Below are 64950 nucleotides of genomic sequence, written 5' to 3' on the forward strand. Positions count from 1 at the left end.
TACCCGGGAGAACAGGGGAAGGAGAGGAGCAAACATTTGTAGCACATCACCAGTGGGCCAGGCATGTTCCCAATCCTGGGTAAAAAAAAAAAAAAAAGACACTGCCCCAACCCTTAATGGTTTTTAACCTAAATGTCCCCATGGACTTAAACAATCGTCCTCCACCCTGCTCCAAGAGCAGCCCTGGGCTCTCTCTATGCCTTTGGCCCTTGAGAACACACTTGGTCTTAACCACTGGTCCTTCCCAAAGATGGTGACCAGGACTTGAGTTAAGGATAAACCTGACCTAGGATGTCTTCCTAGTGGGGAGGTGTGCAAGTCCCCTTCCTTGGTACCTTCCCAGCACTGGCTGAACACTTGGGAAAATGCCACTGAACCAAGCTGATATCCGTCTGTGGCTCTACATCAACAGTACAAGGGAGGCCGGGGTTTTTTACTTTGTGTGTCACTTGCCTAAACTGTAGGAGCTGGTGACCTCATCAAGCATGAATCTAGGTGTTGCTTCAAGAGTATTTGGTGAATGTGGTTAACACCTACAGTCAGCTGACTTTAAAGGAGATTATTCTCAGTAATGTGGGTGAGCCTCATCTGATCAGTTCAAAGCCCTGAAAAGTTCAAACCTAAGTGTTCCCAAAGAAGAAATTCTGCCTTAAAATTGTAGTTGCTGCGCCTGCCAAGGCTTCTGGCACGACAATCTGCCTTCTGGATTTGAGACTTGTCAGCTCCTACCATCATCTGAGCCAATTCATGGAAATCAATCTTTTCATACAAATGCATATCCTATTGAACCTACCTTGCTATGGAATCCTGACTGTTTCCCATCATGGACCCGCTCTGATTCTTTGGGGCCCAGATGATTCCTGGGGAGAGAGAAGAGCTTTGTCAAAAGCCCTATGGAGAGGGCTCTCTGATTAGAGCCAAAACCAGGGTAAAAGTAGCAGGTGGGGTGAAAGTAGCATGGGTGGAGGAGCCCCAGGACTTTCTTGCTCTATGAATTTGGAAACGTTACCTAACCTCCCTGATCCAGTTTCCTTGCCTACAAAATGAGGCTGATCCTAGCTCCCTGGCAGGACTATGGAAGGATTAAGGAAAATAACAATCATGCAAACGTGTACAAACTTCCCAATAAGTTTTATTTAATATATGGCTTTAGAGGAAAGGAACAAGGGCTTTCCTCCATAAGAGGAAGAACTGGGGGGACGCCTGGAAGAGGGGTTGACCAGCTTCCTTCCTGTGTTGGCAGCTGTGGAAGCTGAGGTTTGAAACCTCTGCTTCTTCCCATCATGTTCCAAATCATCTGCAGCTCTGAAATTCTGTAATTCTAGGGTTGCATCCTAAAACCCAGAGAAGGGCACGGTGAATAATTAAAGTCTTGAAAAATAGGACCTGAGAGGAGAGGGTTAAAGGTGCTGCAATAGTTTAGCCTGGAGAAGAGGTAGATTACAAAGCTAAGAGGGTTGTTTGGATGAGGGCCTGGCCAGCTTCCCTGACGTCTCTAGAGGGGAAAAAGGAACAGCCTAACAGGCAGCTAGAGGAAGTTAGGATAGCAGGGTATTATTGCCTTGCCAGAGATAGCATCGCTATCTGGAGGACTTGTGGCTGCAGGAGGTGATCTGGGATGGGAAACAGGTTGGATGACCTCTGAGATTTCTCCCTGCTGTTTCAATTCTGGAAACTAATTTTTGCGGACTTGTGCAACAGAAGAGCAAATGGAAGAAAAACTGGAGCATACTAAACAGGTGTAGGGAGGCAGTGGTCCTGGCCCAGGGCAAATGTTCCACCAGTGCTGCCCCTGGGAAAAGTCCAGTGACCACCAGGGAGTCCCAGAGGTCACAGGGGCACCAGAGAGAAGCCTGTGCCACAGGCTTCTTGGCCCCCAGGAGATGCTTTCTTCATCATTTCTTCCACATGGGCTCTGCCCAGATGCGGGTAGTGCTCCTCTCCCAGAGGGCCTCAGGGAAAATAAATTGTGCTTCTCATCCTGATACCACCACTTGGCCACTCCTATCCTGGTCTCTAAGCTTCCCCCCCCACCCATCCTCATCACCATTGTTACCGGTAACATAACAATAACAAAACCAGTTACTATTCTAGGTTAAGGGCCTACTCTCTGACAGACGCTTCGCATAGATTACCCCTAAGTCCAGCTCTCAGGGGATAAAGTACATGATACAGGTAAAGAAATAGAGGCCCAGAGAGGTGAAGCAGCTTTCCCAAGATCACACTGCAGAGATGGGACTCAGCCCTTGCCATTCATCCATGCAATCTGAACTTCCCTGTTAACCATGAGATAACATTATCCCCATGTTAGTGATGAGGAAATCAAGACTGAGAAGTTGAGTGCCTTGCCCTCCGTCACTCGGTGTTAACCAACAAGGCTGCCCATCCTAGCTGTAAGCTGTAACATTTGCTCTATAAGTAAGGAAGGTTGGGGTCATTGCCTTTCTGTAGTTTTGATGTTATTATTGTTCTTGTTGTTTTGGAGCTGGCACTGGGAACTGAACCCAGGACCTTTGCACTGAGCTACATCCCCAGCCATATTTTTTATTAGTGTCTTGATAAGTCACCAAGCTGTTCCAGGCGGGGGCTCAAACTCTTGATCCACCAGCCTCAGTCCTCTCAGTACTGGGATTATAGGCACTCAGCCTCTGCAGCTTCCTCATGTGCATGGATGGAAAGAGAAATCTCTGTGAGATCCCCCCCCCAAACCCATGGCTAGCGGGAAACAGTTCACTTACATGTTCATCAGAGGGGCTGGACAGTAAATAACATTATTATCTATATTCATGAAGCATTTACCAAGTACTAAGCACCGTGTTGAACCCTTGACACAGTTACCTAACTCAATCGTCCTGTCGTATGTGGTGGGTACTTCTTCATTCTCCCCATTTTAAATGAGGTAGCTGAGACACAATAAGTTTAAGTAATTTGCCCAAGGTCACCGGGTTAATAACTAGCAAAACTGGGTTTTGAACTGTGTATAATCTGGCTCCAGAACTTTCGCTGTAATCCCTTAAAGTATGCTGGTAATATTTTCCTCCTGGCTGAGCATGCTAACTGAATTTCTTGTTTAACACCCTCCTTTGTGATGTCTGTCACAGTTCTTCCACGCTCCTACATTCTGCCAGCCTCTCTCCCTAAGAAGGTCCCCAGCAGCTCAGCTCACCATTGCCCTTGCACCCATGTGGGCCTCCCAAGCTCAGGAGTTGGGAGAGGCCCCTTTCCCAGCAGGGGCTGGGTGGTCCAAATCAGCTGGTTTGTCACTGGCAAGGCATGGCTCCCTGCATGTGGCCTTACCTGGAGGCACAGCTGAGCTCAGGGCCAGAACCAGAGCTGGAGCCACAAGCAAAGTACAACTCAGAGCCAGAGCTCCCTGAAAGACCAAGAGTACAAAAGGAGGCAGCCTGAGCTACAGAGCAGTGGGCGTGAGTCACATGGAGGTGATGAGGCCACGTCTGCCTGAGTCACTGCCCAGCCTGGGGCCTCTGGTGAGGATTAGACAAGTGAGAGAGGCACTCTGGCACCAGCTCAGTACCCTCCTCCCTCAGCTGAGCCACTGCTCCTTCAGGGGAGGCCAGTGGTCCCCCTTGGAATTCCCCTGATCTAGCAGGGGAGGGCCTCCAGGGAGGCTGGGTGGGGAACTGCTGTCGGGGAGCTGTAGGCTCCCTGGGCCTCGTCTCTTGGTGGACCCTCCCCTCACACCCGAAGTCTAACTGACTAAATCCTCTGCAGTTTCCAGAAGGCCCTGCCCAGGAGTGCTTACCCTAGGGCCAGCTCCCACGCAGTCTCTGGGCCTCTCCACCCTCTTTGTGTATCAGCTTAGTTGGCATTTCCTCCAGAATATCTGCTTGACCACCTCACTCCAATTCAGGTTAGGCGACCTGTCCATGTCCCCCATCCCCTGTAGCTTCCCCAGGTACCCCTAGAGCTGCCCTGGTCCCATTGTAACCATCTGTTTCCCCTACTTTCCCCTCAGGCCATCAGTCCCGGTAGTTGCCACAGCATCTAACACAGTGCCCAGCAGTCAGTGCTCAGTAAGTGTCTACTGAGTTCGTGGACACTTACCAGAGGACACAAGTGAGCACAGACTGTAGGGATGTCATGGTTACTCCCTCAAAGCCCAGGATTTCTGGAGCAGGGCCCAGCACTGAGCAAGTTCCTGGCAAGAAAACTTAGGGTACAAGGGCTGGGATACTGATGGTGCAGTGGGGAACATGCCCAGGTCTGTTGGGACTGAGGCAGAAGCCTGGGTGGGGCAGGGTGGCTCCTGCAGGGAGGACAGCCAAGGTGCAGAGCTAGGAATCTGAATCAAATTTTCTCCTGAATTCAGAGTTTTCAGGGAGGCCAGGTAGAGGTGACGAGTAGGGTCACACAGCCTGTCTGTCCTGTTACAAGTGTGCTGACTCTCAGACAATAGATAATGCAGCAGCAGCAGCATTGCCTGCCTCCTCCTATGGGAGACCTGCAAGTGGCTGGCGGGGCGGGGTGAGGCACAGAAGACACAGAGAAAGGGCGAGAAGCGGAGCCTCGGAGGGTCCCAAGACCCTCGGTCATCACCTCCCCGCAAGCTGGGGACTAATGTCACAGAGCCTTGTGGCAAACCTGGAGCCTTTGCGGGCAAGGGGCAATGGAGGAAAGGAGGGAGCAAGGCAGGTGGGAAGGAGGAGTGAGAAGAGAACAGCAGGAAGGATGCCCAGGAATGCAGCAGAGAGAGCAGGAAGCCAGGAGAGGGGGCACGGATCACACAGAGAGAGCTGATGTCGCAATGTGATTCACAGCTCAAAACCCTTTCCCCACGTGACCTTGTATGAAAGCACAGCAGCCCCGTGAGGTATAATTATCCTTTTCTTCCCCTTTATTTTATTTCACTTTTTATTACGGAAAACTCCAGAAATACGCAAAGTAAACATAATAGCATAATTTAAATCCCTGTGTGCCCATTACCCGCTTCAACAGTCATCACATTGTGCCATTCCCATTACATTATATTTTCACCCACTCAATTTTTATTATTTTTGACATTGCTATTTTTTAGGAAAATTTACATACATTAAAATGTACAAATATTAGCTGTACAATGTTGATAAATATTTATACCCAAGTACCCCACATCCCTATCGCAACGTGGTACATTATCATCTCACTGGAAAACACTCTTAGTTCCTTCCCACTCAATCCCACCACACACCTCCACCCCCAACTAATTTCCATCTGCAGACTAGCTTGCTGAATGTAGAACTTCACATAAGTGGGATCACACACTCTGTACTCCTCAGGCTCTTGTCTCCCAGCATTCTGTTTTTGAGATTCACCTTTCTCAATGCATGTGTCAGTAGTTAGTTTCTTCTTAATGCACTCTATGGCTCCATCAAAATTTGTCTAGCCATTCTACTGGTGCCTATTTGAGTGATTTGCAGTGTGTGACTATTGTGAATAAAGCTTTTAAGCGCATTTGTTTTTGTGGGCATGTTGTCATTTTTCTTGGTATATGCCTATGAGTGGAAATGCCATATCAAATGGTAGGTATATGGTTAAGTTTGTAAGCAGCAAACATTTTTCTAAAGTGCTTGCACTGTTTGAATGTTCCCAGCACTGATGCTCATGCATTCCAGTTGCTCTACAGTTTCACTAGCATTTGGTTGTTATTAGGACTTTTAAATTTATCCATTCTCATAGGTGTGTAATAGTACCCCACTGTAATGACTAATGATGTCAAGCTATGTTTCATGTGTATATTAACATTCATGGATTTTCTTTTATAAGCTATCATTTAAATCTTTTGTCCTCTTTCACAGGGTTTCTTCTCATATCATTCATTCATTCATTACTCATTCATTCATTTTGGTGTTGGGATTAAACCCAGGGCCTTACACATGCCATGCTCTACCACTGGGCTAATCTCCAAGTCTCTATTATTAACTCATAGAATTTTTTAATATACTTAGTGGTAACAAGTCCCTTATCAGGTACAGGTTTTCTGAACTTTTTCTTCAAATCTGTGGTGTGTTTATTAAATTTCTTAATGGTATCATTTTATCAGATTTATCAAAGCATACTTTATTAAACTATAACTTATACAAAATAAAATTATGAGACATAATACACATAAACAATTTTAAGTATCAATGAGTTTTTTCAGTATTTTTTTCTGTGATGATAGTCTCTTACTTTTTTATTAGCACATGTTTATAATACATAATGATTACCTTTATCATAGGGAGTTTGTACATGTACATCACACATCTTAATTCTTTTTCTGTACCATTTCCCTCCTACCCTTCCCTGACCCCTTCAACTCTTGTTCTCCTTTCCATCTGCAAAAGTTCTATTTCCATTTTTGTCTTCAGTTCTCTTTTCCCTTTCTCCTGTCCCACTCCCTCTATCTCTTGTTCCCCTTCCCATTGGAAAAAGGTCTCCCTACTTTCTATTATCTATCTTTTATTTTGCTTTTTATTTATAGTTTGGGTTTCTCATATAAAAGAAGCCATGCGATGTTTAAACTTGTGTGTCTGATTTATTTCACTTAACATTATGGTCTCAAAGTGCATCTATTTTCCTGCAAATGACTCAAGTTTACCCTTCTTTATGGCACAATAGCAGTTCATTGTGTTTAAATATCAAATTTTCATTATCCATTCGTCTCATGGGCATATAGTCTGCTTCCAAGAGTCAGTTATTATAAATTGTGCTGCTGTAAACATGGGTATGCATGTATCACTGAAATCTGATGTCTTTAACTCATTTAGGGAGATACTTAGAAGGAGAATAGCTAAGTCAAATGGGAATTTCCACTTTTAGGGTTTTTCTTTTTGAGGAATTTCCATACTGATATATATAGTGATTTTACTAATTTATATTTTCATAAACAATGTAGAAGGGTTTCTCTTGCCCTGCAGTCTTACCAGCATTTGTTATCATTTGTTTTCTTGATGACAGCCATTCTTTCTGGAATATGATGGAATTTCAGTGTTGTTTTAATTTGCATTCCTTTAATGGCCAGAGATGTTGAACATTTTTTCATATATATTTATTGGTCATCTGTACTTCTGAGAAGTGCCTAATCATTTCATTTGCATATATTTTACTGGGTCTTTTATTTTGGAAGGTCTAGTTCTTTTGAGTTCTTTATATATTCTAGACATTAATCCTCTGTCTGAGGAATAGCTGGCAAATTTTTTCCCATCCTAGGTTGTCTCTTCACTCTTGGCTGTGCAGAAGCTTTTTAATTTGATGTTTCCTTTGCTGTGCAGAAGGTTTTTAATTTGATATGATCCTATATGTTGATTTTTAGTATTAGTTCTTAAGCCATTGGAGTTCTGTTCAGAATGTCTTTTCCTATACCTATGTCTTCAAGAGTTTTACCTATTTTATCTTTCAGCAGATTAAATGTTTCTGTTGTAACATTTACATCTTTGATCCGTTGTGATTTTAGTTTAGTACATGTTGAGAGGTATGACTCTAGATTCAATCTTCTGCATGTGGATGGCCAGTTTTTCCTGCATTACTTACTAAAGAGGCTATCTTTCCTCCAGTGTATGGTTTTGGTCCCTTTTCAAAAATAAAGTAGCTGATTGTACCTGGGGTTGTTTCTGCTTCCTCTGTTCTGTTACACTGACTCACATGTCTGTTTTTGTGCAAATACCATATGATTTTGTAGCTTTGTAATATAACATCAAATTCAGAATTGTGATATGTCTGACTTTGCTCTTGTTATCCAGGATTGCTTTTTCTATTCTGGGTCTCTTCCAGTTCCATATACATTTTAGGACTGTTATCTCTATTTCTATGAGGAATGCTGTCGGTGTTTTTATTGGGATTGGGTTAAGCCTATATATCAGTTTAATAAATATGGCCATTCTGACAATAGCAGTTCTGCTTAGGGATACAGCAGAACAGGGAATACCTTTTCATTTTCTGATATCCTCTTAGATCTCCTTTTTCAGAGTACTGTAGTTTTTGTTGTAGAGATCTTTCACTTCCTTGGCTAGCTTAGTTCCTAAATATTTAATTTTTCTTGTTGCTATTGTGAATGATATTGTTTTCCTAATTTCTTTTTCAGTGTGCAGGAACATTATTATTTTTGTGTGTTTATTTTGTATCCTATTACATTACTGAGCTTGGTTATTAATTCTAAGAGTCTTTTGGTGGAATTTGTTGACTCTTCCATATAGAAGATCATGTCGTTTGCAAATAATGATGATTATATTTCTTTTCCTATATATCCCTTTTATTTCTTTCTCTTGCCTGGTTGCTCTGGCTAATGTTTCAAGGACTATGTTGAACAGGACTGGTGATAGTGAACATCCTTATCCTGTTCCTGATTTTAGAGGAAAAGCTTTCAGTTTTTCCCCATTTAATGTGATGCTGGCAGAAGGTTTGTCATATCCTGCTTTTATCATATTGAGATATGGTCCTTCTGTATCTATTTTCTTCTGAGTTTTTATCATGAATGGATGTTGGATTTTGTTAAAACTTTTTCTGATCTTTTGAGGTGAGCACGTGGTTTTTGTTCTTGCCTGTATTTATATAATGGATTACATTTATTGATTTGTATGCATGAACCATTCTTGCATCCTTGGGATGAACTTATGTGGTCTTGATGTATAATTTTTTAATGATTCATTACGTTCTGTTTGCCAGTATTTTATTGAGAATTTTTGCATCTGTGTTCATTAAAGAGATTGGCTTGCAATTCTCTTTTTTTGGTTGGATCCTTGTCTAGTTTTGGAATCAGGGCTAGCTTCCAGAAATGACTTTGAGAGTACTCTTTCCCATTTGATTGTATTAAAGAGTTAATCTGGAGTTTTTAACAGATGCATTCAGTCATGAAAGCACCATGAGAAGCATAGTATAGAATGTTTCCAACACTCCAAAAAGTTTCCCTGTGCTGTCTTGTAAGAAATCCTCTACTCATAGCCTCTGGAAATTGTGAACATGCTTTCTGATGCTATGGTTTTACCTTTTCTGGAAACTAATGGTACATAGCCCTTTCTGTCTGGTTTTCCACTTAGTATAATGTTTTTGGGTTTCATTCATGTTGTCACATATATATATAGTTGCTTTTTAATGTTGAATAGGATTCCATTGTAAGGAATTTATTTAGCTCCTCATCTATTGATGAAAATTTGGTCTTTGTTTCACTATGGTCTTGGTCTCCAGTTTGTTATAGGTAGAGTTGCTGTAAATAATTACATAAATGTCTTTGTGTGTTTATTTCATTCCTCCTGGATAAATACCTAAAAGTTTAGGTTTGTTAGGTCATAAGAAGATGTTTAACTTTACAAGTAACTGCCGAACTATTTTCCAAAGTGGCTATACCATTTTGCATTCCCGCCAACAAACTGTAAGACTTTCTGTTGTGCCTCATTCTCCCAACGCATGGTATAATCAGTCTTTTTGAATTATAGCTATTCCAGTGACTGTGTAGTGGTATCTCAGTGTGAATGCAGTTTGTGTTTATCTAGTGATTAATGATGTTGAGCTTCTTTCATGTGGTTATTTGTCATTTGTTTACCTTTATTGGTGAAATGTCTCTCAGTATCTTTTGCCTGCTTCTTAATCAGGTTGTCTTCTTACTGAGTGAGAAGAGTTTTTTCAAAATGTTCTGGATCCAAGTTATTTGGTAGATATGTGTTTTGCAAATATCTTCACACCATTATGGCTTGACTTTGCATTTTCTTAGCCATGTCTTTTGTAAAAAGTGGGTTTTTTATTTTAATGACAGCCAATAAAGTGACTTGTTCTTGGAGAAGTTTGCTTTCTATGTCCTATTTAAGAAATTCTGACTATCCTCAGGTATCAAAAAATTCAGAACCAGGTGCAGTTGCACATGCCTGTAATTCCTTTGGAAAACTGAGGCAAGAGGTTTACAAGTTTGAGTCCAGCCTGGCCATCTTAACGAACTAGCAAAACTGTGCCTCAAAATTTTAAAAAATTTTTAAAATGGGGGCTGGGGATTTAGCTCAGCGGCAAAAGCACCTGCCTGGCAAGTGCAGGGTCGTGAGTTCGGTTCCCGGTACCAGAGGAAAACAAAATTTTTAAAATGTAGGGATGTATTTCAGCATGGATGCCTTTGGTTCAATCCTTAGTATCAAATTTTTAAAAATTAAGTCTTTGCCCTACCATTTCAAGTTAGTTCTTACTTATGGTGTAATGTATAGACATTTTTCTCGTATATAGACAGTCCCTTGTTCTAGCAGCAGTTGTTGAAGACACTTTGTTTTTTTTTTTTTTTGTTTTTTTTTTTTTTTTTTTTTTTGGTTTTTCTCCGGTACCGGGAACCGAACTCACGACCTTGCGCTTGCCAGGCAGGCGCTTTTGCCGCTGAGCTAAATCCCCAGCCCCTGTTGAAGACACTTTGAATTATCCACTTTGAATTACCTTGCCATCTTTGTGAAACATTGAATACATACATATATATTTTTTCAGACTCTCTATTCTGCTCCAGTGATCTAAATATCTATTCTATAACATAATATACTGCCTCAATTGCTGTCACTTTATTGTAAGTCTTGAAATAGGGTAGTAAGCCTTCCAAGTTTGTTCTTTTTTTAAAATTTCTTTTAGTTCTTATAGTCTGTGACATTTCTATATAACTTTAGAATCAACTTGTCAAATTCATAAAAAGCAAACTTCTTGTGATGTTGAATTAGGGTACATTAAATCTAAAAATCAATTTGGAGAGAAGTGATAGTTTAACAATATCAATTCTTTTTGTCCATGAACATGGTATATCTCTCAATTTATTTAAATCTTTTTTCATTTCTCCCAGCAGTGTTTTATACTTTTCAGGATGCGATATAAATTTTTCAAATGTCCTCTTAAGTATTTCAGGGTTCATGTTATCATAAATGTTATTTTCAATTTAAATTTCCAGTTGTTAATTTCTAATATATGGAAATACAATTAACTTTTGCATATTGAACTTGGATCTTGGAACATTGCTAAACTCACTTATTATTCCTTAGGTGGCTTGTGTATTCCTTAAGATTTTCTACATACAAAATTATGTTGCCTATAAATAAGACAATTTTTAATCTTCCCATCAGTACAACATGTCTTTCTTTTTCTTGAATCTTTGCACATGCTAGGATGTCCAGTACACTATTGACTAGAAATAGTTATAACAGATTTCCTTATGTTGTTCTTGATCTGAGAGGAAAAATATTCAACCATTCACCACTAAGCATAATGTTAGCTATAGGCTTCTTTTCTTTTTTTTCTTCTTTCTTTTTTATGCCCTTTTGCAAGTTAAGTATGTTTCTTTATATTTCTAATTGCTAAGACATTATCATGACTGTGTTTATCATGAATTTTGTCAAAAAATTTTCTGCATCTATTGACATGTTTTTTGTTTGTTTTTTTTTTTTTTTTTTTGAGACAGGGTCTCATCACGTAGCCCAGGTTGTCCTCAAATTTCTGGTGATCCTTTTGTCTCTGCCTTCCAAGTGTCTCTATTGCAGGCATGTGCCATCATGCCTAGCTGCGTTTAATTTTGGGGGTCTGTTTATATAGTTGATTAGTTTTCTGTTGTTTCATAGCAAATTTTAAACAACACAAACTCATTGTCTTACAGTTCTAAACATCATAAATAAGTTCAAATCAAATGAGCCTTACAAGGCGAAAACCATAGTGTTGACATGGCTGTACTTCTTCTGAAGGTTCTAGGAGAGAATCCATTTCCTTGTCTTTTCTATCTGCTAGAGGCTGCCTACATTTCTTAGTGCATGAATCCTCTCCACCTTCAAAGCCAACAAATGCATCAGTCCAATCTCTATCTGTCATCACACATCTTATCTGACTTTCACTATCCTGGATCTTTCTTTCATTTATAAGAACCTTGTGATTATATTGTGCTCACATAGATAATCCAAAATAACTGAACATCTCTGTACCCTTAACCTCCTGGGCATGGGGGTGCATGCCTGTAATCCCAGAATTCCAGGAGGCTGAGGCAGAAGGGTCACTGGTTCTGACCTAGCCTAGGCAACTAAGCAACTTAACAAGACCACACCTCAAAATAAAATAAAGTAAAATAAAATAAAATAAAAACAGAAGAAGGGCCAAGAATGTAGTTCAGTGCCAAGACACTGGGTTCAATTCTCAGTACCACCAAAAACAAAAACAAAACAAATCAACAACCTTAATGTAATCATATCTGCAAAATCTTCTTCACTATGTAAAGTAACATATTCCAGATTTGGAGGGTTAAGGGATAGATTTTCTTCTTATCACGTATGGCAAAGTATAAGTCAGTTTTTCTTTAAATTATTGTGAAAAACAAACCCATAACCTAAAATTTACTGTGTCTGCCACTGATTTTTCAGTAATGCTAAGTGAAACTATACCTATTGAACAATTTTCTTATTTTATTCCTTCCCCACCTCCTGGAAACCATCATTCAACTTTCTGTTTCCAGGACCCTGACTGCTGTAGATGTGCCATACAGGTAGGATCACGTAGTATTTGTCCTTTTGCTACTGCTTATTTCACTCAGCACAGTATTTTCAAGATTAATCCAAATTATGTATAGATTGACTTTTTAAAATTAAGCTTCTTGGTAAGCTAACCTTGAATTTCTAGGCTAAAGGCCATTTGGTCATCACTTATATTTTTTATATATTGCTGAATTTTATTTGGTAAAATTTTTGCTAAGAATTTTTGTGTCTATGTTCTTAAGGGATAATGGTTTATAGTTTGTTTTCATTTTTGTTTTCTTTCATTTCCGACATGATGTCGTCCTTTGGTTTTGGTGTCTAGATAATGCTGGGTTTCTAAAATAAGTTTGGAAGTGTAATCTCTTTTATTTTCTGCAATAATATTTGTAGAGTAGATACTATTTTTCTTAAATGTTTAGTATGCTGGAAATGGTTGTACTTGTTCACGAGAACTTGTTAAATTTTCAGGAATTTTGTGAATCAATTGTTAATAGAGCCACTATTAAATCATTTATGTTTAAAACAAAATATTTATGTTCACTTATTACTAGCCATACTATTGACAATATTCAAGACTATTCCATCAATGTGGCATTTTACCCTATATAATTCCATGATTAATGACATCACATTGGTATCAGTAGAAATTTTCAAATGCTACAAAACAGGACACACACACACCAAGAGCTACATGTAAAACATGCATTGGTGAAGCCATCTGATCCTGGAGATTTCATTATAGGAAGGCCTTTTTTTTTTCTTAATTATGAATTTAATTCCTTTAATAAATATGGGATACTCCAACCATGTCTTGAGTGACCTTTGCCGTTTGTGTTTCAAAAAATATGTATGTTTCATTGAAACTGCTGAATAAGATTGTCATGTAGTTGTTCTGAACATTCCCTTAGTTTTTTTTCAGTGACTGTAATATCTGTAGTGACATGCTTTGTTTCACTCCTGATACTGGTAATTTGTATCTTCTTTCTTTGTTTTTCTAAATCAGGCTAAATTATTATCAATTTCATTAGTCCTTCTGTCATGTAAACCCTAAGGTTAGGGTCCAATATTTTGGGCTGCCTTGACATCTGGTAAAACTGAGAGGGCCTCATCTAGCCTAACAGCAAGTACCCCTTCGGGTTCTGCTCCTGTGGTAAAGGTTCCCTAAACAAATCCTTTTCATCAAGAGGACAAGGTACAGTTCACTTATCCAGAAATAGAAATATTTACTTCCTTACCAGCCTATGAAATTATTCACAAAATTCAATCATATCCTCCTGTAGGAACCACAGAGCACCCCTATGCCCTTGGTACCACTTCCCACAGCCTCTGGTTATTAACTGTACCTCCCAATGCAACACCCTTGTGGTTGCTCATGTGGTACTTCTGAAAAAAGCACAAAAATGAGGTGGAAGAAACATATACCAACTCCAACAGGCAACAAGGTCAAATTAACTCTGTATTGTAGTGTTGGAGAAAACATTTTTAAAATGATCAACATGTTTACAAGAAAGACTGAGCAGAATCTGACTCAAGGGTTAAGACTGCAAAAGAGAGAGCCACAAGATGAAGACAGAGATTCCAAGCCTTTAATTCCATTTTAGTCATCCATCAGATGCGAGTAGATACTCGTGGAGAGTCAGAGTTCTTAGCCAAAGCAGCCTTCAGGTTGCTGGGGAGCAGTGTAGGCAACTGTCATCATAGCCCCCACATTAGAGGTGTTGCCTACAGCAAAGCTAGTGGGAAACTAACACTGTAATGAATTGTTCAGTTATATGGCCTCCAAACTTAGTCACGTATACCTGACTAAAAGCAAGGGAAACTGGAGGGCTTATTTAGATTTTTTTCTTGGCAACAATTCCTCATTTTAGGTAAACATTCTGCTTTTGTGGTTTTATCAGGGCCTTACGATGGGTCTGTGTGTGCCACGCTTCAAAGGGAAGCTAGGAGTGTATTCTGTCATCCAAGACTTCTGTCCCACCTCTGCACACCATGGGGTCCCTGAATGTCTCAAGTAGGTGTGACTGATAAACTAATGTCAGGTGCTGCAGTCTGCCATTCCCTTAACTGTAGCATGGGAATTCCTCCCGAACCAAATGGGTGATCAGGAAACAATTAGAATACTTTCCAAAGAGTAAGTTCAGGATTTCTTGGACTTTTCAGTTTATCTCACTGTTTTCTATTTCATTGATTTCTACTTTCATTTTTTATTTCCTTTATTTTGTTTAATTAGGTTTGGTTTTCTCAACTTTTTTTGTTTCCCTTCTGTAGATGATCAGATAATACATTTGAGAATACTTTTTTCTAATATAAGCATTTAATGCTCTTTATATCTAGGAACTTACTTAGCGATACTGGTATCCTAGAAATTTTTATATGTTATGTGTTTGGTTTTCAATTCAGTTAGAATCATTTTCTAATTGCCTTTTTATTTGGTTTGTTTAAAAATGTGCTGCCTAATTTCCAAAGATTTGGTAAATTTTCTAGATATGTTTTGGCTACTGGTTTCATCATGTTCACAGAATGTACTTTGTTTTATTTAAAATTTCTTTAACCTTGATGTTGGTTTTATATTGTATATCATGTATGTAATATAAATATACAATATAAGATAAGATACTGTGTATCTTGGAAAAATCTTCCTTGTTTGGTATCTTTTGTTTCACACTTTCTTTTATTGGTACACACTGGTTATATAGGTTAATGTGTTTAATTTTGGCAGATTTGTACATACACATAACATGCTTTATTTTCATTCCCCCTCATCACCCTATCCCCTTTACTTTACAAAAATGTACATTCTGTTGTTGTTGGATACAGTTCTCTATAAATGTCAATTAGACCAAGCTGATGATATCATTCAACACCCAAAATATATATCTTCTACTTGTTCTACCAGTTACTGAGAAGAGTAACTAAAAATTATATATTTAACAATAAATTATATATTATAAATTAAGAACTATAATTATAAATTTGCTTATTTCTCTTTTCTAATCTATCAAATTTTGCTACATACAGTTTGAAATGGTTATTAAATTTATGGTTTTTATGTCGTATTGATTATTTGATCCATATTTCACTATGCAATATTTCTCCCCATTCCTTATGATATTCTTTGGTCTGAAGTCTACTTTGACCAATATTAATATAATCTACTTGATATGTTTTACTTGGCATATATTTTCCTATCATTTTACTTTCAATCTACTGGTACAATTATATTTAGAGTACATTTTTGTATAACGGTATGCAGTTGAGTCTTGCTTTTTTATTCACTCTGATAATCTCTGAAATTTAGTTGGGGTATTCAGACCATTTACATTTATTGTAATTATCATCTTTGCTACATGTAACCTGCCTTTTGCCTAATGTCTATTATTAGTACAATGTGCTCTATGGTCTTTTTTTTTTTAACCTCTTTTCTGCCTCTTTTGAGAATAATTTAAGATTTTTTATGATTTCTTATTATCTCCACAATTGGTGTATCAGTTGCTTCTCTTTATCTTAATGTTAATGGTGGCACTAAATTTTACACTAGATTATTTCTTAAAATAGTCTTTATTATTTCACATATAGTTTAAAACAGGAGTCAGCAATTGTTTTTTGTAGAAAGGGTCAGATAATATTTTAATTTTTGTGGGTTCTATAGTCTCTGTTGCAATACTCAACTCTGCTATTATAGCCACAGCCTATACAGAAATGAATTAGTATGTTTGTTTCAATAAAATTTTATTTCCAGACATGAAAAATTTGAATTTCACATAATTTTCACATGTCACAAAATATTATTCATCTTCTGATTTTTTCTCAACTGTTTAAAAAATGTAAGAAACACACAGCTCTTGGACCATAGAATAATATGTGAACAACTAGATTTGTCTCATGAGCCTTAATTTGCCAACTTCTTTTATAAAAGCTTTATAACAATATACATTTCCTTCCTCTCATCTTTTGTGTTATTATTGTCACATAATTTTACTTCTATGTATGTTATAAATCTAAAATATTTTGCTGTTATTGTTACATCAAATATTAAACTTCTAAATGAGAGTTCTGCCTTTTCCTCAAAGTCAAAATGAACATGACAGGAAAGGTAAAGAGTTTGAATCAATTCAGGACATTGAAACAGCCATAACAGCAACTGAAGACACACAAAAGAGCACTTCCAGAACTGCTTCAGAAAGTGGCAAGAACAATGGGATAAGTGTGTTTTAAGTGGAGGGGGAGCAGTTAGGGGGCATTTTTGAGGAGATTAAAGGTAATGTGTCTTTCACCGTAATACATTTTTAAAATTTAAACATTCAGCGTTATTTCTGGGTTATACCTCATATTTTATACTGCTGATCTTCAAGTTCATTGATTCTCTGTTCTTCATGTTTAATCTGTTAATTCCATCTGTCTTAATTACTTTTCTTGCTTCTGGGACAAAATACTAGACACTCACAAGTTAAAGGGGGAAAGATTTATTTCAGTTCACAGATTGTAAAGGTTTCAGTTCATAGTCCGTTGGCTCAAGGCAGGCTGGCATGGCAGAGGGGAATCACAGAGGAGAAACAGTCCATGGAAGGATAGGTAGAAAGCAGTAAGGAGCAGCAGCAACCTTCCCTTTCCCTTTTATCCCATCTAGGCTACAAGCCTTTTGGTGTGCCACCCACACCCAGGGTGGGGATTCCATTATCCACACTCAGAACTATGTTAAACAAATTTACTCAGACACCAAAAGCCTTCACCTATGAGCACATAATTCTTTGGGGGAGCATCTAGGTGTAAACCATAACATTATCACTATATTTTTTAATTTCAGAAATTACATTTTTCCTCTCTAGAAGTCCTACTTGGATCATTTGGTGTTTTTATTTGATGGTAGGTTGGTTGGGTTTTTTTATGTTGTTTTTATTTTATTTTATTTTTCAGTCCTGGGAATTGAAACCAGGGTCTCATGCATGCTAGGCAAGCACTCTAACACTGAGCTATAGTCCCAGTCTTTTTTACTTTTTTATTTTGAGAAAAAAGATCTCACTAAGTTGTCCCGGCTGGCCTCAAATTTACAATTCTCCATGTCATTATCCCAAGTAGACTTTTTAGGGTCTTTTTATATTACTGTGGTACCTCAGTTCACAAACTTAATTCTTTCCATGATTCTGGTCACAAACTGAATTGGATGAGAACTGAAATAAATTCAACAGTTAGGTTCAATACTGACCTTATAGAAAAATTTGATTTGGTTCTCATCCACTTCGGTTTGCAACCAGAATCATGGAAAGAATGAAGTTTGTAAACCTAGGTACCACTGTATTTATTTCTCTCTCCTTTTGTTCATGGTTTCCTCTGTTCTTTAACCTTTAAAGCAAATTTATAACTCCTTTAATTCTCCTATTAACTTTATTACATCCACTTTTCTATTAGTTAATTTATCCAGTCACCTCCCAAAAGCCCCACCTATGAGCATATGAAGCTTTGGGGGGACATCTAGATCCAAGCCATAGCAGGTTAACAGGTCTGTTTACCTTCTATCTCCCTGCTTTGTGACCCAGAAAGCTCCAGGCCATAAGCTGAAGCAATAATAGGGTCTCTTCATTCCTTCCCCTTTTCTCAAGGATGGTAGCCTTGTACTGACCGTTACCTAATACCTAAAAAAATTATTTCATTTGTTTTTTCCAATTTTACACTTGTTAAAGGTGGGAAAGCAAATAGAGTCCTTGTTATTCCACTGTGCTAAAAACAGAAGGATTTATTCATGAGCAATTTTTTTATTTTAATGAAGGCTAATTTATCATATTTCACTTATACTTAGTGATCTGGGTTCCACTCAAAAGAACTATGCTTAATTTTGAGTCAGAAAAGTTTTCTACTAGGCTTGCTCTTTAAAAAAAAACTATAGTTTTAGCTACTAAGTTTAGATTTATGATTAGGTTCAACTGTGTGTGTGTGTGTGTGTGTGTGTGTGTGTGTGTGTGTGTGTGTGCATGCACACATGCGTACATTACTGGGGATTGAGTCCAGGAGTGCTGAATTACATTCCCAGTTCATTTATTTTTTAAGACAGAATCTCACTAAGTTACCTAAGCTGGCCTTGAGCTTATGATCCTCCTGCCTCAGCCTTCTGTGTAGCTGAGATTACAGGTATATGCCATGGTACCTGGCAAATTTTTTGATATATGGTGTAGGATTTAGGAGAAAAAGCTCATTTTTTTTCCCCTGGGTAAACATGCCCAATTATTTCTGTATCATTTGTTTGAAAGTTTTCTTTTCTCTATAGAATTAGTTTGTCTGAAATTAATTAACTGTTAATGTGGGCCGGTTTCTAGAATATCTGTTGTATTTCATTGATCTACTTATCTCTTGATACACTTGTGGCAACACTGTATTGCTGTAGCTTTATTATGAAATATTATAGTAAACCAGTACAAATTATCAAGCTTTGTTTTTCTTTTGGGGGAGGATTTGATATTTTTGGTACTTCCATATATTTTCAGTAAGCCTATAAAATGCTAGCAGCAAAGCCCTCTAGGATTATGACAGGAATGCATTAAAACTATAGATTAATTTGGCAAAAGAAATTGTATCAGTGTTGAATCTTCCTGCTCATTAATGTCTCTCCATTTACTTAGGTATTTAATTTAACTCAGCAATGTTTTATATTTTTCAGTGTACAGTTCTTGCATATCTTTTATTAAAGATTGTCCTAAGTTTTTCGTTACTTATAATTCTCCCATAATTGAAAATTTTCCTCTTTCAATTGCTTTTTCAATTGTTGGTATGTAGAAAGACAATTTATTTGTATACATTAATCTTCCTAAATTCACTTGTAAATTATAGTAAGATTTTTATACTCATACCATACTTCTTCCTTTCAAATATCTATTTCTTTTTCTTGCTTTGTTGCAGTGGTTATGATCTCATATACAAATTTGAGTAGAAGCATTGAAAGTACACATCCTGATTTTTTTCTTCATCTGTATGCAGTGTTCAGTCTTTTGCCAGTAAGAATGATTTTAGCTGTAGCTGTTTCATAAATGCCCTTTATGAGATTGAGAAAACTGCATTTATTTTCCCAGTTTTCTAAAAATTTTTAACATGACTAAGTGGAAATTTTTCAAGTGTTTCCTATGCATTTATTGATATAATAATGTAGGGATCTAACTTAATTTCACCATAGCCATCTTGGTTGTAACCACCAGTTTGCCCACCAAGTGAACCTAGCTCACATTCCAAAAAACAAAAAGTAATTAAGATAAAACAAAGGAAAAAACAAAGTAATTAAGATAGTCAGCCAAGCATTTTGTGCCATGCTTGGACTATTTCTTAACTGATGTTTGACTTTTTTTTGTAGGTTTTTATTTTGTTTTTTTAAGAAAATCTTGCTATGTAATACAGTCTGATTTTGAACTGGTGATCTTCCTGCCCCAGCACTCTGTGCAGAGGGTGATTACAGGTGTGTGTCACCACACTAGCTTTATAAATAGGTTTTAGAAAGCCCAGGTACGTTGCAGTTAGCAAGCTTTGTCTTGTTTACTATAAACCCCTTTTTTCTGCCTTAGGATATCGAGATCCTTCTGTTTTGCTCCCACTGAAGGTACACTGTCATAAATGTGTCTATAAGTTCCTAATAAATTACACTTCGTGCAAGCCTGGATTTGTCTGCCTCTTTCTTCAATCTCTCAGCATCTTTGGCAACTGGTTCTTGCATACAAGGTTTCTCTGAAATAAATAATACAAACTTTGTATTTTATTCTTTTAGAGGTAGATTACAATAATTGATTTTAAAGCATAAGATGTGTAACCTCACTTAGTCAGATACATGTTCATTTTTATACATATATCCCCAATTTACAAAGGGTCAATCTTTCATTTTTCAATTTTGTGTTGATGGTAACATGTCAGTAAAGACTATTATCAAATTTTGATTTTTGATCTTTTTTATACTATGTAATATTCTCATGATGATGAGTAGCAGTAGGGAGCCACAGTTTCCAGTAAATCACAAGATCATGAGGATAAGTAAAAATATGTACTATGTTGTTAAGCTATGATGACTAGCTTAGGTGTGTTGTTGATTTCTAACTTCATTGTGCTATGATCTGATGCTATGTATGAGATAATTTCAATTCTTTTACATTTACTTAAAGCTGATTTATTGACTAGTATGTGGTCTATTTTGGAGAAAGTTACATGTGCTGCTGAAGATATGTGTATTTTGTTGTTGTTGGATAGAACACTGTGGATATCTATTAAGTCTATTTGTTTGAAGGTTTTGTTCAACTATGATATTTCTTCATTTGATTTTTTTTATCCAGGTGATCTCTATCTACTTGTGATTGATATTGAGGTCCCCCATTATAATTGTGTCTAGTTGATATTTTATGTACAGTAGTACTTTTTCTATGAAGTTGAGTGCACTACTCTTTGGTGCATATATGTTAATAATTATTATCTCTTCTTGTTAGAGTGTTCCCTTAATAAATGTGTAGTGATCTTTGCCTTTTTTGATCGTTTTTGGCTTGAAGTCCATTTGCCTGAATGTAACATAGCTATATTTACCTTTTTTTGGTTCCTGTTGCATGGAATATTGTTTTCCATCCTTTGACTAAATTAATTTTTTAGCCTATGAGTTTGTTTTTGGGGTTAAATGTGTTTCTTATATACAGCATACTGTTGGATTTTGTTTCTCGATCTGTTCTGCCAATCTGTGTCTTTTGACTGGGGAATTGAGACTATTTACATTGAGAGTTATTAATAGTAAGTATTGACTTATTTCTATTATTACCTTACCTTCCTGTTGTTGACTCCCTATCATTTCCTTCTACTAACGGCTCACCCTATATGGTATTGGTATTCTTTGAGAAATTTTTTCATTGTTAGCTTTGTTGTCTCTTTCTAGGATGTCCTTGAGAATCTTTTGGAGTGTTGGTTTGGTACTCATAAATTTCTTTAAGTGCTCATTGTCATAAATATGTCTTATTTCTCCATCAAATTTGAAAGATAGTTTTGCAGACTGTGTCAGTCAAGATTGGAAATTGTTTTATTTTAGGGCTTGAAACACTTCATGTTTTCTTGGCCTTTAAGGTTTGTGTTGAGAAGTATGCTGTAGTTCTCATGGGTTTTCCCTTGTAAGTGATCTGTAAGTGATCTTACAGATCTATAAGTGATCTACAAGTGAACTTTTCTAAACTTTTAAGTTTCTGTTCTTGTGTTGGACTTCCAGAAATTTGACTATAACATGTCATGGAGTTCTTTTCTAATCATAGCTACCTGAAGTTCTATATGCCTCATTTACTGTACGTTAAATTCATCTTATTTGGAAAATTTTCAGCTATTATTCACTTAGCATACTTTTTATGCCATTTGCCCTATCTAATGATTTTTTACTAATTCCAGCTAATCATAGATTAGCCTGCATCATCTAGAGGTTGTTGGATCCATTTTTCATGTTTTCTTGTTTTTAAGATGCCTCTTATTAATTGATCACTTACAAAAGCTCTGTCTTCTAGTTCTGAGATTCTGTCCTCACATTGATCACTTCTGCTGCCCATACTTTCAATAGAATTTTTAAATCTACTGAATTTCTGTTTGGAACTCCTTTATGGACTTAAATTTTTTTCTATACTGCTCATGCATGTTTTTGGGTTTTTTATTTTGTTTTGTTTTATGGTATTTGGGGGTTTTTTTGTACCAGGAATCATGTTTTACATGCATCATTTTGTTTATCTCTCCTATGTTTTTATTAGTGTCTTCTTTAAACTTGCTGATGATTTTAATTGGCCCAATATTTTCTTACTCACATCTTTTTGATCTTGCCAATTGCCTTATTGAACTGTTTGTTATTTCTCCTGATGCTATTTTAAATAATTTAGGTGTGAAGATTTTGGTTTCCTCTTTTTCAATATCCCATCAATCAGCTTTAGAAGAGTTGGGAGTTTTGTAGGGCATTTTGTTGGTTTGTCTTTTCATGTTTTTATGTTTGCTTGTTTGTTCATTTGCTTTGTATTGAGGCTTATGGATTTATTGTAGTGGAATGTTTTGTTCCTAGCATGGAGATCTCTTTAGTTAATGTCTACTTTTCAGTGGTGTCCTTTGGGTATGGCTAATTATTGGCCTTTGCTTCTGTCCCAGGATCCAACTGCCTTCATTTATTCGAGATGGGAGGTTGTAGCATGTTTAGCCCAGTACCCAGTTCTCCCAGAATGGGTCACAGTATTGTTAATAACTTCTAGGCAATATAGATATTGGCACCTCAAGAATACTAATGAATTGCAACAGCTATGACATGTTGGCCATAGTAATAAAATCAGCATCAATTACAGCATTAAATACAAATGGAGTAGTGTTAAACCTTAAGGACCAATAAAGTGCCTCCTTTGTCCATAGAAATCTGAGCTATAATTATACTATGAACACTAAAACAAACCAAATATTGATTTACAAAAGATATCTATCAAAAGGAACAACTATACTCTACTAACAATAGCACATTATTCAACAGCAATAACATAAATATAACTGTGGTATTTACCTAGAGATTCATAAAGCTTAGTAGTTATCCTAGTAAAGTTGGAGGGAGTCGGGAGCTGGAGAATGAAAAAAAAAACAAAATTTGAAAAATTACTTGATAGAATATGGGAAGGAAGAGAGAAAAGGAAGATAGGAAGTCCTCTTCAGGAGTAAAGGAAATTAATAGTGATAGAGAACCATCACTGGAAAGGTGAACAAGAAAGAAGATAAACAGCAAAACAGGGAATAAAAGAAAAAGAAGGAAGGAAAACAAAGCTGGCAGGGGAAATGAGGAAAGGCAAAAAAGAGCTAAAAGAAGAGAAAAAAGGTGGGAGAAAAACTCCAGACTCTCAAAAACCTGATGAAGCAAAAATAAAAATAATACAAAAATAGGAAAATCAAGAAAGGAGTGTGTCAAAGAAAAAAATTCGTGAATTATTGAGTGAATGGTTTCTTTTCCCAATCTGCATTCTTGGAATCCAGCCAGACATGATTTTCTGTGCCTACCTTTAGGGCCTTAGAGTCTTTGAAGTGCCCTCTGTTCATCTCCCCCTAGACTGTCGTTACTGTTTAAGCCAAGGTACGTCCTTGCTCCTGATGGTAGGTGGGGAAGGCCATCAGACCTCTGTTCTCTGCTGAATGTAGGCTGCAAGGAAGAGTTTCAACTGGGCTGTTGGATTTAATGTTGACAGTTGTGGGATCTGGTTGCTCCTTTTTCTCCATGGGTGTTGCCTTTATCCAGGACTGGGTCAGTTGGTTAGTCTTTGCCTCTGCTGTGCCATGCCAGGCTCCTGTCAGGCCTGGGCATGGTTCTGCCATTGCAGGTCTGCTCTCTCATGGGTGGGAGCAGAGCCCTGCTCCTCTGGCCCAGTCCCCTCTCTCACATAGGGGATGCTCTACTATGAGGCTGCTCTCTCACGTTTTGGAGGGTTCATGTTCCAGGTCTGCTCTTTCACTTTGTGGATGGGATATTTGCTGCTCCTCCAGCACCGGTCTGCTCTCTCAGGTTTGGTATGTTAAATGCATTTTTTACTTATGATATTTTCAATGTATGATTAGTTTACTGGGACACAACCCCACTGTAAGTTGGGAAATACCTGTATATTGTTGGATTCAGTCTGAAATTAAATTAAAAAGTTTTAATAATTCATGGGTCTGGGTCAAAGGAAAGAATGATAGAAATTAGAAAGTACTTTAAACTAAACAACAATAAAAATACACATATCAAAATTTTATTTAATTTCCAATTATTTAGAAACTTTCTAAATATTGTACTGCTTTCTAATTTAATTCTAGTTTGTTCAGAAATATTTACAGAATTTAAATATTTTTAAATGTATTGATACTTCTTATTTTTTCCAACATATGACTCAGCGTGGTGTTCTACAGGCACTTGAGGGGCAAAGGAGTTTTCAGTATGTGTTATGTGTAATATTCTATAAATGTCAACTCAGCCAGGAGAATCAGTGGTACCATTCAGATCCTCTTTCTTCTAATTTTTGTCTAATTATGTCATCTGTTACTGAGAAAGTACGGTAAAACCAGCAACTGTGATTGTGAATTTGTCTTTCTTTTGTTCTTTTTTCTTTTGTTCTCTCCGTTTTTGCTTCATGTATTTTGAAGCTCTCGTATTAGATTTTGCACAGCTTATAATGACTATTACTAGCTTTTAGAACATATTTATAATTATTATGCTTCTCTAATGTATTGACCTCTTGTCATTAATGAAATATCGCTTTCATTTTTTCTAATAGTCTTTGTCTTAGAGTCTCTTGTGTATAATATTAATATAGTAACTCCAGCTTTTTAGTAAGTTGGGTTTGAATGGTGTATCAGAGTTCATCTGAAGAAACAGAACCTACTGGAGATCTCTATTTGTATGTTCATACAGGTCTACAGCTGTGTGTGTGTGTGTGTGTGTGTGTGTGTGTGTGTGTGTGTAGGGGAGAAAAGAGGGGAGAGAGAGTGAGAAAGTTTAAGTGACTGGCTGGTGTGATGTGCAGCTGGAAAGTCTGAAGTCCGTTGGAGAGGGCAGGCTGGCAGGCTGGCAGGCTGGCAGAAGCTGAGGCACTAGCCTATTCCCACAGGCATAATTTCTTACTTTTGCAAAACTTCAATTATGCTTTCTAAAGCTTTTTAACCAATTGGATAAAACTCAGATTCTGGAAGATAATCTCCTTTACTTTAAGTCAAGTGGTGATGTTAATCACTTTTATAATACGCCTTCACAGCAATGCCTAGATTACAGTAACTAAACACAGGGACTGAGTACTACAGCCAAGCCAAGCTGAAATATGAAATGAACCATTATGAAAGGTATACCTCTGTTTCATCCTTTAACTTTACATTGTTTTGATATTTCAAGTGCATCTCTTATATTCAGCACATACTTATCTATTTCTTTGTCCAATACTTATCTATTTCTTTGTCCAGTCTCTGGTGTGGTTTCCATGTATTCATTATGTTTTGGTCAGATAATCTACAACTTCTGATTAAAGTGTTTAATTTAAGCAAGATACAGTGGCTCATACCTATAATCCCGGCTACTTGGAAGGCTGAGACAGGAGGATAGCAAGTTTGAGCTCAGTTTGAATGACTTAGTGAGACCCTGTCTCAAAATAAAAAATTAAAAGGCCTGGACTTATAGTTCAGTGGGAGAGCACCCCTGGATTCAATCCTCAGTACCCAAAAAAATGTGCTGAATTCATCCCTTTAGGTCTCATATTTTCTGTTTGTTTTCAATTTATTTCATTTGTTCTCTTGTTTTTCCTCTCCTGACTTCTTTGTAACTAGTCAAATATTTTACTGTTTTATTTTTATGCTTCTATCGCTTCTCAGCCTTTTGGCTAAGATCAAGTGTATTTTTATGCTTCTACAAGCTTTTTGACTATGTTCTGTGCATTTTAGAAGTCCAGTTATAATAATATAAATCTTTAATGTAGCACAGTGCATATAGTTAATGTTACAGTGATTCATACAAAATATGGGAATCTTGCTATATGTACATATATATATATATATATATTTCCATTTACCTCCATACTTCACACTACTTTTTATTATATATTAACATATATAGGTAATAAACCCCCTCATTACAGAATTATAATTTTTGCTCTAAACAGTCCTATTTCTTTCAGTGAATGTGGGTAGAGATAAGACAGAATATGCATAACCTTTTATATTAACCCTCACACTTATCATGTCTGATCTTTGTTTTTCCTATAAGTCTGAGTTGCCATCTGGTGCCATTATCCTTCAGCCTGAAAAACTTTCTTTAATATTTCTTGTAGTGCAGTTGTGCCCCTAATGAATTCTCTTTACTTTTAGCTTAAAGTGTATTTTGTCTTCATTTTGAAATCAGTTTTGCTGAACATAAAACTCCACGTTAGCAGACGTTTTTCTCTTTTTTTCTTTTTTCATCATTTTAACGATGCTGCTCAGTCATGTTGTGGCTGCCATGATGTCTAATGAGAGGATGGCCGTCAAATTGGCCTCACTGCTCATTGCTGGATGCTTTCAGAGTATTCTCACCATCTTCGGATGTCAGCAGTTGGTCATTAGGTGGTCTGGTGTGGTTTTCTGTGTATCCATCTTGCCTGGCATTTCCTGATCCTCTTAGATCTCTTAAATTGACGCCTTTCAACAAAACACATTATGTTTTGGTCATTATTTCCTGAAATATTGTTCAGGACATTCTCTTTCCTCTTCTGCTTTAACTTCAATTACATTCATCTTAGACTGTTTGGTGTGGTGCACTGTCCTCCAAAGTGCTCTGCATTTTTAAAAAATACACTTCTCTGTGTCCCTCCAATAGAATCATTTCTATTAGTCTGCCTACGAGTTCACTGACTCTGTTTCCTGCTGTCTCCATTCTGCTCTTAGGCTCATCCTGTGAATTTTTCATTTCACTTTTGGGACTTTCCAGCTCTATAATGTCCATTTGGTTATTTTATTATAGTATTTATTTTTCTGCCAGGATTATCCTTCTTCTCATTTATAATCCATATATTTTCTTTTAAATTCTCATTCATAGTTTAACAGCTGCTTTAAAGTCTTTGATCATTGCAATACCCAGATCTCTCAAATTTGGGTTCAACTGGTTGATTTTTAATTGAGTATGGGCTATGCTTTCCTGTTTCTTTGCATGTTTAATTCTCAGTAAATACTAGATATTGAATGATATGCTAATGATGTTTTGGAGTCTGTTAAATTTCTTTGCAGGGTCATCTTTATTCCAGCTCTCAGTTAATGTGGCTGGACTCAAACTCCAAATTCGGTCTCCCTTGGGGCGAGCAACATCTGAAATCTTTGGTCAGTTCTTTCACCTTCTAGCTCCCTGATGTCTCATGGTACTTGATAGTGCAGCAATCAGCCAAGGATTTGATCCAATTTTATATAGGTAGATTCTGCATAGATTTTGGATTTGACCTTCTTCAGTACCTTGCCATTGACACCTGCCTTCCTCCATTTTCTGGTCTCTCTTCCCTATTACCCCAAGCTAGGAGGATCCACCACCGGTTCCTCGCCTGTGACGTGCCCTCAGAAATAGGCTGCTCATGCAGAAATCTGACTCCTTGAGGTCATTTTTATCAAGGGAAGACATTCCTTCAGTTTCTGATCAATTTTAGTTATTCTCTACTGTCTTCCAATAATTGTTTTATTTTTATTTTTATTTTTATTTTTTGGTTTTTCTCCGGTACCAGGAACCGAACTCACGACCTTGCGCTTGCCAATGCAGGTGCTTTTGCCGCTGAGCTAAATCCCCAGCCCCCCAATAATTGTTTTAAATCATTTGTCTAGTAGGATGTGGTGGTACATGCTTGTAACCCCAGCTCTCAGGTGGCTGAATCAAGAGGATTGGGAGTTTGAGCCAGCCTGGGCTGCAAAGTGATACCCTGTATCCAAAAAATTTTAAAAATTAGTTTTGTCTATATTTTGTAGCTTTTTTATAGTTTTCTGTTGCTGGCATCTTCTCAGGGGCTGAGCGTGGGGACAGTCTATAGTCCAACAAGACTACTTTTCCATAAACTAGCCTCTATTATCTCTTTTTGTACAGTAGGAGACTGAAGCTCACCATAGCAATGGTGTGACTGGCTCAAAGTCTTACTGCTAATAATCACTATCCAAGTCTTCCACAGCTGATTGATAGGAGGGCATTTTTTTTCTTCTTTTGAAATGCTCCCATCCCCCTCCCTTTTCTCACCCTGCAAAGTTTTGCTCTGAATCTTGTGTGAGGTGTGAACATCCCACTGACTATCCAGGCCAGCAGGGTGAACCTATGGTGATATACACCATATTGTGGAATGGTTCTGAAAATCATAGAGAAGAATGTGTATCGTTTTCAAGTTGTAAAGTTTATGAACGACAGTCGTCCTCTTTGTCGTCAGTGTCTGATGTTGATGACAGATGGTGAAGCTACCCACATGAGTGAGGTGAATTTCATCATCAACTGGGGTAGGAGGAAGCCTCCAGGTTGGTCTTCTGAGAGTTTGATTGGGAAGTAACCCCACAGGAAGGGTACAGAGGTGACCCAAGAGGCTTTCCATAAGTAGGAAGCTGAAAAGTTGTGAAAACTTACAAGTCAGTTACAGGATCAAGGGTATGTGCAGAGAAGCAGGACCAACTGCAGAACCAGAAACAAGAAATCCAAGTATCCGATGAGCACCCTAGTTGAAGAAAACCTATAGGAATAAAAAAGCCATGGGTGTCATGACTCCAGAAAAAGAAGAGGCAAGATGTTCCCATGCCATTCAGCAGTTCCTGGGGGAGGCCTGCTATGACCTGGAGAATAGGTTCATTCCAAGTGCCAGAAAGGAATGCTCTGTTGGAAGATGGGGACAGTACCTCAGGCCTCACTAAGGACTTCCTGGTGACACTTCACAAGAATGGATGAACCATCATTTGTTATGAATATGAGGCCCCCAAAAAGACTTACTCTGCATCCCAGAGAAGGTGCAGATGCTGGCAGACCCAGGCTCTGCACACACTTTACATTCATTGCAGTAGTAGCTAACATGCCTGGCCAGGCAGTGTTCTAACTTATGTGTGCGTCTTCCAGATGTCTCCATACTTGTGAGGCTGTCTCACAGCAACTCTGTGAAAACCTCACACACTACATTGCCATTTTGCTTTCTCGTTCAGTCTTCAGGAGGTTTATCAAGAGTCAGTTCCCTAAAGATAGATGTCTCAGGTTGTGCTCCAGATCTGAAAGCTCTGGATTTGCAAGCAAGGGTTTGCAAGCAAGGGGCCAACCACAAATTGTGGTGACCCTGCTTCCCACATACGCAAGTAACTGGCTGCAGCCTTCTGAGGCCTGGCATGGGGTCCCACCAGGCACCTGGCTTTGCGCGTGGTGGCAGTGGTTATGGTCACAGCTTAGCAATGGTGTGGCCAGTTTGGACAGTGTCTCAGGACCGGCACACCCCGGGGTTTGGCGGGGGGGGGGGGTGCCCTATGAGGGAAAGGGGTCCTGGATTCAGCAAATGAGGACTTCAGGTAGTTGCAGGAAGGAGAGGGGCTGCACAATGTGTAACTCTAGATTCTGCTTGAATGTGATCCTTTTGCCATCACCGTCCCAGCTTTATCTGGAGCACCCCATCTGGTGTCTCCACAGTGACTGGCTCAGTCTGAATTATTCTCCATGCAGCAGCCCTAGGAATCTTTCAGAAACATAAACCTTATCTCACCACCACCTGGCTCGCTTACCAACCCTAATCCTGCATGGCCTCCACTACTCTCAGGGCAGAGACCCAAGTCCTTACGGAAGGCCAAAGCCCTGCAGCCTGCAAAACACACACACACACACACACACACACACACACACACACACACACGCACACACACACAGCACACTCAGAGCTAAGCACACGCAGGTGCTTTGTGACTGAATGGCCACCCTAGCCAGAGACTTGGCTCTAAGTGACATCCTAATGCCTCCTTGGTTGCTGAAGCAGATCAAAAGAGCTCAAGTCAAAGTCCTTCCTAAAGCTCCAAAGTGCTATCCAAGTGGTGGGCATCCTTCTTCCCCAAGTGGAAGGCGGGAAGGAAGGAGGGAAACAAAGACCCACAAACGGGGCGCGGCTGGGCACGGAAGAGCGCGCGCCCCCGTGCGGCGAGGCGCGGCGGTGGCCGTGGAGGACAGGCCGTGGGAGCGGTGGGAAGCCAGCTGCGTCCAGGCTCTCAGCACGGCTGGGCCTGCCCTAGCTCGCTCGGGCTTTGATGATTGCTCCTGCCCCAACCCCCACCCCTCGCAAAGACCTGTTGCACGGCCAGCCCCAGGATGAGCTTTATGACCTGCCTCGGGTTCCCGGTAGCAGGCAGAGGACTGCTCTGAAATCCACTGTCCCATCTGGTTGTTCTCCTCTTCAAGGGAAATTCCCCTTTTGCAAGCTGAGGGTGTGGGTGTGTGGTGTGTGTTGGTAGTGCCGTCAGGCTGGGTTCTACTATTCGTTAAGTAGCCCTTCTCCTCTCTTTGCAGATAGGCACTATGTTGGATTAATTCATTTCCCATCCCTAATACCAACTGCCGCCTGGCACAGAGCAGGCAATCAGCAAAGGCTTACTGAATGGGCATGTGGGCTCATTTTCTGCTCTCTAGTGGGCATGTATTATCTGCATTGTTCTCATGGAGGAACTTGAGGCCTAGAATGGTCACCTGCCCAGGACCACGCAGCCTGGAAGTGAATAGGTACAGAGACACTGGGTGGGTGGGTAAGATGAACTACTCACAGGAGTGTCCCTAAGCTTGGTGGGGTCCCTAAATCCCCAGCTGCAGGGCAGAGCGGCCACCCTGACAGGCAGGCTCAGACCACCAGGGCCATCAGGTAGGGACCTGCAAGCAGTAGCAGTGGGGGCAGCTTTTGAAATGGCATCTGCTGTACTGATGCCTGGCAGGATTTGGACACCAAGTGGCCCCTTGGTGGGGTTGCTCTGAGGAAGAGTCTCCTGATCTTTTTCACCACAGGGAAATAACAGTACCCACGCCACACTGGAGAGAGGGAATGGGCCATTTTCAGCCAGAGGCTGAGAACCCAGGGCCCTTGGAAGGACCAGGTGTGGGAGGTTCTGTGTTAACCGCACCCCTGTAACCCTGTCTTGGCACACAGGCATACCACGCCTCGGTTAGGACTCTGCTCTCAGGGAGATGAGACTGGACAACCTATCACCCCTCTGAGGAAGAATGCCCGCCTCTCACAGGGAGCCTCAACGCCATGGCTTCCTGCTCACAGCCTTCCTTCATCTCCTTAAGCTCCCACTCCCCAGCAGGACCTGGAGCCCTGTTCCCTGCCCCAAATCTCCCTCCACTGATTGCACAGCCCCACTGTCTATCCAGGCCAACTCCCTTATGCAGGCTGTTGGGTGCAGTGGTGTAAGATATGGGCTGTGGAATTAGATGGTCTGGGCTCCACTCCTGGCTCCCGCATCTCCTATGTGGCCCTGAGCCAGTTCCTTTATTTCTCTGTGCTTCTCGTTTTCTGTATAAAAGGAAAGAGATGATCATCTTTCTCACAGGACTGTTGTGAGGCCAGTGGGCTCGCTGCTTCCAACACGAGGAAGATGCACGCTGAGAGTTAGATAGACCCTGGTGACACACACAGACAGCTTAGTAACCCTGTCCTCACCCTATGCAGTGCCCTGCCTGACTCTTATAATCAGCTCTCAGCTTGCATCAGCACCTCTGGCAGACTGGTGGTGTCTCATCTCCATGGTGGAATTGACAAAACCCTGGGAAAGACCCCCTGTCTACACAAGGATTGGCACTAAGTGCCGCTGGGGTTGGGCCTGGGCAATCAAAAGCCAGGGATTCCACAATGCCTTCATTACCTGTCATGTCCAGGGTACTGGGACAGTAGGGTCAGGTCACTGGCCAATGGCATAGCCTCTAAGGTGTTTATCTGAGCCCCCTGAGAACCAGTCTATCCACTTCCTTTATCTCCTATCTCTGAACTTGGCCTAGCAGACAGATTTCTGTGGCGGAATAGAACAACTTCCACCCAGTAAGTTCTCTGTTGTCCAATTACAGTCTCTCCTACTGCAGTGCGCCATTTATTGCGCTCTGCCTGAGAGGTGACAGAGGACAGATCTTCGCCCTCCTACTTGCCCCGGGCCAGGAAGATGATGACAAAATTGGGAAAAGAGGCACTCTTGAACATCAGAGTGAATAAAGAAGAGGGCTGAGGGACTCAGAGGACTCTCAGCCGGCCCTTCCTTGGGGTACAGGAGCCTGGGATCCAGAGCGATGCCCTGCAGTTCAGCGTGACTACCTCCTCAGGGTACACAGCTTGGCATACTTTGGCACCTGGCCTGCTGGTTCTCTTGTCCATGACAGATGTGCACAGACATATCCACACAGAGACCAGCCCTCCCAGGGTCAGCCGGCAAAGGTCCCTGGATGGAGGAGGCCAGGGAAATGAGTGGAGCTGTAGCTCTAAGATATGGCCTGGGGGCCTGGCCCTCTGGGGCTGGCTCTGAGGTGTTCCAAGGTGAGGGTTCATCCTGATCTGGATAAGCTCCCAGCACAGGAGGCCATCCCCACCACTCAGAGACCTAGTCAAATGAGGACTGAGACAGTGGTCGCTTATTCTGCCCCGCTGACTCTTCAGCACTGCTGTTCCTCTGAGGGTTGGCGGGAGAAAACAAGGGTTGGTAGCAGGGGAAGCTCTCCTGAATACAGCTAGGGCACAGCACAGATCTACAAGGCTGTACTTGCCCCTCTACCTCCAGTGTGTCCCTAGTGATGCCCCTTGGAGAACCAGGAATGGTGGGAAGGAAAAACAGCCCAGCGTATAGCCCAGGAGGAGGCTGCAGTAGCCTGAGCAGGTGGAAAACAGAGGGCCTCAGAAGAGTGAAGCACATCACTGCCCCTTCCTTGCTGGGGGCCTAGAAATTCTTTGGCCAGTCAGTCTTGCCCGGGCCTTTAGGCACGCTGGAGTCTGTGATCTCTTTAAAATGAAAGGGAGCTGGCCCAGCCCCCCTGTTAGTGCCCGGTGGTGTGGGCAGGTAGGGAAAGGTGCCATGAGAGAAAGAGAGAAGTGTCACCAACACCTCTTTCCACCTCCCTGAGATCCTGCTCTCTCATTGGCTGGGCTTGCTGGAAAGCCAGATGTGGTCAATAAGTTCTTTCTTGCCCCACCTACGATGAGGTCTAACAGCATTTCTCTATCTCAGAAACTAGCTGCTTTCGGTAGGACAAAGCACCTTTAATCTGTGACACTGGGCAAGACCTCACCTCTCTATTATTGGCCAACCTTTGGGGACAGATCTGGAGATAAACACTTGCCTGCACTCTGCACTAACCCTGTGAGGTGTTGCATTTCACAGGTGAGAAAACTGAGGCTCTAAAAGGTTACGTATGATTAAGTTGCTGGTGTGGAGCTAGGAGATGAGCAGGGGCAGGTCTGGGCCACTGTTCCACACTGAAGAAAGCATTGGTATGTCGAATTCCCAGAGCAGCTGTGGGGAGTGAGGAGATCCCTGCCCCGCACATGGAAGATTCACGTAAGAATCCTTCTATTTTGATTTGTTGTTTTGTTTTGTTTGTTCCACTACCTTTCACAGGGAATCAACTGTGGTTCCTCATCCTCGCCACCGGGTGTCTCCAAGCCACTGCTCAGTCACCCAGGGCCGAGGCTTCCTCTGCGGCAGCTCTTCCTTGAGTCTGGCTAAATCCTTACTACTACTCCTTGGCCTGTTTCCTCCTGGATTGTCCTCAGGGGAGGTGGGTCATGATTCCTGCGGATCCTGAGAGCTGTCATCACCCCTCAAAGGGTTCAGCTGAGGGACCTATAACAAAACAGTCACTTTCCACATGGGCCCTCATCCTGAGGATTCCCAGGGTGGCCTGCTCTCTGACTTCCTCCAAGTTTTCCAGCCACTCCATACCCTGCTGGGAGTCTCCAGTAGCACACAGTCTCAGGAGAGTCGTGAAGAAAGAGCTTTAGGAAATCCTGGGCCCTCCAGGATGGGATTGGACTGACCTAGAGAGAGGCTAATGTCATCTGCTCAGGGGCCCACTCCAACCTGTCATAGCAACTGCTAACCTCTATGTGCTTCCTGTCCCCCACAGTCCATTTTCCCCCCAGAATAACAACCAGAAAAGTCATGATTTTCTCCCTTTGGAAGAGTCACTGAGACAGTGTAGATGGAAAATATTTTGTAAGCTCTCTATTGCAATATAAATATTGGTTGCCAAAGATAGGGAAACTGAGGTCCTGCGAGGTTAAACGGATTCCCAAAGCCACAGAGCAAGTCAGTGGTGGCCCCAAGACAGAAGACAGGATCTCCTGACCGCACCCAGTGATTCTCCCAAGAAATTACACTTGGCTTTTGGGATGGCCTCTCTGTGTATCCTAGTCCAAGATGCTGAAAAGTAGCAGATCAGAAATCCTAAGGAAAAAGAAGCCAGGAGTGTAGATATCTAGGATCCTGGAGCCAGGGTGATTGAAGGCTATTAATAGAGTATTAATTGGAGGAGGGGGCCAGGGAGGTGTCTGGCTTTGATTAGGCCCCAAGGCCATCTGAAGAATCAGGCTCTGGAGGTTGGCTGACTTTGTGGAGGGCAGATGGCATGAATTACGAGGGGTTTCCATGGCACAGTGCCTCTGAAAGGTGAGGGAGTGGGGAATCTCTTCCCTAGCAGTCTATACCCATCTCATCTGCTCTAAACACTGTTATACCTCCCTGCCTCTCACACAGGACCCACCTCCACCTGGCCCACCAAAATCACACTCTGAGGGTCTGAGAGGATATGCCACCACCAGAAGGAGAGGGACCCTCAGCTCTTCCCACAGGAGCCAGTTCAGGAAAGTGGTAGCAGCCTGGAGCCACTGTATAAATGGATAAACCAACATCTGGCCCGTGAGTCATGAGCAGCCAGCACTGACCATGGCCATGTGCCATTGGTCCCCAACCTAACTACAGGTCTTGGACAGTCATCAGACCAAATCCTTGACGAGCTCGGTGAGCCTGCAGTCCAAATGTCTCCCCAGAGGCCCAAGACCATATGGGTAAGTGAACGCAGTGCTGGACTTGAACCCTAGACTCTCTCTCTCTCTCTCTCTCTCTCTCTCTCTCTCTCTCTCTCTTTCTCTCTCTCTCTCTCTTTCTCTCTCTCTCTCTCTCAGAACTAAACCCAGATCTCACACATAATAGATACAGGCCCTGCCCATGAGCTACACACACTTTTTATTTCTTCCTGTTGAGATACGGTCTGCTAAGTTGCCCAGGCTAGCCTCAGACTCCTAACTCTTCATGCACTCTCTCTCAACTTTAGTTTCCTCATGTAACCAACAGTGCCTCACAGCTGAAATGGAATGAAATGTTGGCTGAAAAGGCTTTGAAAACTTAAAACCATAATGCAAATGGTCAGCATCCCTGGGGTTTCAGGAGCAAAGTTGGGGAGCCCAGGGAGTTCCCTGGGACCAGGCCAGGGGCTTTGCTCTGTGAGGACTCAGCTGACACTTTCTCGCCCACACAAGCCCTCTGCTTTGTAGCTCTGTTCAGGGTGCAGACAGTGCTCATCCCCAACAAGCATCACTAGGATGGATTATTCTGAAAAGAAAACAAACAAACAAACAAACCTCTCTCCATGCATTTTAAAGACCAACAAATTATTTTCAATCACCCTCTAAGAGATTATGCACATCATTGCATTTCACTCCCACATGGGGTGGCGGTAGGACAGGGGGAGTATGGATAGAGGGTTGACAACCAGCTCTCCCACCACTGTAGATACAATCTTATGGAGTTAGAAAATAACCTAAGCAATGTCTATCAAATTTAGGTACTTACCTCTGTGGCAACGATCCCTCTTCTAGAAATTGCCTGGATGGGTCCATTCAAGACTGACCACTGCAGCTTTGTAATAACAAAGGACTGAAATCAACCTAAATGCCTTCCATAAGGAAATGAGGTAGATAAATTAAGCTATCCTTATTATATTATACCAGGCAAACAGTAAAATAGATTTATATGTGTATATAAGTAAATATATATGTGTATAAATTAAGTAGATTTACACGAAAATCTCTAAAATGTATTTTTAAGAGCAAAGCAAATGAAATAGTGTATATAATATATTCCTGTTTACAGGAGAGACAGAGGGAGCATAGAATTGTTTTTAAGTGGTCAAACGAAGATCCTTGTACTTGCTAGACACATGGTAGACCTGCGAGCTCCACCCCCAGCCAGAAAACTTTTAAATAATACACAAATGCTGTTATGGTAGTTGCCTGCAGATTGAGAAGTAGGTGGCCTGCAATAAAGGAAGACTTATTTTTATCATATTCCTATTTTAGCATATGTACATGTGCTGTTTGTTCACCCAGATGAAGGAAGAAGAAAAAGCGGAAGAAAAAGAAGAAGCCAGTCTAGAAACAAAACTGCCGGGTTTAACTACATTTCTCAACTCCATCTACATCGCTACTTCCCAGTCTTTCTCCTATTTTCTTCCCCCACAGGGGCAGAACCCACTTAAACCTCAGTTTCCACTGCAGTCGCATCCCCTGAGGACACCTCCCCTCCTCATGGTGAGGACCAACACCTCCCTTTCATGCCCAGCCACAGAAGCTTCAAGGGTCCCCCACACAAGGACCTCAAATGCTTGGAGCAGGGGAGTTGCCCCAGGCAGAGCCCTGTGAGAAAGCCAAGGGGCTTGGTTTCCTATTAAGTCCCTTGAAGGAGTGGCAGTTAAACACTAAGCTTCAAAGAGTTTAGGATTTTCAAAAATCGCTTTTGGGGAATAAGCAGCTTTTTATTGGAGGTGTCAGACATTAATGAGAGCTCTGGATCTTTCCCAGCCTATGGAGCATTCTCTCCCTCCTTCTCCGCCCCCACTCTTTCCAGCAACCAGCAAGGCCCCCTTTGATGAATCAAGACAGGCCAAGTGTTCAGGAGCATTCCTGTCCCACTTCTAAGCCCACCCCACCCGCTTCACTTCAGAAGCTGAGGACCCATGGGGAGGGCAGTGGGAAGCCAAAGGCAGGGCTGGGGAGCAGGCTCCGACACAAGCCAATAGGCCAGTCCTGCTTACCTGTTCCTCTGGGAAAGAATGAACAGTTCTGAGGCCCTGCTCTGTGCCAGCTCCACACACCATCACTCTCTCTGTAAAGCAATTGCGCTCTTAGATGTACTGAGATCCTTAAACAGAAAGAGTCGTAGAAGCACCATTTTGTCCAACTAAGTCATTACAAATGAGCTTTTTTTGACCACATTTCTAATGGTTGTTTATTTTCCTGTCTTTGCAGGTAGCTAGCGAGCTTGAAAGGTAAGCAACATATCCAGTATAGAAGGGCATCTTTCAGCCCAACTGGAATAGACAAAATACTAAAAACAATTTATAGAACAAATACATTCATGTATGCATGCATGCATGAATAACTCTGCTTTACCTGCATCTTTATTTATAAAATAAAAAATATGCATACTGGTTCATTTCTCCCAAGGGTCAGGTAGATCTTAACATCAAAGCAACACTGGAAGAAAGTTGATTTGTTAACTTCCGAATACCAACAAAGATGCCCCACCACACATCAGCCTTGAGACAGAGTTCTATTCATTCCCCATCACTCTGTTTTATCTCTGATCACTTGTCCCTTTCCTAAAGTCTCTTTTTTCCAATTGCTGAGACCAGTGGCCCTACCTACCCCTTCCCAAAGAGAGCCCCTTGTCTGTATCCTAGAGTTTGGCCCTTGGCAGCTAGTTCAGGAGCCCAGGGGTGACCCTCTGAAGCTCTTCAGGTTCTCATTAGAGAGCAATATCCAATGTCCTTGTTAGCCTAGAAGCAAGCTCATCAACATGTTGAGCTCTAGTATTTTTTTTTCTCAGCGCCCACAGTATGGTTCTCAGGAGAGGGAGGACTACTTTTCCTCTTAGCTTGTCTCTGACTCTGCCCCCTATAAAACAATAACCCCGCATTAGCTCACTTAAGAAGCATCACCCATTCCTGAGAATGGCTTAGAGCAGAAGCATCACCAGGTTCATTGTTAAGTGTTTTAGTGGCTGGAGTGACTAATTGGATGCATGCTAATTCTTAATATCCCTTTGAAAGAAGGTGGGGAGGCTGCCAGGTAGCTCATTCTGCCATAATAAGACATGTCCTTTAGAATGGTCCCTCAGTTTAGACCTTCTCTGGGAGGAGGAAGGAGAGTAAGCTGTTCTCAAGATATCCCATCAGAAAGCTATCCAAACTGTCTTACCCCCCACACTGACATTTGTGAGTGACTTGACCCGTTGTTAATCAAATGTGTTCATGCACATTATGTCTCCTAATCCAACCCCCGGGAAGTTGATAGCATTGTTATCTCTATTGTCTAGCCAAGAAAATTCAAGTCTAGAGACTTGCCCAAGTCTTACAATTGATAAAAGGCCAAGTCAGGTCTACAACACAGGCTCCCTGACACTCCTGCTTTGGCCAGTTTACCTTTTAAAACATTTTTATATTTTCACATAGAAGCCATGTTGGTGCCACGAGTGCTACTGAGCCAGGTAAGAGTTATAAGCTGCTTTCCTCATCACCAGACAGGGCCAGAAGCCAGGGATGTTGAAGGTACAGAAAGCCAAATGACAGTATTTCTGATTCTCTTGGGCTTGGAAAGAAAATATGATGAGAAAAGAGGGCCCACTGCATTATAAGAGAGAGAGAGAAAGAGAGAGAGAGAAGGGGAAAGGAAGAGGGAAGAAGGAAAAGATTAACCAGCAAACAATTCTGTAAGGACTCTTGAAGATATCCCACATTTGGATATACAAACCACACACCCACACACACACACACACCATGCACAATTGTAGTAGAATGTAATGTGACGAGCGTAGGGTCTGATTGGCTTCCAGCTCTAACATTACTGACTTTGAAGCTATAAGGAAATCACCAGATCTTTCTGTCTCCATTTTTCCCCTGTAAAATGAGGGAATTAATGGTCATCCAAAGACCTCAAAAAGCTCAAAAAAATAAAAAGTTAATCCAGAGACTGGATTAAAGAAGGAAGAGGGGTATATGCACAATGAGAGATGGAAGCAGCCCTGCTGGAGAAGTATTTGAGAAACTCAGATAATGACCTAAGAAATCATATTGAACAAACCCTTCTCCAGCATTCACAGACCCCAGAAGAAAGTTCACATTCTTTTCTGCTTGGGATTTGGTCACCCAGCCCAGTTCCCTCCCTCTTAAGACTGTTCCATCCGCCACCATGCTAATGTGCCCTCCACACTTGGCCAGAGGACTCTCCCAGCTGCCTCTACTTGGTCAGGCTCTATATCTTCCCACCCAAGTTCCTGTGCAGAACCAAGCAACCACCTACAGACAAGCAGGCTGGAGACAGACCAGGGCCTGCTGGCCTCAGCTAGGCCTGACTATGGCATACTGTAGAAAGTGCAGCTGGGAGTGACAAAGCCCCACTTGGGGAGGTCAATGGAGGGTCTAGAGAATGGTAGCAAACCTATGCCACAAGTGTTATTTTTCTTTTTAAAAAATGATGTTAATGTTTGGGTTGCTTTTCTAAACTACAGTTGTTTTTTCTAACTCAGTATTTAGGTTTAATTGCAGTATTGTCACTTTCTGGTAAATCAGTAGGGTTTGAGTAGCAGTTTGGGCACTCGTCTCTAAAAGGTTCACCATCACTGGTCTAGACGAGGCATCACTCTAGAACTACGTTTTTTTGGGGGGTGGGGTACAGGGAATTGAAGTTGGGGCCTTGCGCTTGCCATGTAGGTACTGTGCCACTGAGCTACATTCCCAGCCCTAGAACTAAGATTTTAAAAGGCTCATATAGGGAAAGGGTCAGGCCCACTACACCCACTTTGGTGATCTATGTGAAGGCCATGGGCAAACTTGAGAGTCAGATAGTGAAATAGTTGCACAAAGAAGCTTAACTGAGTCTACAGCCAAAGGGAGATGCAGGCCGAGACTGAAATGCAGAAGCCACGAAGGGCCGGAGAAAGGAGCTTAACACGAAGGAGATGGACAGCGTGCAGCCACAGGTGCCCCGGACATCAATCCAGGTGACTCAGTCAGCAGCCCAAGCCGGAGGCGTGAGGAGCACCACTGGGCCGGAACAGACCGCTTTAGAAACAAGCGGGGGCGGTGAGCTGGGCATGAGGGAAACCGAGGCAGTGACATCAAGCAGGTCCCCGTGAGAAGCTCAGGTGTTCATGGGCCCCGCAGTTACTGTGTTCCCAGGGAATGTGCCCAGGGCAGCTTTGATCCCTGCAGCGCAGAGCATCACAGCAGCAGGCAGCCCTCACAGACCAGCTCTGTGCTCCTCGCTGCCTCTTTAAAATGGACCTACCCCCACCCTGCTCCTTTTTGTGCAACACCCCGGATTTTCTTCAGCCCCCGACTTGCCCAGGACACCCCCCCCCAACACTCCCTTTCTTATGCCAGCTGCTGAGATCAACTGCTCTGCACTCTCTGCCCTGACTCCGCAGAGGGGGAAGTAGCTCCATCCAAGCCCAGAAAGGCAGGAAACTCCCTGTGAAGGTTTCTCTTGTCAACCTAGGTTCCATCCCTGCCTGTGTGACCTGAGGCAATCAAATCACCTCTCTGTGCACTGTGACCCGAGGGAGGTAAGGAGGCCCCCCTCAGTCCCTATATTTTGGGATTCTTACTACCTGTGTGTATCAGCAGGCAGCATCTTCTGCATTCTGGACACCAACCCAAGGAACATTTGATGCAACTGAAATTCAGAGAGGTTAAAAAAATTATCCAAGATTGCACAGCAAGATAGCATCTGATACACTTAGTACCGTACAGTTTGTCTCAGGCTGGGCCCACACTGGGGTAAGAGACTACAGAGGACTATTCTAACACAGAAGCCCGGAGAAGCCCTGTTGGGTCAGCTGTCTAATATAGCTCAGAGTCCCCAAAGCCTAAGCCTTAGTACTGTTTTCCTCCACTATGGAAGAGCTCTCCAAACCTGGCTGTGTCTACGCCTGGGAACTGTTTGCTCACCTGTCTCCCACTTGGAAAAGCACAAGCCATGCAGCTTCCCCACTAGCAACAACTAAGAGGAGGGGACGCCTCCCCACCACACACACACTGTCCTCTGGGGAATTTCAGCCCTGCAAATACACTTCCAGCTCCTCATGCAGAACCTTGATCCTCGCAAGGAGTGACAGGCAAGGGCAAACCGGCCTAGCTCCAACTTCCTGCACAGCAGGCCCCACAGCCAGCCCAGAGCTTGGGGCAGAAGCCTGGGGCTGGGAAATCTTGGCCAGGCCCCCAGGCCTAATTCAGAAGAAAGTTGCCCCCACCAGCTTGGGCCCCAGCTTTCTCCTGTTAATTGAGATAATGACTCAACTTGCTGGACTGCTTCCAGCTTGAAAGGGGCTTTGTGATGCTGGGATGAAAGGAACCTGGGCTGAGTACAAAGGCTGGCTTGGGGGTGGGAGGTTGGCCCCAGGCCTTCCCCAGCCCCAGCTGAGTCACTTCCTCGCTGCTGGCTGGATTTCACCTTGAATCCAGGCATCCCTAACTCTCTCTCTCTCTGGGTCTGTTGTGTGCGTATGTGTATGTATGGAGGCGTCCAAGACAGTCTGAGACACAAGTTCAAATCTCAATTCACCACCAAGGTCCCTAAGCCAGGAGAGGAATGAAGTGCTGCTGTCCTTGCCTCAAAGAGAGGTGCTGTCCCACATCTATGGCTTCATGACACTCCTTTGACATGTCTGAGAGCATGGGAAGCCTCAGCCCTGACCAATCTTCGCTACACTTTAAGAAACTGAGGAACTAAGAGATGCACAGACTTCCTAAGGTCACATAACGCATCTGGGGAGAGCAGATCTCTAGCTTCTTCCCCAGACCTCAGTGGCCCCCTCATTTTTATGTGGCACTCGGACTGTGATCATCACTGTGCTGTGCTTTGGAAGGAAGAAGGACCATGTCTTGGCCTTCGAGGAATTTCTTCCACTGCTGGACTAGTATCTCCTTAGCATCTAGGAGGATCAGTAGGTCTTTTAGATTTAAAAAATAAAAAATAAAAAATAAAAAACCCGGGGGTTGAGCAACAGAATAAAGTCTTGTGAAGGTCAGAGGTAGGAGCTGCTCAGGAAAATGGTTTGTGGAATGACCCCTGCCAAAGACCAAACATTCTCCAGGACATTCTGTCACTGGTCTTCAGTTGGCATCACGAGACTGAGTTCCCCAAACCAGGTTTTGTGGGGTCTCTTGGAGGTGGCTCAGATCTTCTGCTTCCCAAGGAACTAGGGCTCCCATGAAACTTTCAGCCTTGAAGTTAATAGTAAGCCAGGGCTCACTCTGGGACAGGAAGTCATGGGAGACTTCCCACTGAGCAGAGAAGAACCACATGCGGCTAACCAGCCTGAGAGTGACATATGCCAAGGTGGACATCCCTACAGGCAGTGTGTGGGGTCAGGGGAGGAAGGACCAGCCACTTCCAAACACAGAAAGCTACTCACTGCTGCTTTGGGACCCAGACTCTCTCCTTTTCAGTTTTGAGGCCTTGGTCCCCAGTTTGAAGTCCACTATGTCATTCCTTAAACCAGCCAGACCTAGCTAGGTCCGCAATAAACTGCACTTAGTTCCTTCCTCTTCCTCTTGAATGAGTTTTCTCATTCCAGGACACCCACAAAACGGGAAAAACCAGTGTGACCCCCACAAAGTGGGGAGAACCAGTGGGCTGATTGCTTATGTGTGAAGTCTTAAGATAGCCCCTAGCTCATATCAAGCACTTCCACAGTACTTATTCCTGGTACTTCCAAATCTCTGCTTACTAGAAAGCAGTGGGAAGTGGTGTGAACCGTAAAGAGCTCTCCAAAGCAAGGGTGATTAAACCCCAGAACCGCAGCGTGAGGGAGATTGTGTAATACCTTTAAAACGGAGATGATGCTGGCTGATCATCTGTTTGAGGTGGCTTGGGTGGAGTCCGGTCTGGAGGCAGGAGGTTTGCAGCAATGACCTCTCAGGTCCACTTTGGGCTTGGGCAGATCTGAAGGATGCAGGGAGGGTACAGAAGGGAAGAAGAATGTGAGTGGCCCACCAGTTGTTTTTCCTATTTTTCTGGGCACAAGGCTCAGTTCTTCCTGGCACTAGTCCTTGCTGGGGCCCTGGCTCCAGCTTATTAGTTTTAACTGGAGCAATTTCCTTTGAACTCAGTTTGAATTAGCATCACCATGGCGATGGATCAGGGTTTTCACAAGTCGACCTGGTCTTTACCTCTTAAGCAATTAGTTCGAAGGAGAAAAGGAGGAGGAGAAGGAAAAGGAGGAGGGAAGATAAAGAGTAAGGGGAGAAAACAGGGAAGAGGGAGGGGGAGAGGAGGAGGAGAGAAAAAGGAAGATGAAAAGTAATGGAATTGGGGCAAGAGGAAGATGAGAAGGAGATGTGGTTATGAGAACGCTGGAGAGGAGGCAAGAGGAAGTGGATGGTGAAGGGAGAAGACTCAAAAATAAAGGAAGAGTATTCTGTCCATCTCACCAGGCTAAACCCAGGGACCCAGAACACCTGCAAGACTTTCCCTTCCCAGTCCTTCCCGCACTACCACCTACAGGGAGAAGCAAGAGAAGCAAGAGAGAACCGGGTATTCCACCTGCGGCAGCAAGGAAAGAACAGTTTTATCTATTTCTAGAGGGGAATGACGTTGGAGTTTCAATAGGAGGGGCATTAAATCTGTAAGTTGCTTTCAGAAGCATGGAAATTCTGACAGTATTAATTCTTCTCATCCATGAATACAAAATACTTGTCCATTTATTTGGGGCTTCTTTATTTCATCCATGTTTCCTAGTTTTCAATATGCCCTTCTTTTACTTCCTTGGTTAAATGTATTCCAAAGTATTTTTGTAGCTATTACAAAAGGGAGTTTTCTTTAATTTCTCTATATTTCTTTTTCACGTAACTCATTATAAGCACATAGAAATGCTACTAGTTTTTGTGTGCTGATTTTGTATACTGTAACTTTATTGTATTTATTAGCTCATACAATTTTTTGTGGATTCCTTCAGGCTCCTGTATATAAAATTATGTCATCAGAAGTGACAGTTTCGGGGCTGGGGATTTAGCTCAGCAGCACAGCGCCTGCCTGTCAAGTGCAAGGTCATGAGTTCAATTCCCAGTATCGGAAAAAAAAAAAAAAAAAAAAAAAAGAAGTAACAATTTCACTCTTCTTTCCTTATTAGAATGAGTTCTATTTTTCTTCTTTTGCCCGGATGCCCATCCCGTGCACGGTCACCCCCTAGGTGAGATGCCTATTTTCAGCCCTTCTGCAAGGAACAGGTAAGTAAGAGACAACAGCAGGGTCTTGCCAGGTACAGTGATACACATCTGTATGGCAGGCTACTTGGGATGCTGAGGCAGGAAGATCACAAATTTGAGGCCAGCCTGAACAATTTAGTGAGACCTTCTCTCAAAATAAAAAATAAAAAGGGCTGGGATGAAGTTCAGTGGTAGAGTGCCCCTGGGTTCAACACAATACAAAAGAGAAGGGAAGAGAAAAGAAAAAAGAGAAGAGAAGAGAAGAGAAGAGAAGAGAAGAGAAGAGAAGAAAAGAAAGAAAGAAGAAAAGAAAAGAAAAGAAAAGAAAAGAAAAGAAAAGAAAAGAAAAGAAAAGAAAAGAAAAGAAAAGAAAAGAAATAGCAGCTTGGAACCTGAGCACCGAAGAGGTGTGTCAGGCCCCCCTTGCCTTATGACTTTGGGCAAGCCACCAGCCTCTGTAAAATGGCAGTGATGGCTTCTCCCTTGGTTTGAGGCAGGGAAGGTAAAGGAAGAGGGTGGCCACACACAAGATGCCCCATCCCTTCAGAGAGCCAAGGGACAGATCCCACATGCCTCTGTGGGGATGTTGCTAGGCTGCCCGTCAGCTCTGTCACTTCTCTGGGAGCTCAGGAAGACAGCAACTAGGTCTTCATCGCTGTTGAATTCCCAGACTCTAGCAGTGTCTGGCACAAGTTACACAAACATTAGGCATTTTTTCAGATGAATTAATGAATGGATGAACAACTGCTATATTCCAAAAAGAAGATGATAATGGTATCAGAGTAGAGAAAGAGGAACAGCCAATCAGAAGCCACCAGAATTTAATGGAGGGAGGATTTGTCTTCGAGGTTCAGTCCATTCCTACCTCCTCCAGGAAACCCTCCTGGAAGAGTCACTCCCCTTTACACACCTTCCCCCTACACACCTCCCCAGTCACCCCTGTCACCATGCACTGTGATTGCTGATTTTCTCGCACATCTCCCAGCTAGGTGGACCCTCATGGGAGCAGTGACTATGTCTCTGATTGCCCAATTCTTTGCAGACTCCATGCAACAAGTCCACGCTCTGGCAATGTTCATGAACACACTCGTCTAAACCCATCATAGGGCCAGGTCTCTGACTCTCCCAGGCCAATGTAGGTAGCTCCAGGGAAACAGATGTATAAACCATGCAATGCAGCATGCCCAGTGGAAAACAGGCTGCAAGAGGGTGAGGCACAGGGAGCAGTGGCTACAGAGAGCCAGCTTATGTCTGCTGTGTCCAGAGCAGAGAAGAGGTGTCTCCTGACCACCACCCAGCACTCTGGCTGTTGAGAATGTGCAGCCTCCTGGCAGGGGGCCAGGTGGTGGCAGGAAGGCATGCAGACAGAAGGGAGACAGAGCATTCTACCTTCTGCACAGACTGAAAGAAGGGCCCCAGCTTGGAAAATATCACTGTTCCAGGACCAGCATGCTTTCTTTTGGTGCCTATGTGATTTCCTCCTGTCTCTCTGAGTCACACCACACCCACCCAGCAAACCCCCAGCAATGTGATAACCAAGAGAGAAGGCTGGGGGTTCAACTCCAGCCCCGCAATACTCCTAGCTAGGCTGGCGTCATGTTAGGTATTAGCAAGTTGCAAACTGTTTTGAGGTCTCTGTTTCGCTATCTGTGAAGCTCACGTAATGACAGCCCTGGCTTGCTTTCTTCTTGTTAAAAAATTTTTTTTCAAAACAAAACAGGAGAATAATAATAGCTAATACATTGTGTATTGTTATCTTCAAAGTAGTTACTCAGGCTACAGGATAAGGGCATCAAAAATTATCCAAGTGATATGAGCACAAATCTTTCCTTTCAATGAACTAAGAGAAACTAGTAGTATAACTATTTGTATTTTTTTTTCCTTTGCCCTTCCTTCTTTTCTCCTTTCCTCCATCCTAGTTCCTCTTTCCTTTTGAACAATTTCAGCTCATTTCACAATATCTATCGTACATGTTGGATAGTTTCTCACACCAGGGAGACAAGGCGATGTTTACGCATGTGGCCTGCTTTGGTTGTTGTGAGGATTAAGGGAGGTAATGCTTGCACTGCTCCCCAGCCCAGGAAAGAGCTGGTCAGCAATGGCTGTTACCACTTTTCAACCCCTATTGAGGCTTGTTCTCCCCACAAATAAAATGAAGTAAATTCTTTTCTTTGTTTTTTTTTTTGTTGTTGTTGTTGCTGTTTTTTTAGACAGGATCTTGTTATGTAGTTCTGGCTAGTTTTGAACTCACGATGTAGCCCAGGCTGGTCTCGAACTCGAAGCAAGCCTCCTGCCTCAGCCTCCCAAGTGCTGGGATAACAGCCCATGCACCACCACCCCTGGCTGTAAATCCTTTCTTTACCCCCACATTTCATCCATCCTTCTACCTCCAAATAAGTGGTCTTCCTTTCTCTTCTGAATATCTCTACACATGCGATGTCACTGTCTCCATTTGCCATAAGAATGCCCTCTGCTTGTCGCTGTCTTACCCCGTTTCTCCCCTTCAGCTCTTTTTCCATTTCTCCCTTTGCTTTTCTAACAGCTCTTGCAAGCCCTCACCCCTTCTTCCCCTGCCTCTTTCCCCCAGTCCTGCCTTTCGCCTTACTGTGGCTCCTTCCCTCCCCTTTCCTCCTCTGCTGCTTGTTATAAAAAAGAAATCTTTCTAAATACTTATGCCAAAAATGCACTCATCCCCCAAGGACCCCAGTCCAGCACAAAGGGCTGGTTCTTTCGGGCTGCTGCATGTGGCCTCCTTCTTGCCCACTGCCTTTGATTCGTGGCCTCATTCACATGACTGGAAGGGCTAACAAGGCATTTTCCCATGTGGCTGGGCAGGGAGGAGGCTGAGGGCTGAGGGCTGAGGGCCGAGGGCTGGAGGAAGAGACAAGCAGCCTAGAATCTTCCCAAAGTTTGGCTCATCCACAGGCAGAAAAACAAACTGCTTACTGATCTCATGAATAACTCCTTGGAGCCTAAAAGATTCCATCAGATTTACAGAAGAGATACAGGATAGAAGGACAGGCATGTTGGTGTACTTCTGTAATCCCAGTCTTCAGGAGGCTGAGAGAGAAGGATACAGGATAGAAGGACAGGCATGTTGGTGTACTTCTGTAATCCCAGTCTTCAGGAGGCTGAGAGAGAAGGATACAGGATAGAAGGACAGGCATGTTGGTGTACTTCTGTAATCCCAGTCTTCAGGAGGCTGAGACAGGAGGATCCTGAGTTCAAGGCCAGCCTGAGCTACACGATGAGACACTATCTCAAAAAGAAAAAAGATACAGCCTGGAAATCAGGAAGATTGTGGCATGGCCCTGTTGCAGAAGGGTGGGTCTCAAGGACACAGAGATGTGGCCTTCTTTCTGGACTGGGATCTCTGGCTTGTAGCCAGAGGAAAGGCTCTGTGATCCCAGAGAGACCCTCTGGAGGGAACGGCCCCTGGGATTCAGAGGGAGCCCAGTGCTCCTTGTGCTTGGGCCTCCTCCTGCCCCCACAACCTGCCTTGTGCTTGCTCTCTGACCAAGTTCCTGGGCCATGGGAGCACTGACCTGCACTACGTGCAGCTCCTCCCCTCGCAAGCTCAGATGACCTTGCTCTAGTTGAGTCCAGAGGAAAACAACCCTAGGGGCTGGGGGAAGGGAGCCGAGGCCAAGGAGAGGTGCAGTCACAGCCTCCAGTCCATGGTGCAGAGCAGCCTTGTTGTGGGGCTGGAGGACAGGTGCCCAGGCCAAAGGACAGCTCTGCCTTGAGGCTGCAGAATTGCCCAGTTGCATCACCGAGGTGGTGGTGAAGGCCTCAGCCTTAGCTTTTCCTATGTCCTCATCTTCTAAATTTCCTAGTGCCTCCCATAAATGTTTTCTCATCAGCCTTCGTCCCCTGCCCCACCCAACAGCAGCTGGGCTGCTGGAACCCAGTGGTGTTTCCGAGTTAATAAAAAACTCCTGTACTTTGCTCCTGAAATGAAGCCATCATTCCTTTGTCCTGGGGCATTGGGGTCAGCTTACCTTTACCTAGTTTAAACTGTGTTTAGAAGAGTAAAAGGGATCCGGGCGTGGTGGCACATGCCTGTGATCCCAGCACTTGGGAGGCTGAGGCAGAAGGATCGCCGTGAGTTCAAGGCCAACCTGGGCTTTATAGTGAGTTCAAGGCCAGACTGAACTACATATCTCAAAAAAGAGAAGAGTAAAACGGGAGAATAGGAGAAGGGAAGGGAATTAACATCTATTAGCAGCTTCTGCTAAATAGCAGGCCCAGGACTAGGCGCTGGGCAGATCCTCCCAGCTATCCCATGGGGGTCTCCATTTTGCATTTAGGAAACTGAGATGCAAAGCTGTAAGGAACCCTGCCCCAGAGCTCACATGTGAGAGATGAGGGATGGAGAACACTTTGAGGACTCCAACAGAGTTCTGAAGGTGTTCGTGTGTAAGTTAGAAGATCCCACGCTTGTCCATTGAACATGGACAGAAAGCGAAGAAGAGCAGTGAGGGTACAGTTCAGAAAGAAGGGGTGGGGAGAGCTGCAGGGAGACAGGCTCAGCAGCCAGCCTGGTGCTTAGCCAGAGGGACAGCCCCGAGAGGATTGGGAACCAAAGAGTGGAAATTCTTTGGGCTTGGAGGCCACCCCCAGGCAGCCTGTGTGAGCACGGAGTGTTTTGAAGAGCAGCCCCCAACTGCCCCAGAGCCTGGGAGAATCCTGGGCTGGACTGAGATGTGGGAGTTTGGGATCCATTTCTGGAGAAGCCAAGGACAAAGGACTCCCCGTGTGAGCCAGAAAGGGGGAGCTTAGGCAGCCCACCCCTGTCCGTGTCCCCACCCCTAATACCTCCTCTCCTCAGTCTCAGCTTCCCACCACTGGGCATCCCACAGCAGCCCTGAAAGTGACCCCTTTTGCCCCCTTTCACTTTCTCCCTTCTATGCCTGTCCGGTCCCCTGGGGAGCAAATCCCAACCCTGAACTAGAAGCTTCTTCACAGGAATCTGGGCTGCCTGGGGCTGAGAGGATAAGAACAGGCCTGAAAGAAGGTGGCAGAGGAGAGGTCGGCAACTGGGGACCTGGGAGACTCATGAGTTCCTGGTGGGAGAGGGGGAAGCTGAAGAGCTGAGTGTCCCAGAAACTGTGAGGTTTTTAGAAAGATGTGGGGTGCAGGAACAGAAGAAGGAGAAGCGGCAGATGAGGCTGGGGGACCTACAGCGAGGCACATGGCGGGGCTGAGGAGCAGGAACGGGCATGACGGGGAAGAACAGGGACCTTCCCAGGCTGGGGAGTACCCACGTCTCCCAGGGGAGGGCAGGCCTTGCCTGAGGTTGGGTGATGGGGCCCTGACTGGCTCGAGATGAGATTCTGTAGGTGTTTGGAAGTGAATCACGCCTTTTTGTGTGTCGCATGTTTCTGTGTGGGTGTGCTGAGTCAGCGTGCGCTGTCTTGCCAGTCTGAGGCTGTGGGTGTTACTTGTGGGTGACAAGTCCAAGGGTGCTGTCCCTGTGCACCACGAGGGGCCCCCAGGGCCAGAGGAGCCATGCTTGCCCGTGCTGGTGTGCCTGTGTATTGTGTGTCCTTCTCTGTGTCGCGTGGCCCCTGTCTGTGCCTCAGCGTGGCCTGCTGGAATGAGGGGTGCGTCTGCATGTGTAGGTGTGTGCACACGGGGACGGCACTCTGTAGAAACAAGACCCAGCTCTGCTATGACATCCTGCAGAGATGGCTGCGCACATCTGAGGAGGAACGCGATTAGAGCAGCACGCTCCCAATTCCAGCGAAATCCAGGTCCTGGGTTTCCAGCTCCCCCAGCTAAACTGCGCACAGATGTGTGGGGCTTTGCTACAGCCATAAACAGACCTCCCAGGATTTTTCCAGAGGAAATGCAGAAATATTCTGGTGTCTGCTCTGAGTAGTAAGAAAGAGAGTGGGGATGGGACTGCAAACCTGAGAGCCCCTCCAAAGGGCAGCAGAGGGGGAAGGGCTTTGATGGCTTCCAGCTGTGGAGGCCTCAGGAGGACCTAGCCACCAGCTGGAAGGGAGAGGGCCCAGCTGCCAGGGACACCAGGCCCCTGGAGCCCAGGCCACCCCCTGCTCCACCTTTCCCTGCATAGCTCAGGCTGCACACCATGGACAGACATCCCAGAGATCCTGCCCTGTCCCTCACACACCCACACACGGCCTGCACTACCCAAGCCGCCAGCCTCCGCACATCACTGTCACACTGACACACACACTTGCCCTCTCACATCCTGTGCCCACAGCTCAGAATCACAGTCACAGACACCACAAACACCCTCACAAAAATCACTAGCCTTCCCACAAGCACAAGGATCCCACAGAGCCGTCTCTCTCTACACCCCATCAAAGTACAGATCCCAGGACTTCCCCACCCAGCCCTCACATTTCCAGACCTTTCTAAGCCACAGAATAGGCATGATATTGTTCTCAGGTTCCATATCAAAGCAAACTGTTTAAAAGTCCAGAGAAATTTCACACATTCTTATCCTAGATCACCCAGGTTACTTCAACCACCCATCACCGCCTCACCTGGAGCAGGGAGATGGACTCTCCTATTGAACTGTACCCCTTCCTCCACCCTCACCAGAGATAGAAGCAACTCTCTCTGCAGCGAATGACCCTGGGACTCAGCTCTGGCGGCTCTTTGTCTTTGGTGTAAAAGAGGTCCTTGCATCTGTGTCTGGCAAACTCATTGAGCAGTTGATCTGTGCCAGCCGGGCATGTGCCAGGCCAGCAGGAGGATTGGGCTGAAAGAAAAGCTTGTTGGACCTTAGGAGCTCCCAGCTCAGCAGCAGAGATGGGACTCAACCTGCTCTAGCAGCCACTCCATGCCCTTCAAGGAAAGGAGGCAATGTGCGCTGGGGTCCAGCAGCAGGTGAGAATACTCAGCCCAGGAAATGAGGTGGGAGGACTTCCTAGAGGAGGTGACTTGTGGCAGGCCCTAAGCAGTGGGCAACAGTTACCCATGCAGGTCATGGGGGACAGTAATGAATTGGACCGCTCTCCTGCCCTCCAGAACACCCAGGCACATCACCCTGTTCTACTGTATTCAAGTACATCTCACTTTATTTTGTGTATTTAAATATCTGTTTTTATCTAGAATTTAGCTTATGCTAAATGACAGTGAAGGCCTCAAGTGTCTTGTCCATTGCACTTAGTGGCTGTGTCTCCAGCTCTTACAAAGAGTCCAGGGCTCCCTTAATGGAGGCAGGAAAGGAGAGGGAAGGACAGAAAGGAAGGAAAGAGAGAAGGGAAAAGGAAGAAAAAGATGAGAAGGAAGTGAAGGAGAAATCTTCCTGTGCCAAAGCATGGGGACATGGCATGGTATGGACATCCAGCAAGCAGGAGTAAGATAGTGGTGGCCCTGAAGGTCAGGCTGAGGAAGGTAGGCTTCATATTCGGCAATAGAGAGCCATCGGTGTACAAGCTGAGCAGTGATGTGTACAGACCAGTGGGCCCTTGGCCTAGCCAATTAGCAGGCAAACTCACCTTAACCATGAGACATGTAGGTCTTAGATATAGCCATTTGATGGGTAAACCCAATGTAATAACAGGATTAGACTCTATGACTTTTAGCATTGAAGTCTCTACAATTTTAGGACCTATTATAGCTTACATTACAGGGGTGGGGACAAATAAAAACTTAGATAAACAGGAAGAGTTCAGATCTCTCCATAGCTTCATCCTCAGACCAACCAGCAGGAACCAGTCCCAGATAGAAACAGGTTACAATGCAAAATCTTGTCTTGGAGAAAACACATATATACAAAGAAGCCATCTCACTGCCTTTTTCTAAAGTACACATAAAGAGTGAGGTCTAATCTTTGTAAAAGGGAAGCAGCTATTCACTTATCCCCTCCTCGGAGCCTCCTTTGCCCTCTCAGAGTGTGAACCTAGGCAATGCCCACTTCTCACCCTCATTAGAGAGTAGCTCACTTGGCTTTAGGGCCAAAGAGCTGGGTGGCATTAGCAGGTGGTGGGGGACAGGCAGGAGTGAGAATGTTTTTGTGAGCACTTGTCCACTTCCCAAAGCCAGGCAGAAAAAATGCTATGGGGATGTTTCATTGTAAGTTGGGAGGGCTTCTGTCTTAGCAAAAGGTATCCAGGAAGGTCCAGGGTACAGTCAGGAGCTGGAAGGTTTTGTTCAAGTTTTCAGCAGGGCTGTCATGGATGTTGCAAGCTCACTGATAAGGAACCCACCATCTCATCTGGAGCCATTTCACAACTTTCCAGGAGCCTGCAGCTTCAGCCTTCCTGGGTGAGGATGCCCTGCCTGCAGAGCACCAGCCCTAGGCTCTCTTCTTGACCCACAGAGACACATCTGGAGCAAGGCATCTGGCTGGAGAGAGAGCATGGTGGGTGTGGGCTTAAGCCTTGGACTCTGATCTGCAGCCCAACCTTGGCCACTGGGCAGTTCTGTCTCATGGGCCACTCCCACTTTCTGTACCGCTGTCTCCTCATCTGCAACATGCAGAAATCATGGCCAGTCAGCCTACATCAGAGGGATACTGTTGGGACTGAAAGAAAGGGCGATGGAAGGGGTGTGAGCTGCACACCTGGGGACGATAAGGCCATTCCCTCCTTTTGATGGCACATAGTGTGGCAGCAGGAAGGACTAGAAAGGTACTGTTCCCAGGATTAATTAGGACGCTCTTGCTTCTGAACAACTGCTGAGGGCCTGAGTCCCAACCTCACCCCTCACCATCTAGGTGACGGTGAAGCAGACATCTCAGCCCCTCTGGACCTTCATTGCCTTTGAACTGGGAGGAGAAGGGAGTTGGTGCTCACTGATTACTAAGGTGCTTTCAAGCTCTGCATTTGTTCCCTAGGGCCTGAATCCTCCTCTGTCCCATCTCCCAGCTGAGGGGAGACCAGGGAAGAGGAAGGCAGGCTCCCGGTGATCAATGCGGCTGCTGGCTAGTAGCTGAGGATGACTGCAGGTGGGGACAGAGGGACAGCGGACTCCCTAAGTGCCAGGGACAGCAAAGGTCCAAATTTCACTTGCAATTGCTTCTTACCTGAATGGGAAGAAATGGAGGCTGGAAGCTGTGGTGTCAATGGAGGCTGCTCGGAATTCACATTGCACATCCATTATTCACCTCTTCATTTTCATTCATTCATCTGCCTACACCACAAGCACTGTAGGAGCCACTACTACGTGGCAGACACTGTCCTGAGCATTGAGGATATAGTCATGAGGCATTCACAGCCTCGTGGGAGTTGACAAAAGAAGGAAACAGATGGTTCCCACACAGCCTGAGAAGTGCTGGGGCAGCAGCGACAGTGGGTGCTATGGGAGTACCGGGTGCTGCCAGGGGGCGTGGAGGAGGGCCCGCAACCAGTCAAACAGGGCAGCTCCCACCTAAGACATGGCAGCCAGCTCGCTGAGATGATGGGAAAATGTCAAAACTGCTTGGTCCCCAACAGCTTAGAGGGTGGTAAGAACAAAATACCCCAGAGAAAGGTTACTGGGTGGGATAATTAATGTTTTGCTAAGGAGGAAAATATTAGTGTGTGTTGCTCAACATGCAAACACCTCAACTAACAAAACGGCTGGGAGAAAACAAGTAGAACTGACTGTGGGATTTTTCTCCTGAAGATTAAAAAGAAGAAGAAGAGATGAGGAAAAAGACAGTAGTCACAAACATACCTCCTCCCGAGGCTGAAAGAACATTCTCCACCAGGTGGGAAACGGAAGCCCAGCTTAAAAAAGAGGCTTACGGCTGCTCCCTTCAGCATGATCATTGTCCTGGCAGACAGACCCAACCACCACACCTATCCTCAGGGTCATCCTGGTCACAACGCTACCAGGGGAGTTTCTGCATATGCTGGTTCAGCATTTTGAGGGAGAAGAGATTTCTTTTTTCTTATTATGGCGCTAGGGTTAAACCTGGGCCTCAAGCATGCTGGGCAAGCACTCTACCAATAAACTCCCCCTGCCAGCCCTGGGACAAGAGACTTCTGATTGGCTGGGGTACACTTAGCAGGTGTGACTTCTAGGAACCTGCCTCCTCCCCAGAGTTTCATCTTCTCAAGCAGAGCTGCGTGTCTCCAGCTTGTGTCCCCAATGGAAGAGACAGCTTAATTTGAGGAGGTGAAAGAAATTCTTCTCATGTGAACTATAAATATGTTTTCAGAAACTTCAGGTGACAGGGCAAACCCTAAATAAATACTTTTCCCATTGATGTCAAAGCCTACTAAGAATTTCCAATTAGTGCTGAGTCCACCAGAACCATGGTGGTGACTGCCCTCTTCCCCAGATGCCATTCTAGGGACATTGCCCCATCCACAGGAGGACTCTAGCATGAGAATTTGGACACATCAGGGGTAGATTTGGGCTGGGTCTCCAGAGACGAAACTTCAGGAAGAGCCTTCTTCCCATTAGTCTCCAGAGTGCTGTGGGCCAGGGTGTGAGGGAGAAGCTCTAGGCAGACTTATGGTGACAGCAGCAGTCTGCTGACCTTAAACTTGTTCTTATTACTACCAGATCGGGCCCAGAGTCCAAGCAAGTCCTGTCTTCATCTGCATGGGGAACAGATGTAGCATCAGATAGCCAGAGAAGTCCTGGACTCCCCTATCCTACACTGGGACAAGATTGAGCCTTGGTCTTGCCAGCCAATTTGGGGAGGGTGACCCTCTCATTTATGTCCAGCGGCTACCCAGAGCCAGCAGTCCCCACCATATAGGGACTGTCAGGGAGTTTGGGTTTGCCACTGTGGCTGTCACTGGCAGAGACTGGTGCTGTTTGTGGCTCTGGCTTTGAGATCTGTGGTCATCCTGAGGTCTTCCTCTACGCGAGCTGACTGCTGCCTCCTTGGTCATCAATGAATGTCACATATGACCACCATTCTCCCCCTTACTTACCCTTATTTGCACACTAGGTGCAAGCCCCTTTCTCATGGGTGCTTATACATCCTCTTGAACACAACCAGCAACTCTTTGGCCAGCCAGCTCTTTCACAGTGTAGACCCCACCAGTCAGGTCATTCCACAGAATGGATGCTGACCAGGACATACACTCTCAGAGTGAAAGTGAACCTGGATTAGAGTCCCAGCTTTGCCAGAGATACTTAACCTTAACATTTCCTGTAGACTTTCCCCAGTAAAATAGCAAATGTGCTTACTGCAGAGATTTGTGATATTAAATGAGACCATCTTAAAAAATAAGCAAACAAAAAAGCCTCCAATTTAGCTCCTTTCTCCTTCTGTCTTAGGTCAGAGATCTAGAAACAGACTCTGAAGAGATTTGATGCATTCACTGGGGTGAGCTTGGGATGAACCCCTGTAGGGGAATAGAGGGAGCAAGCTTAGGCTGAGGGAGATATGGGACCACTGTACTGTTACAACCAAGGCTGCAGCCAGTCCCATGTGAGCTAGAGCTCTGGGCTAGGGTGGCCCCGCAGAGATGTCTCACATTAAGACAATGGACTGGGCCTTTGCTTCCCACATCAGCCTGTCACTGGATATAGGCTGTCCCCAAACTCAAGAGGGGCACAACCTTGAGCAATGTAGCTCCCTTCCACTGATGGCCATGCTGAGGGACAGAGTTCGGCCCTCCCAGCCATTGCTGTATAGCCAAGACATTGAGTAGATCCATCCTTAAGGATGGGCTGGGGCATGAACCCAGGCATCCACTACAACCTCTCATCTCTCTCTCGATGCTAAACCCAATAGCAGTTTCCAAGAAGGGAGCTAAAATTACTTTAGCAGAGACCAACTGGGAATGGGGAGGCTGATGTTCCGTTCAGGCCAAACTATTAACCTACGTGGGCTGACTTGGACACATCTTTTCATTTCTTCGGCTTTCAGCTATTCTGGTTTTGTTTGTTTGTGGTACTGGAGATTGAACCAGGGCCTTGCACATGCCAGGGAACCCTCTACTTGAGCTACAACCTCAACCCTCTTTGAGACAGGCTGGCCTCAAACTTGCCATTTTCCTGCTTCCTGCTTCAGGTGGGACTACAGGTGGGTGGTGCCACTGTGCCCAGCTTCATTTTAAAACACAGTAAAGGTCTGGGGATGTAGCTCAGTGATGCAGCACCTGCCTGGCAAGCACAAGGTCTTGAGTTCGATTCCTGGGATCCACCAAAAATAAAATACAGTAATACCAGGGCATAATTTGTTCCAGAAACATGCTTGTAATTCAAATCACTTGTATATCAAAGTGAATTTCCCCACAAGAAATAATGGAAACTCAGGTGATTCATTCCACAGCCCCAAAATACTTATATAAAAATGATTATAATACCATAATATAATACAAAATAATGAAGAAAGTACAAAGTATAAAGGAAAATAACTGAATTGATCTGCACTTACCTTTGAAAACCGTGGCTGGTGTGAGAGACACAAGAGAGAGGAGGATTATCGTTAGGATGATTTTCACTATCACTAGTGGAATCATTGCTATTTATTATCTCAATGGAATCTTTTTCTTTTTGTGCAACTTTAACAAGGAACCTACCCAATGACACTTGCTTTTGCTTCCTGTTAAGGATTTCACAGAAATGTGGTACTGCACTGTCATTACACAAATTCACTGCTCACACTGCTACCGCCTTATTTGGGTGGTGATTTCTACAAAATTTTGCAGTTTCCCACATTTTACACATCTCCCTAATCTCATTTGAAGTGAGGGATTCCTCTATCTTTTCCTCATCCTCCTCCTGCAGATGAGATCCCTCCATAACCTCTTACTTTTCAGAGACAATCACCCACGATCCTGCAGATTGAGAGACAGAGACAGAGACAGAGAAGAACAACTGGCTCAGTTGTGATCATGACATTCAGTATCATGTATTATTAGTATTGCAAGACATTTCTCATTTATCAAGTTAAAATTTATTAGAAATGTTTGCTCATTTGCAGAACAAGTTACTCACAATCCAAAGCGTTACTGTAGGTTCTAATAACTTCCCCACCTTCCCTGTGGGACTGTGGGGAAGGCAACATGCCCTAATGCGAACTGTGAAGCGCTTGAAAACCTATGGCATGGTATACAGGTATACAGGATAACCACACACTGTAATGTCTGTGTCTGTCTGAGTCCCCTCTACTCTTTTCTGTGCCTTTTGAGTTCACTCCTTCCTGTAGGGCTGCGTCCCGTTGTCAGCTGAGGAAAATAGGTCACCTTGGACAGGGCCCCCCGCCCCCAGGGCACTAGACCATTCTGCTCTGAGGTCTAGTGAGAACTGCTGCATGCAAGAAGGTTAGGGATGTGGGCAGCAGGGCCTGGAGCCCTGGGTCACTGCCCTTTGAGGGTAATGGCTTTCACAAGAGCTGAAGTGTGTTGAGCACAGGACAAGAGATGGCAGATCGGTCATGCTAGAGTGCTCCCTTCGAGTGTGACATTTGTTGGCTCTCCAAGTGGTTTCCTGGCCTGCTCCCCACCCTACCCCTTCTCTTGCCCCTCAGCTGCTACAGTCATCCATCATCAGCCTCCTCCCTAGGAGCGAGCCACCCCTTGGAAGCATCCGTTAAATTGGCAGGACCTCCTCTACCCGCTTGTGTGTCCATCTGGCCCTCCACAGAGGTAAATCATGCTTTCCTCTTCATTCGCAGCTTTCAGGGGATCATTTCTAGGTGTTTTAAAGCCCGGTTTTATTGCCTTTCCTTTCAACTGATTGTGCTAGGCTCTTGTCACAAGCACTAGGGAACAAAGCCTGTTATTCCCCGGCTGAATCCTAGACCATGTCACCCAATTAAGTGTCTGTCTTTTCCCCTCCTCACTCCCTTTTTCTTTAAGCATTTTCGGTGGGGAAGAAAAACAATGGCCCTAGACGGAGACTGAATTTCTAATACAGAACCCTTGATGGTGGGGGTCTCCAAACGTGGCTATGCTAGAAAATGCCTAGGGAGCTTGTTAAACACACAGATGGCTGTGCCACCTCTAGGAATCCATATTTCACCCTGCTTTGGCCACCAGCCTTTGCATAGCTATGAATGACGGCCCCTGAGGGGCCCGGTTGTCTTAGACGTCTGCACACTGACATCTTAGAGCCGGCTTGAGCCAGAAGCTTGTTGCAGCCAAAAGTCTATAGCAATGGAGAAAGGAAAGCCTGAATTCTGGCAGGGTCTAGGATGATGGCTTCCAAAGCGCAGCCCAGAACTGCAGCATGAGCTTCACTGGGACTTTAGGAAATGCAGATTCTTGGTCCCCATCTCAAACCTACTGACACAGGGCGCTCATATGTGCTTTCACAAGCCTGCAGGTGACTCTTATGACATTAAAACTTAAGGGCTGCCAGTGGAGCTACAGGAACCTTCCACCCTCAGGATAGCATGGTTATCACTCTCCTCGGAATGGGGCGGCCCCTGATGCCACTGCTTTCAGGGCCAGAGAGCAAAAGTGGGGGCAGCCTCTTAGCCTGTGTCTGAGGCTCCTAGTAGAGGCTTGATCAAGGTCTCTTAGCACATTAGTGGCTGACTCCAGACTCTGGCAGAAAGGAGTTGATCTGAAAGAAAATCTCTGCTCTGGGGCTGCCAGGGTTTGTGCATTCATTCAGTCATTCAACAAACAGCACTACTGTCTGTCAGGCACTGCTGGTCTTTGTACTCGGGGTTTCAGACCAAGCTGAGGTGATAGGGATAAACTTTCCGTTCTTCTGTTGGAAGAAAACTGAAGCGTCCTAAAGCAAAGTTGCTCTCACAAGATCCGCAGCTGGGAAGCAATGTAGCAGTGTCAGAGGAGAATCCAGAGAACCAGCTCTAAGCTCAGAGTTAGACCCTGCTGGCTCATTGCTCCCCCGGAAAACTGACAAAGCCCTAATGGCCAGAGCCAATGGCTCCTCTTGTTCCTGGGAAAGCTCACGAACAGTGAGTGATGCGGACCATTCCCTAGGGACACAAGCCAACTCTTGTCCCAAATGCCAGCCTCCAACCAAGACAGAGTAGAGAAACAGCAGGGGACAATCAGCTACAAAGAGGACTCTAGCTGTGCCCCCCAGTGCATTAGGCTCTGGAGCCTGCCTCCGAGCCCCTGCCCTCCCCCAGCCCTTAGCCCCCCAGTTCAGCTGGCCTTGGGCAGGGAGGGCCCCGCCATTCGTTCCAGACACCACGTCTCCTCTATTTATGGGTTTTTTCTTTGCTTCTGCGGCTCTCCCTGGATGAATGCCCCCTTCCCCTGGATTTATAGCATCCTCCCTCGGTGGGGTTGATGTCACTTTAATGAGAGTTACAGCTGCCTTCCACTGCGACTGCTGCATTCCAATTTACTGCCTGGCCTCCAGGAGCCCAGCAGGGCTGCTCCCTGGCAGGGAGGGGTGCTGCGCTCCCTGGCCTGGGATCAGGAGATGCCAGATCACTGCAGTCTCTCATCAGCCTGCTCAGACACCCTGCCCCCGCGGTGGGTCTGGAGTGCAAGAACAGGACACTGAGAATGGAGACAACAGGGAGAGGGGGTCCTTGTGCAAATGTAACCCTGTAGGTTTGGGAAAAGAAAATTCAAAGCTTTCCCAACTGACCCCTCACCCCACCGCCACCGCCCACCCCTGTGAGAATCAAAGTCCTGCAGTGGAATGGAGCGGGAAGAGGAAGGTGGGGCATTCACAGAAAGCCTGTTGTTCGCTAGTTGAATCCAGATGTGGCGGCAGGAGGGCCGTGATGGGAGGGTACTGGAGAGCGGAGGGGAAAGAGGAGGGGAATTAAAAACACAGAACTGCTGCAGGAGCCACAGAGATATCCCAAATGCCTTCTACTTTTCAGGGCCCTCTCCTCTGGACCTCAAAGTATTACCCCAGACTGACCTCCATCATCTCTAGCTCATAAATCCAAGGCCGTATTGCCGCTAGACGAAGCTCATGTGGAAAGACTGCAGCCATTTGTAGGATGCTTATTAGGGGCCCCAGCTGTGCTGCCAAGCCCAAGGCTGTGTGGATTTTCTTCTGCCACAGGCCGAGTCGTGGAAGTTGATGCTTGGCCTGGGCCAAGAGACGGAGGTGTGGTGTGGGGAGGCTGGGGAGTTGCACATAGTGCTTTACTTGATTCTCATGACAACCCTACAGGATGGGAATCATTACAACATTAAACAGTAAGTCTTGGAGGCGAGTTAAGCAGCAGCCCAAGGCCATATGATGGGAAAGCAGCACTCACAGCTCAGACCTGGCCTGTGTGACCCACAGCCTTTACCATATCACCCATTTTGGAGCTTCTACGCTTGCTGACCTGTAAGCAAGCCCAGCGTTTGCTCAGAGTGGCCCCACAGTCATGTGAAAGACAGGCCCCTGGAAGCAAGCCGTTGGCCGTGTGTTCAGGATGGCCCAGCCAGCTTATACCCCATCCCTTCCTTGGAAGTAGGAGGAGTCTGTGGTGAAGGAGACACTGTTGCCCAGGAGGGCACAGGGTGAAGGGTTTCCCAGAGACTGGGACATGGGAAAGGGAATGGCCTGTGCCTGCCCCATTCTGTTCCCACTGCCTCATTCTCCAGGAACAAGAAGGCCATGGTCAGGTTCAAAGTCACAGCTGGGAAAGAAAGCAAAGGTTGCAGTAGTGTGGATATCTGAGCTGCCAGCAACTCTGCTGGATCCAACATGGAAGCAGACACGTGGTCCTGGGAAGAGGGTCAATGCCCGGGAAGGACTGTGTGGCACAACAGGCTCTCGAGGGTAGCAATTCAGGCTTTGGAGTCAAAGGAACTAGAGGTAGCCCAAATTCTGCCACATTCAGGGGTCACCTTGCCCAAAGCCTGTGCCTCACTTCCGCATCTGTAAAAGAAGGGAATTAATAATTCCCACCAGCTGCAGTCAGGCGGGAATGAGGTATGATGTATTTAAAACACTCTGGCCAGTACCTGCTGTGGAGGGAGCCTTGAGAAATGTCAGCTGTTACTACATGTCCACTTTCCACCAGATAATCTGAGACCTCAGTCTCCTTGTGTTTACTTGGGTAGAAAGATCCACTTGGAAGAAACCACTTGGTTCCCTCAGGTCTCCCCAGACCTCTCATTCTAGGGACCCACGGGACCATAGAGGTATTAATTAGCAAAGCCTCAAGACAGGCCCAGGCGGAGAGAGAGCCTTGTTAATGTTAATTGGTACCATCAGATCTTTGCCCAGTCAGGATGAAGCAGTGCATGCTGGGACCATCTCTTTGCCCTCGGGGTTCAGAATCTTCCCAAGACTGTGCACCCCGAGCAGCTGCTGTGGAGTAGGCAGGCAGGCAGCTCCTCCCTTCCCTCCTCCCTCACAGCCCTCACAATGTGAGAAAGGCAGGAGGAGCCAGGGGAGAGGGGAGGAGGGCTACCATCTTCTCTGGACCATCAGGACCACGTACTTGGGCCAAACAACATTCTGCATGCAACCATGATGTGAGCATCTGGCTGTGTACCAACACCAAGGGCTGCACCTGGGAGATGCCAGTCTAGCATGGTTCTCATACTAATTTAATGAGCCAGGGAGCCTCTTTAAAATGCATAGTCACAGGCAATGCCCTCAGTAGTTGAGATCCAGAATCTGTTTTGTTTGTTTTTGTTTTTATTATTGTGCAGTGCTGGAGATAAAACCACGGCCTTGCATATGCTAAACATGCACCTCACCACTGAGCTGCACCCAGCCTCCAGGAACCTGCATTTTTAACAGGTCTGCAGGACCACACTTTAAACAACATATGAATTGCCAAGGATAAAGGTATAGGCCTCCTGTAATCCCAGCACTCTAGAAAGCTGAGGCAGGAAGATCCTAAATTGAAACCTAGCTCAAGCAGCTTAGTGACTTAGCAGGACTTCTACCTCAAAATTTTTAAAAGCTGGCTGGGGATGTAGTTCATTGTGAAAGCCCTGGGTTCAATCTCCATTATCACACACAAAAAAGGGAATAACTTTAAAACACCTCCAAATCATTTAGTACGAATCCACGCATATGGTAGGTATACAGTCCATGCTGGTTAATGGAATGAATGCGTGAGGCAGAAAGTAGAATATAAAGAAACTCTTAATGGCCCTGTAGAATCTGAGCACAAGACTTGCTGTCCTCCAGGAACTCCCCACTCAGGGACAAGGTGACCCCTTCATCTCTGATTCTTCCCTTTTGAGGTTGGGAGGAGATTTTTCCTACTGAAGTTGCAAGTTGCTGTCTAAATCTGAAGATAAGTTCAAGCCAGTGCAGAAGAAAACCCACAGTCACTATCCCACTCATATCTGTGCAGAGGGTCAGCCATCCCTAAGGATTCTGATTGTAGGAAAATGCAAATGCACACAAAGGTCTGCCTATGATTTCTAGAGTTCCAGATCCTGAAGCTCTCATGGTTAAGAATCCCTACTGCAATGTCCTTTGATCTGTGAGTCACTGTTAATAGCACTGGCAAAGGTGAGGGGAAGCCAGGGAGGAGATTCTGTGCACAAGGAAGGGCCACCAGGGCTCTGCGCTGGGAGAGGAAGCCAAGGTTTGCCCCACCCAATGTCTTGGATATGAAAGAATCTCTGGTTTCCTCTGGCTTGCTCAAGGGCACCTAGGGCAACTGCAAGTACAGAGGGGACCTAAATTCCACAAGGAAGCAAAAAAGTAAAAAAAAAAAAAAAAAAAACATGAACAAACAAACAAACAAAAACAGTAGGGGAGCATGATGGTGCACACCTGTAATCCTAGCACTCTAGGAGGCTGAGGCAGGAGAATTACAAATTCAAGATTACCTAGGGGCTGGGGATTTAGCTCAGTGGCAAAGCGCCTGCCTGGCAAGCGCAAGGTCGTGAGTTCGGTTCCTGGTACCGGAGAAAAACCAAAAAAAAAAAAAAAACAAAGATTACCTAGACAACTGGGTGGGACCCTGTCTCAAATAAAATAAAAAATGAAAGGGGCTGGAAGTTTAGCTCAGTGCAAAGGCCTTGGGTTCAATCCTCCACACAAAAATAAATTTTTATTTATTTCTTTTTGAGAATGAGTTTCTGTGTAGATAGATACATTGGAACATTTGTCAGGGAAGGGGAGCAGGCACAGCCTGAAGGCCAAGATCTTGTGTTAGACTTGAGTTCAAGTTCTGGCCCCACTGCCTTTCAGTGTTACCTTGGTCCAGCACAATGACTTCTCTGAGCTTCGATTTCTCTGCCTATCAAATGAGTACCTACTTTCCAGAGATGTTACAAGAATTAAGTAAGAAGTGTAAAGTCCCTGGGCTCACAACGAGCAATTGATAAATGGGAACAATTTCTCATCACTTCATTTTTAATAAGTGGGGGTATTTGGAGGATGTAATTTGAAATTCCAAGTAGGAAACATGTAATACGAAAAATAATTTTTAAAGGCTGGAGTTGGCTGAGTCATCTTTTCTCACCCGCAAAATGGAAATCACAGCAGTTCCTACCTCAAAGACTGTCCAGGACTTGCTAAAGACTTCACAGGAGACCTACCATGATCTCCTGAAAAATATCAACACATATGCGCAATGCCTATTATTGGTCATACTCTTCTGACTTGCGCAGGTGATAGAAATCATCCCTATGATTTCTGTGACTCTACACACAGGTGATAGAAATCATCCCTACTGAGGGAAGTTCACATTCAAGCCAAGATTGTGCTGTGTATGAGAAAGAATTTTCTAGTTGAAAGCTAGCCAAGATTCTGAGTTGGAACTGAGTCCCCTCAGCATGCTGTGGGGTCTTTTCCCTTCATAAACATTAAAAAAGAAATGAGACATTGTCTCAGGAGCTTGTAGATATGGGTCTGGCTTCTGGCATGAATTAAAGTTTAGGTCCTAGCCAGGCCTGGTGGCACAGGCCCGTAATCCCAGCACTCTGGGAGACTGAGGCAGGAGAATCACAAAATTGAGGCTAGCCCAGGCAACCTAGCAACACAGTGAGATACAGTCTCAGAATAAAAGTAATTAAAAAGGGATAGGGTGTAGCTCAGTGCAAAGGCCCTGGGTTCAGTTCCCAGCACTGGGAATTGAACTTTGCTCAGTGCAAAGGCCCTGGGTTCAATTCCCAAAAACAAAGCAAAATGATCATAACAATAATAATAATAGTAATAATAAAGCTTATGTCTTCAGGTTCAACAGCCACAAAAAAAGCATCAGAATCATAATTTGTAGTCTCCTGTTAAGTATTTTCTACAAGATCATACAGGAGAAAAAGATAAAAAATGATTAGAGTAAGTTATCAACTGCTTATACCATGGCGTGTTCTATGACTATTAAACACACCAAATAGTGTCTCTTATATGAGAATCCCAAGTTATAAATACAGAGAATAGGAACTAGGGAGATGGAGCTTCCTCAAATGAGAGGGGAATGGAGAAAGAAATGGAGGGAGGAGGAGAGGGGAAGGGGATGAGAAAAGGACTGAAGATGCGTGATGTACGTGTACCAGCTCCACACAAGGAATGGAAACACTGTATACTAAAAACATATACCGACAAAAAATTTAAACGATGTATAGACTACATCAATACATGGAAATACATGTATAAAATAATACTGAGCCAGGCACAGCGGCGTACACCTGTAATCCCAGCACCTGGGACCTCAAAACAGGAGGATCACGAGTTTGAACCCAGCCTGGGCAGCTTAGTGACTTAGCAAAGCCCTGTCTCAAAAATTTAAAAGAGAGCTGGGGGTGTAGCTCAGTGTGAAGGACCTGCATCCAGTCTACAGGAAAGAGGCAGGGGGAGAGAGAGAGAAAAGAGAGAGAGAGAGAGAGAGGCGGAGAGAGAGGGAGAGAGAGGGAAGGAGGGGAAAGGAGAGAGAGGGAGGGAAAGAGAGAGAGAGGGAGAGAGAGAGGGAGAGAGAGAGAGGGAAGGAGAGAGAAGAATATTGAGAAAAGTAGAACAGAAAATATAGGGCTTACAGTGACAATTTCATAAAAAGCTACAGAGCTCAGAAGATAATTTTTTTTTTTTTTTTTT

At 44.1% G+C, this 64950-nt stretch overlaps 1 long non-coding RNA gene across 1 annotated transcript; it reads right to left on the reverse strand.

Moving 5' to 3' along the window:
• Window positions 1–28319: 28319 nt before the first annotated feature.
• On the reverse strand, window positions 28320–56513 carry LOC106147866. Its single transcript, XR_001232870.1, has 4 exons — window positions 56441–56513; window positions 42753–42871; window positions 40536–40600; window positions 28320–28612 (listed from the first exon to the last, which is right to left on the reverse strand). It is a non-coding gene; the product is annotated as an uncharacterized LOC106147866 (long non-coding RNA).
• Between the last annotated feature and the right edge of the window lie 8437 nt (window positions 56514–64950).

The sequence above is a fragment of the Chinchilla lanigera genome, unplaced genomic scaffold (genome assembly GCF_000276665.1).
Source record: "Chinchilla lanigera isolate Chin_1 unplaced genomic scaffold, ChiLan1.0 scaffold00011, whole genome shotgun sequence".
In the NCBI taxonomy this organism is placed as follows: domain Eukaryota; kingdom Metazoa; phylum Chordata; class Mammalia; order Rodentia; family Chinchillidae; genus Chinchilla; species Chinchilla lanigera.